The sequence below is a fragment of the Cornus florida genome, unplaced genomic scaffold (genome assembly GCF_030987335.1).
Source record: "Cornus florida cultivar Cherokee Brave unplaced genomic scaffold, ASM3098733v1 CherokeeBrave_3.0.0_Hap2_Chr02, whole genome shotgun sequence".
Lineage (NCBI taxonomy): Eukaryota > Viridiplantae > Streptophyta > Magnoliopsida > Cornales > Cornaceae > Cornus > Cornus florida.
Genome location: NW_026775572.1, coordinates 59,826,764 through 59,898,852, shown reverse-complemented (window position 1 = coordinate 59,898,852; position 72,089 = coordinate 59,826,764). Strand labels below are relative to the sequence as shown.

Sequence of the window (72,089 nt, the reverse complement as noted above, 5' to 3'; positions counted from 1 at the left end):
AACTAATACATGATTAGGATTATATAATCATTGACAAAAAATTGCTAAAATAAATACAAGCAATTTACACATCCATAACTAAAATCAGTATGCATATTTTGTTAAGAAATTTCATATTGTTTAAATTTTTAACAATGTAAAGCTTATTTATGCATTCTGGACTTAAACTTGTCCTTCTAAACCATTCCAATTCAACCCTAGCAGTTCCTAATTGAAATCTGAAACCCCAAAATCCATTCACAGTAAGAAGAAAACTCACTAGAAACTAAAAAATAATAAAATAAAAATTAAAGGAGTAAGCTCTCAAAGTAATAGAGTAAGCTCTCAACTAAAAGAGCATGCTCTCAAACTAATAGAGCAAGCTCTCAACTAAAAGAGCATGCTCTCAGACTAATAGAGCAGGCTCTCAACTAAAAGAGCATGCTCTCGGCCTGAGGGAGCCGGCTCTCAACCAGTTCTACTTCTTCTTCTTCGTCCCCGGCGTTCTTTAATCATTATATCCTCCATTCCCAAGGTTCCTAGATGTCTGAACTAGGTCCCAATGTATTCTAGAATTTATTTGAAATCATTTTACATTGTTTAGAACAATCAAAGCAAGAATTGATGCAAGCAAACTTAAAATCAAACAATTATAAGTTCGTTACTATTCTTACTGTTTTACTCTAGTTTCAACATGTATAACAGATTAATATTAAGTTGATATTCCTGGAATTGAATAGGCATGTAAAGAACACGAGTCAAAGGGAGAGAGTTAGGAATAGAATTTGCCTTTGAGATTTCCATTTAAAATCTCAACGTCGTCTTCCTAAATTCTCCGGCGATCCTTCACTGTTCTAACTCCTCTGTTGTTCTTCCTTGGTTCAACCCATGAACAACACTCCTTTGCCAAACCCTAGGTTTCCTCTCTATTTTCCTTTTAAATCTCTCTCTGTTTCTCTCTGCCTCCCAATACGTGAATAGGGTTTTTGTCTCACCCTAGCAGACATATACAAGAAAATATATATAGGCGTCTAAACCCTAAGTCAATTCTATTACAAAAAGGAAAAATAAAAACTAAACGAATAAATTAGCAAAGTCGGCTATCCCGTGAAAACTACAAAACCCTAATTACACATTAAAATTAATAATACTAATTTAATCAAATTAACTCATTTAAACAAACTAATAAACCATTTAAACAATTAAAACTAATTTAATCCAATTAACTCATTTAAACAAACTAATAAACCATTTAAACAATTAAAACTAATTTAATCCATTTAAAGAAAATAAAAATACAATTAAATAAACAATTAATTAAAACAAAAAATTTAATTAAATAAAAACAATTAAACAAATAGGCAAATAAACAAATAATCAAATAAAATTGGATAAAACAATAATTAAAATGCTGAGACTATCCTTTTAAAATTACGAATATTACAATTTTTTCAGACCGTAATATAACAAATGTCCTTAAAATAAAACAAAACAAATAAGTAAATAACACTTAAAAGGCATGGACTTTATTTTGGGGGTTTTTTAAAAAAAATTGGTCAAAATTGAGGACAAAGGTAATCCCAAAGTTAGTTCTCTTATCCGGCAATCCCATTGGAGAATTCCCAGAGCCTTCCAGATTTTAGCTCCAACAGTGGGAACTACTAAGTTACTTCCTCCCATCAGTAACAATTCTTCTGACAATGTCTCATGGACCCTCTCCCCCACTGGCCCCACTGGGTCTTTTCATCATAAGAACACTTATACTGCTGTCCTTCCCCCTAGTCCTCTGATCAGCTAGTCCCATGTCATTTGGTTTAACTACCACATTCCGAGGCACTCTTTTATAGCTTGGGCTACTATCCATCACAAGCTTAAAACCAGAGATAAATCTCGCTTTTCGAATAGGCAATTTGACAGAGCCTGCTCCCTTTGCAACTTGGAGGATGAGAGCCATAATCACTTTTTCTTCAATTGTCCTTACTCTAATAGAGTATGGTAGTTTTTACCGCACAAGTGTGGGATTTACACCGGTGAGCAGGGTATAGAGGCCATTGCTATTTGGATTGCCAACCTGTGGTGCTCGACGTCTAAGTCTCCTAAGACATTGATGTACAAATTATGCTTCGCATGCTCTGTGTACTTCCTATGGAGGGAGATAAACAATAGAACCTTTACAATTCAGAGACTTACAGTGGAGCAACTTTGGAAACAAATTGAGGATTGTGTCAGGAGCAAGCTCTCCACGGTTCTTTTTTCAGACTGCACTTCGTCGAGGGCTGTCGCCGCTGCTTGGAGGCTTCCGAGCACAGTCATCGCTTCCAATTCCCAGTAGTAGAACTTGGGGGGTAGGGGTGTGTTTTTTGGTTGCCTTTTCTTTTGGTGCTTGTATCTTTTCCCAACTTGTCTGGAGTTTTCCTTGCCTTCGGGCCTCTGTCTGGGCCTAGCCCTTCCGTTTTTCCGTTTTGTTCCTTTCTAATAAAATTTAACTTACCCAAAAAAAAAAGGGTAATTTGCTACAAATTTTCAAATTATAAAGACTTATATACACATACTAAATGGTAAAGGTGTTTCTAGCACATTTTTTATATAACCGAGAATTTTTTACACTTTACCCTTTTATTTAAACACTTTCCTTGAATTTTTTTTTAAAAAAAAAAAAACAAACAAAAAACCCTGAAAATCAGCATATAAAATGCTCATACGTAACACATTGGAAGTCATAACCATAACTATAACATGAATTTCAACACGCACTAGTTTGGTGGACATGCAAAGTGTGATTGTGATACCTACATGCATGAATTCAAACTACTATTTATATGACGCAAACATGCTACCCAACAACCCAAAAACAAACACACACAAGAAATCTAGAGAGAGATGGCAGTGTCCAGCACCCATTTCATGGCTTTGGCAATCCTCGTGGTTTTGGGGATGATGAATCCCGTCGACAGTATAGAACCTTGCCAGTGCAAAGGTAACTACAACGATTTCGTACACCAATGCAGTAATGCAGTTGTGAGGCCAGGGCCAAAGTATGGACCACCAACTGGGGGATGTTGTGATGTTGTGAAGACGATGGATATGGCATGCTTGTGCAAGTACCTCACTCCCGAAGATCAGGAGGTCGTTGATCCCTCACGAATTCCCTATGTTGCAGATAAATGTGGCCAAACGCTTAGTCGTGGAACCTTATGTGGACGTAAGAAGCAGTCTCTTTTAACTTAACATTCTACTGCATTCATATATATATATATATATATATATAATATAGTAAGGTGGCAATTGAATGGGGGGGGGGGGTTTTGAATTGATCATGAATAGGTGAGTCACTAGCAGGTCAATAACTCATTATCAACCCATTTAGGATGGGTGATAAAAAAGTTAGATGTTAAATGGGCTAATTAATAACCCACCCCAATTACCAATATTTTTAGATACATATTGTCAAATTATTTTAATTGTTGAATGCCAAAAAATTGTAAAAAAAGTATTTTTATATTAAATTTATTAATTTTTTAGTCTCACTAGTTATAATTTTTTTCCTTTTATTTTATTGTTATTATTATTAATAATATATATATATATATATATATTTTTTTTTTTTTTTTGAGAAAAAGTTACTATACAACTTACTTTGAGATTTATCACACCCCAAAAAAGAAAGAGAAGAGAAAATGGAGGAGAGAGAAGAGAGACAAATAAGGGAAAGAGAGAATAGGAGGAGAGAGAAAAAAAGGGAAAATAGATAGAATGGGAGGGTTATCACATAAAGATAGAGAGAGGAAAAAAAAAACCGAGAAAAGAGAAAATAGTTGGAGAGAGAAGAACAATAATAGAGAGATAGAAACATAAAATATTAATATTAATAATATTAGAACACTTACAAATCCAGTAATATTACTATTATGATTGTTAAATAACAAAATAATAATAATAATAATAATTTTTACATTAATTTTTTTTATTTCAAGCGTTACAATTTTTTTTTTCTTTTTTATTTATGATAGAAAAAGGAGAGATAAGGAGAGAAGAGAGAAAAAAATAATAATAATTAGTATTTTGTTTGAGCGGGTTAAGATGGGTACTCACCATTCACCCTTGAATTGAATGGATACCCACTTTTTACGTGTTATTAAGCTACTCACTCAAATTTAAATACTCAAATAATTTAATTTTAGTGGACGAATTTAGACCATTAATGTGTTTTGACTTAAATTGTCACCCCTAATATATATCTTATGTATATTAAGATAACTATCATGTGTTCTAAGATGCACGGTAGCCTCAGTGGATGAGATCCAAAAATTGGAAAAAAAAAAAAAAAAAAATCTTTGGCTAATTAATCTTTTTCTATTTTGCTGCTGCAGGTTACAGAATTCCATGAGGCGACTCTATAAACAGATATCAAGCAAAGCAATAACTCACCATGAGCATATTCGAAACGTACACTAACCAGTGAATAAATTTGGGCAGTCTCAGCTTTGTCCTTGTATTAGAACAAACATTGGTAAAATGTAGTTGGAAGCAATACACTACCTTACTATTATAATCGTCCTTTTTGCGAAAATGTTATGACATTACCCAAGCATCTCCAAAGCTAAAAGCTAAATTCAGATGCCAATTTTATATTTTGACAGGTGTAACAGTGCCAAAATGCTACATTTTAGTAATTCTACTCCAATGGTGCATTTCATGTAAAATGTTATTTTTTGACACTACCACCATTCTTTTTCAATTACCATTCCCACCATTCATATTTGTATCAACCGTATTAATATTAGGCACATTCCAAGTCAAGTTGTAAACATTAGAAGGAAACTAAAATTAAACATAATTAAAAAGAAGTAAAAATCTAAAATATCTGGTAAAAAAAGGACCAATATATATATATATATAAATATATAAATATATATATATATATATATATATATTTGATTATATTATTATATAATTTTTTTTTTCTTTTTTGAAATTCATATATATTATATATATATATATGTATATTATATATATTTGATTATATTATTAGTAAAAATATATATATTTTTAGGGCAAATTATTTCAGCTTCTCCAATCGCCTCCATCTCTATTCTCGTTCTCAACTCTGAAAGTGTCCCTCTCTCTCTCTCTCTCTCTCTCTGTGCAACTGCAAACTACAAAATCAACAAGAATCAGAAGTTCAAAACCCATATCTTTCAGTTTCCATCGCCCCTTGTTCCAGTTCGGGTTCGCCGTTCGCAAGCTTCAGCCGCGGTCTCTCAACTCTCAAGCTTGCCCCCCTCTCTCTCTGCAACTGCTAACTTGTACGTATGGGTTTTGTTTTAATTTTTTTTTTCTAAATCAACTAATCAAGGTTTGTAATTCTTGTTTTGCAAACTAAATCCTTTTTAAGTGTGTACAAAAATCTCAAAGATTCATCAAAATAAAGAACATTTAAATACAAAACACATAATGACTAATACGTGTGAGCAAATCCCAGATTGAAGAACAAGTTGGGTAATGAAAATTTTGAGAGAAACTGAGAGACGGATCATAGAAATTTTGAGTTTTTTCAACAAAATTTACAGATCTGAGAAGATATATATATATATATATATATATATATATATATATATATATATACATACATACATATATGAGGATGAGAGGGGAAGAGAAAATATAGATTTGAGAATTTATCCGGTCACCATCGATAATCGCTGTCGTTGCAGATGAGAGGGAGAGAGAGATCGTTGCAGATGAGAGGAAGAGAGAGACAACAGGGCAACGTGGTTCCAGAGATAAAAGGCCGTTCCGAACAGCATTGTACAAAGAGAGAGAAGACTCGCCAAAAAAATTGGCAGCTCCTATATTTGAGAGGAAATTTGACATTTTTAAAATTTGAGAGCCCAAATGAAAGCCCATTGGAGAGCCCACTTTTTACACCTCTCAAATTTTGAGTTTAGTAGCCCAAATGACACATGCATTAGAGAAGTTGGCAACTTGGCAACATGTAATGACCCGGTCATTTTCATTTCTTTCCCTTTCTTCAAATTTTGCGGATAAATTTTTTTCATTGTCTTTTCCTTTTCGGGTTCGATTTCCCGCCTCTTAGTGTCGTCTCGAGTGCTCGGAAATGGTTTCTAAGACTCTTTCCTTTGGATTGACAACTTCCTTTGAGGACCAAGTCATTTCTACATTTTTTGTTTTTTTGACACTATTCATTTTTTCGTCTTTTCCCTTTTTCGTCCTTTAGTCGTTTTTCATTTTTCCTTACTTAACCTCACTTTTTGTGCTCGGATTTGATTCCGGCTTGGCATACATCCATGATATTTAAATTCCATGACATCTACATTTTTACTTTGGTAGAAATGCATATTAAATGCTTACTTTCTTTGTAAAAGTCATGAAAACAAGACTTTTTTGTAATTATCCATAACTTGAGGGGTTTTTGGGTAGTTAAGTAAAGTAATTATTTTTTGTCTTAGGGACCATTTTGTAAATTAAATTGGAAGATATTTTCAAAAAGGACATTTTTGCAATTTCTGAAAAATGTGACAAGTGTCACATTCCTATGGTGTCACTTGTTGATTTTGTGGTGGAACCATTTGGAGGCTTAATCTCATGACACATGGAGGGTGGAGATTCACCCACTTGTTGTCCTAGGATTGGTGCACTTGTTGGCATGGATGGTTGACAAGCATAGGGTTAATATTTAATCTTGGAAGCTTACTTGGATTCATGACAAGTGTAGGACTCACATTTAGTCTTGCATTAGTGTATGTGTGAGAGGTAGTGCAAGAGCACCTAGTGAGTGGAGAAGCCCACCAATTTAGCTTAGGGTTTACACATTTTAATTCATTCATCACTTTCCTCTCAAGAACCCTAAGGAAGCCACCATTGGAGAAAAGCTTGACTAGTAGCTTTGACTTCATTTTTTGTGCTCTTTCACTCACCTTAGAACTTTGAACTTGGAATACTTTAGGCTCCTCCCACTCTCCTCTTCAAAACCCTTGAAGGATCTAGCCTAACTCCTAGTTTTGCTTTGGTATCTAGAGATTCAATTCTCTAGTGAGGTATTGATCTATTATTTTGAAGTATTTTTATGTCATTATTGAGTGTTTTACATGCATGGAAGAGAAGGACTTGTATTTTGCCCTTAAACTGTTTTAACTTGAAATTAATCTTGTCAAATTAAATATAGAATATAAAAATATAATCAATTAGCTTTCATTTAGTTTTGGTTTCATGTAATTTGGATTTAAAATGAATTAGTTATGAATTTTTGAAGTTGCAAGCTAGTTGTTGGACATTTGAAGCTTTTCCTTTTTGGTCTAGAAATAAATTTTTATATGGAGCTGTGGTGCTTCAATTGCCTTGAAATTTTTACTAGAATTTTCTCCATGGGTTTTACACTACTCAGAATTTTTTCATGATTTTAGAGCATTTCTAAATGTTTTTTAAAAATCCGAAACTATCTGCTGTCCATGTTTTTATTGCAGCTGGAAAACATATTTTTAGATAATTTATTTCACTAACCTTTTGATATTGGATCATGGCTTAAATTTCCAGTTTTACACTCTCATATGTTTACTTCCAAAATAAATTAGGTTTGCCCAATTTGGATGTCAAATGAATTTTTCATGAATTTTCAAAATTGGAAGCTACAGGCTGAAAATGTGTTTTCTGGGCAGAATATGTTTCAAAGTTGTGGTTCAAAACTATTTCAATTGGAAAAATATTTTGTTAAACTAAATTGATATTATTAAATTACAGTGTTTAACTTTCATTGGGCTTTGGATTCATTCAATTTGGGACAGAATTGAATTTTTTATGAATTTTACAAGTTGAAGGTAGCAAGCTGAAAAATCTGTTTTGCGGACCGAAAATTTGGGACGATTTCATTTCGGTGGTAATTGGGATTTTCATTCCAATTGAGGTAGGGAATGTTATAGGATTATTTGTGTATTGTATTGCGTGTTTGCCATGATTATACAACATATATGTATGCCTTGTATCAAATCTAGAAAGTTAGTAATTTTTATTTCTTTGTATAAGATTTAAAATTTATGATGATGTATAACTTTGATTTGAATTGTAACATGCTAGGAAATTATGCTTAGATATGTTGGTTAACATATATTAAATTTAGATCATTTGATTAAGAATTACAACTTTTATTTAATATTTATCTTTAGTGAAAGCTTAATTCACATGGTTGTATCAAGCATTAAATCAAGTTGTAATGTGGTATTTAAATAGGACTTGGCATGTTCTCTAACATAGATTAAATTGAGTGCATTTGGAATTGTTTAAAAATTTAGAGGAAATTAATTAATTAGCTTGATTAATTTTGTTTTAAGTGTTTTAATCTCTTAACTTGTCATTTGATGTTATATATATGATGACCATGACATGTCTTTCAATATATATTAAATTGAAGTTATTTGAATTAACTTGGAATTTAGAGAATTTAACTATTTATGTTTAATTAAATTCTGCTTTAGTACTCCATAGATTTAATTGCATTTTGGAAGTTGTTTTTATATTTAAATCATGGATTTGGATTTGGTGTATGTTCACTTGATTACTTTTGAGTATTGGATAACATAGTTGTTACTTTTATATTCATGAGAATATGTTTTTCCTTATTGAATATATTGTTGCTATGTGTAAAGAATTGCACACTTTGTATGACATCTTACATGCCATAGTAGTTGTGAATTTTGAGCATGTATTGTATAAGTTTCCAAAATTTGGATTGTGCTTGGTAAATAGTTGATATCTTATATATACATGTTGATATATATACGTTGTTGCACAATTTGTTGATTTTGGAAACTTGGGGATGTCATTGTTTGGCTACGGCTAGGACTTTATTCTAGTACGGGGGATTGTTCCTCTATATAGTCTAGTGCGCACATAGGGAGGTTACCCATGGGCTAGTAACCCTAAAGTAACTATGTTGTCGGTCTGATCCGGCGTGACGTCCGAGTATCCACTTTGTTTGATTTCGTATTTCATTTCAAGTTCATAACTAGATGATATTGTAACTTGTTGTTCCTTATTTGATTTCCTATTTTGAGCTTAAGATGTAGCTTTGTGAAAGCATGCTTCATGCGTTGTATTGGAAGTTCCATTGTTGGTTAAATTACATCGATATCATAATTTGTGTTTTGATGTTCAAATGTAGTTTAGGAATGACCTTATAGATTCATTTTGAACATAGACGTTAGGTGGCATGACCCACACTTGTTGTTTTCGTATTTTGGATTTCAAGTTAAAGACTTTGAGAATCTATATCTTGTTGCCTTATATAACGTGTTTCCATGTTGTTTGAATTGCATGAACAATGTGATTTTGATATAAATGATCTAGGTAGCTTAGGATACTTCCTGGGTCTCATTTTGACATAGACATTAGGTGGCATGAGCCCCTTTAACATGTTTCACTATAAGGTGATAAAATTGTAAAATGCTAGGTCGATGCATGCTCATCTCCTACGAGTAGCTTTATGTTACTCACCTCTACGATACTGGGGCATATTTCAGGTACAGGACTCAGGATTTGAAGATTCCATTGCTCCTTGGATGGCTTACAGTTTCTATGTTTTTATTTTATGTAAGTGTTAGCATAAGATTCCTCTTTGTAGCCCTATTTGTTTAAACTTGTATTCGTTGATTCGTATATGTAAAGTGTACGTAAGTGCACTGTTTTCAATATATTTAACATATATGAGATGAGGCCAGAGGCCAATGACATGTATCTCGTTTTCTATGCACTTTTGTTTTCAAAGTTTATTATGAAAATATTAGAAAATGTCAAGTCATTGCTTCATAACTTTCGTGTCGGGTATTGGAATTTCATATCTTTTCTGCCCGGACTCAGAATCAGACGATTCTTGAGTTTTATTTTGTTCATTTTTTGTTGTCCTTCCAATGGTTTGCACGGTGGCACCCTTTTCAGTGAGAAATGACCATTTTGGCTTTAGTTCATCTCTTTTCGGGTTAGGCATTCTTGTTTCATTTACTTGGCTCATTTGAGTTCCGTGGCTTCATGGAGAGTCATTTTAGGGCCTTAGGGATGACGTACATCTCTTGAGGTCATTTGGCTTCTTTCGCTTCCGCATTTCGGGTTCGTTATCGGGTCAACTTCCGGTTCATCACTAACGCACTAGGTTAAGAAATCCGGGTCATTACACAACATACTTACCAAAAGGATCTTGTTGTACTATGCATCATGCATCTTGCTCTTTTGTTTTTTTATTCAAATAAAAAAATAATTAAAGATTTCGAGACAGGAGTCTAAAATTTAAAAGTGAGAGTAGTGGTGATGGGCTAAGTGGCATTAGGATTGCAACTTGGGCGGACTAACTTAGCCTAATCCAACCCCAACCCAGAAATTTTGAAATTGGACTTAAATTTAGAAATCGGGTTCATGTTCAGATTAGAGTTTGTCAAAACCCAGGCATATTCAGATTGGGCTCGGGCTCAACCCGAACCCAACGCAAAACCCAATTTTTTTTTTTTTTTCTCCTTTCTCTCTCCGTCTCTCTTCTTTCTCTTTCTCTCTCTGCCACCGTCCCTCGCCCTCAGCCGCTGATCCACTGCTACCGCCGTCCCTTCACTAAACAAAACTCATACATACAAGTTAGCAGTTGCAGAGAGAGAGGGGGGCAAGCTTGAGAGTTGAGAGACAGCGGCTGAAGCTTGCGAACGGCAAACCTGAACTGGAACAGCGGGCGATGGAAACTGAAAGATATGGGTTTTGATTTTTTGAACATTCTGAAATGATATGCCGATATGGGTTTTGATCTTTTGATTCTTACAGACAGAGAGAGTTGAGAATGAAACTAGATGGAGGCGATTGGGGAGGCTGAAATGATTTGCCCTAATATATATATATATAGATATAGATATAGATATAGATTTTTTGAACAATCTGAAATGATATGCCGATATGGGTTTTGATCTTTTGATTCTTGCAGACAGATAGATAAACTGAAATATATGGGTTTTGAACTTCTGATTCTTGTAGATTTTGTAGTTTGCAGTTGTAGAGAGAGAGAGAGAGAGTTGAGAATGAGACCAGATGGAGGCGATTGGGGAGGTTGAAATGATTTGCCCTAATATATATATATATATATATATATATATATATATATATATAATATATAAATTTCCCTAAAAATAATATAAAATAAAATAAAAACTCAACCCGCCAACCCGACCCAACCTGCTCGAAAATATTCGATCCAAGTTATGACCATATATAACCCATATTAGATACAATTCGGGCTCGCCAACCCAATCCGATTCGGGTTGAGGTTGGGCTGGGGCTGGGCTGTGTTGGGCCAGCCCAACTTGCAGCCCTAAGTGGCATAGCCAAGAATATCTTTTTGTGTTGGCAATCTTTAATAGCAATAATATATTTAAAAATTAAAACATTGATTCATAATATTTTTATTAAGTACATTCACAACAAATTTTCAGATTATTCATTCAATTAAATATACTAAAAAACTAACGGCCCAGTTACCCAGTGGTAACAAACTCCTACTTCTCATGGGGAGGTAAGTGGTTCAAGCCTCAGTAGAGGCATAGGTATATACCAAACTAAGAAAATATATATATATATATATATATATATATATATATATATATATATTAAAAAAATCATATTTAGTTAATTATGAATAAGATATGAAAAATAAAATAACATAGTTATAATATATCACATATGTAAAAATAAAAAAATAAAAGCCATGACAACCAAATCTAACATTATAAGTTATAACCAGATAATTTAATCAATCACAAAATTTGATAGAGTAAGTGAATCTGTGATTTCATTGATTTGGTCTGCAACTAAAAAAAAATATTCTAAGTTTTATTTAGAGAATAATAATTAGTAACACAATTACACAAACTAAATTTTGAAAGAACAATAAGCCCTAAAATAAAAAATATATCAGATTACCTTTTTACTGGTAAATGGTTGTTTCGCTTGCTTTATTTGGATTGTGCAAAATGTTGAAGACTGATATTGTGATGGAAACAATTCATTTATTTGTGATAACGTTAAAAGTGTGATTGAATATCTTAATGAAATGTTTTTTGTTTTTGGAAAGTGGGAAATAATATAATATTTTGGAAAAGTGGAAAAAAATATCATATTTTCTGAGAAAGTGATAAATTGATAGATATATTATATATATTTACAATTATGTCATGATTATATATATATAATTTTAAAAAATTAAAAATTGAGTGGGGACAGTTCCCTCGACTTGTCCCTTCTCTCCTCTCGAATTTCGAGACTCAGCCTTGTTGATGCAAAAATCTACCCCTGAACAATTCTCGAATCAAAGATGTATAAAATGCCAATAATAAAAAAAGAGAGGAAGATCTAAAATAATAATATATAATAATAATAAAGAAAGAGAGAAAAAAAATGTAAATTGTAAATTTTTATTTAAGGAAATTGCACACACAAATTAAAATAAAAAATGAAAACCCAAAAAAATCGTCCTGATTTTTTAGATTGAGTAAATAAGGAGATTGAAATACCTAAAATACCCTTAAAGCAAAATAAATAAATAACACTCGTATGCACAAATTTTATTTGAGTGTATTTTGGCGTTTTTAAAAATTTGGTCAAAATTGACGACAATGGGCAATTTTTTATAAATAGTCAAATTATAGAGATTTATATAGGCATACTAAATAGCAGGGGTGGAAAAATAGATCACAACCCATCAACCCGTCCATATCCATCCATTTTTGTAATGATTTTGGGTGAACCATATTTAAAATGGGTCAAAAATGGGTTGGGTAATTTTTAACCACTTAATTTGAAAGTCAAAATAAGTTGAGTATGGATACCCATATTCAACCCATATTTCACCCATCAAATAATAAACACACAACACACATCTATTCTATATTGCACTCAACTCATTTTTCTCTCTAAAATTCTCTCACTTACAATCCTCTCTCTCTAAATTTGACTTATCAATCCCCTATCTCTAAGTTTCTCTCTCTAGAAATTTCTTCTCTTTTCTTCACTTTTCACTCTCTAAAATGAGTGCATAAATATTGCTCGGTTTGAGATTGTTTTTCTTATTTTTATTAAATAAAATTTTAAAACATTCCCCCAAAAAAAATTAAAAATAAAAAAATAATTAAAAAATAATTTAAATTTTAAAAATAAAAAAATTTAAAATTTAAAAAATTTAAAAAATAATAATTAATGGGTCCATGAGTTATAACAGGTTGATCCTATATATTTTTGACCCGTCCATTTTTAATCCGTTCTGAATGGATTGAATATGGGTCTTGACTCATATTTGACCCGTCCATTTTTAACCCAGTCCAAATCCGACCCAACCCACCCATTTGCCACTCCTACTAAATAGTATAGGTGTTTCTTTCACATTTTTTTATTATATAATTGGGCAGTTTTTGCAATTTACCCTTTTATTTATACACTTTGCTTGAATTTTTGGAAAAAAAAAAAAAAAAAAAACCCTGAAATCAGCAGATAAAATGCTAATACATAACAAATTGGCTCATTACATAACTGCAACGTGAATCTATCCACGCACTTGTCCGGATGGACATGCAAAGTGCATGTGAGTGTGATACGTACCTATTTGTATGACACATTAATTATTATCAATCTACATAAACACAACAAGCCAAGAGCGCGCACACACAAGAATTCTAGAGAGAGATGGCAGTGTCTAGCACCCATTTCATGGCTTTAGCAATCCTTATGGCTTTTGGGATGATAAATTTTGGTGATAGTATATATAGCAAATGGCCAGTCCAAAGATTTACCTAAAAAAAAAAAAATTGGCCAGTGCAAAGGTAACTCCGAAGATCTCTTACACCAATGCTCTGCATCATTTGTGTAGCCACAGGACAAGTATCTGTCATCAATCAAGGCTTGTTGTGATGTTATGAAGACGGTGGATATGGTATGCTTGTGCAAGTACCTCACTTTGGAAGATGATCGAGGAGGTCATTGATGCCGGAGAAATGACCTATGCTGCGGATGCGTGTGGCCAAGAGCTTAGCCATGGAACCAAATGTGGAAGTAAGAAGCATTCTCTTTAATTTCGCTTAACTACCTAACTAATGTGTAGGTATATTATGTTGACTAACATTTATTCTAAAAGTTTATGCTATTGTAGGGATGTAACTTTAATATTTATATCCTTTTTAACACATTAATATTGCACACCATTATCTTGCCACCATATTTAGAGGAGCTTAATCTGTAATCCAAATCCAATCATGTCATCCTCTTATTTAATTTTGTGGTCTAAATTCATTCGCGTCATCCTCTTATTTAAATATACCACTTGCAATTTTAATTTTAATTTTTTTTTCACTTAAGACGATGATGTGATCGAATCTAAATTACATGATTTAAAATTCACTTTAGATGATGATATGGCTGAATTTAAGCCGCGTGATTGATTGAGTTATGCATAATCCAACTGAGAGATTCTGAAAGAGGAACCTTTCCCATATCACCCATTGGGTTATTTGTTCCCTTAGGCAGCTAATATGCATGGTAGCCTCTTAGGCTTACTAACCGGAGGTTTCAAGTCTGTATTTTGTCGAAAAGGCCTGGTTTGAACGGTTGCTTTATATGAAAAATAAAAAATAAAAAAATAATAATAATAATAATAATAATTTCATCTTTGGCTAATCAATCTTTTTCAAAATTTGGGCAGTGTCAGCTTTGTCCTTGTAGTAGATAAAGCTGATCTAGTGATGGGTAGATGATAGTTCTTTTGGACTTCGTCAAGTTGGGTTTTAAAAATTATGTGGACCAGAAGAAAAGGGTTATAATTCATTTAATGATGTGGCTGATGTTTATTGGTGGAGGGATTTTTCCCTCCAGAGTCATATTTACCAAGCTTTCAATTTATAGATACAATTTTCGTATATAATATATATATGCGTTACTTTATGAGTTTCAAAAAGAAAGAACAAAACTCTTCCTCAACAAGTCAACTTTTAATCCAAATGAAATGAAAACTCTTCCATGAAAATTAAGTATGAAATAAGCAAAATCAAACCAAACATAATTAAATCCAGAAAACATTGCATAAGTACTACTTTGTGACTAACAAGTTGTTGATTTTATTTTGTTTTATTTTATTATTATTATTTTGGTAAAGAAGCACCTTTTACAATACTACGAATGTATTTTAACATACTTTTTTTTGTTTTTTGTTTTTTTTTTTTTTTGATCGGGTATGAACTGTATGATATATACTTTCTCTACCCTTTATTAGTTGTTCATTTTTGATATTATAATTTTATTTAGGGACATAAAATTAATTCATTATCCTTTTTAAAATTACCATGTTGTTCTTTTAAGTTTAAAGGTTTATATTATCATGTTGGGAGATATTTAAAAATTTAAAGGGTAATTATGAAAAAATAGTACTTTTTTTTTTTTGACTTGTCAAATGAGATACTAAATTTGGGACATCCTAAAATAGAATAATGAACTACATTCTTAATCCCAATTTAATTGTTCAGTTTTTTTGATTTGGTTGTATTAAAATACTTGCTCACTTATCAATTTTAAATAATATATTTTACATATTTTTATAAAATATTTTTAAAATTTTAAAAAATTTCAAACTTAATTATATATATATATGTATATATTCAAATTTAAAAATATATCTTAATAAATTTTAAAAGAGACAATATAATAATTATATGTCCTATTATAAAATTCTTATAAAAAAAAATATTTAATATGGAATTGAGGGTCACCTGAATAGTTTAAATGTTTTGTTACCTTGTACGTGTTAAACATGCACGTAACCGCGCAATGCACGATGACACGTAAACGCCCACTCGTTTTCTCCGAAGCTCAATGTCACATTTCACGAGAGTTTAATGAGAGGCACCTAAGAAACGTTGCAAACAGGGCAGTTCAGGCAGCTCCGGAAACGGCCGTCGTTTTGTGTGAGCTTAGTCTGCTTAGAAACAGTAAAACCCACCATTTTGCTTCTCAAAACAGTCTCCTGTGAGAGCTTTATTCTTTCTTTTCTCTTTACAGATCTTTGCTGCTACCTGTTGCGATCAAACCTCTGCCGTTCCCGGAGAGCGATTCCTCTGCTCTGCTCTGTCTTTTGGTCATATGGTATTCTCAATTCTTTTTCGATTGATCAGATTTAAGTTAATGATTTTATTAAAAAAAAGAAGCAATAGGATGAGTTTTCCACGCTTTATTTTACCCCTATTTAGCCGAATTTGTGTTGTAATTTTAGCACAAACCTGAGTCACAATTCATGGAGATGAATACCAAAATTACCATGCGTGATGTTCACTCCTAATTAAACACTTACGATTTGTTTGGTAGCAATGATTTCAAATTCTAGTCTTTTCTATAAAAAAAAAAATCTGCTATATTTCTTATGGTTTGAGTTGCCATAAAGGACATTAATAGGATTCTGAGCATAACTTTTTTTTTTTTTTTTGCAGCCTGATAGGGCAGATGAACATGAGGGGGTTGAAGGTAACAGTTCTCCATAATAATTGATTTCACATCAAGTTATTATATTTTTCTCTGATTGTTGTTGATATATATATATATATATATATATATATATATATATATATATATATATATATATATATATTGTGTTTTGTTGTAGGACAATTTTCACACATTTTCTCCTATAGTATTTGATTACATAAAATTATCACGGCTAGCTAACACTATGTATAAATGAATACTCAAACTAATAATTTAGTTTTTGATATATATTTTTTTAGTAAAATTTTTTTTTCTTTATTTGTATTGAATTTTTCTTATTCATTTCCCAAAATATGAAATTTTTCCTGCCATGGTTAAAAGTATTTATGTACCAACAAGTGTACTATAATTATCAAATCCCTTTTACATTGCGTTTCAAATCCAGTCTAAAACGGATTTCACTGGATAAATATTTATTAATTATATAGTTCCTTAATTAACCCTCCAACCCTTCTTCTTATTAAACCTATCGTTGTTTTAATGTGTGTGTATATATATATATATATTCCTCTGAGCGTTCAGCATATATATATATATATATATATTTTGTGTACTTCAGTATCTTATATTGCGTTTTTAACATATTGATCCTCAAAGTTATGGAACTTTGGGTAAGACATTGATTTTTCAAAATTATCAAAAGTCTGTGTTTAACCGATTGATCCACCACCACTTTTGTATTCTTATACTTTTGTATTCTCACTTTTTGATATCAGAGCCTCAAACCTACGCCTCTCCTCTCTCCCTCTTTCACCACCTTTTTCCTCTTTCTTTCTCTATCTCGTCATAACCCCTTCCTTCTTTCTTTTCATCGTAAACTCTCTCTCTTCTTTAAGCCGCTGTTGTAACAGTCTTAAGGGGAGCCAATCTCCTCTAGGTTCGACTCTGTAGGGGTATTTTTTTAGTGTTTTTTCATGCACTAAGGGTCAGAAGATGTGTTTGGATTTTTTTGGGGCTGTTGGGATATTTGGCAACGTTTTTGGATAAGACTGATGTGTCTTCGGCTTCTTGGTTTGATCAAAAACAGGTTTATTCCTCCTTTATTTGAAATTATTGGTGATTGGTTGAATTATTCTATTTAATATTATGGCTGATTCAAGTAATAATAAAGAAACTCTCTCCTCGGCGCAACACACACCGACTCAACGAGTTATTAGTGTGTTATTGAATGGCTGTAATTTTGCATCATTATCTCGTTCCTTTAGCCTTTATGTTGGTGGAAAAGGCAAATCAGGGTGACTTTTGGGTATTGAAAGATGTCAAATATTAAAGATCCTAAATATGCTTAGTGGGATAGAAACAATATATTGTACAATTTTAGGATGGATGTTTAATTCTATAGAGGAATGAATTTATAATATATTCATGTTTTATGACTTTATTCATAACTTGTGGACTACTTTGAATCAAATGTATGCTCATTCTAGGAATGACGTTCGTATTTTTTAGTTATACCAGGATATTGCTAAAGCCTCGCAGGAAGGCCTGAATTTGTCCATAATTAATTACTTTGGGTATTTGAAATCTCGTTGGGAGGAACTGGCTCAATATGAGCCTCTGAGTGAATTTCTTCTCGAGGCAGTCTCTCTTTTTGTCAAACGTCTTGAACGTCAACAAACTTTTAATTTTTTATGAGATTACGCCCAGAATTTGAACTACTTAAGTCTCAGATCTTGAATACATATCCAATGCCATCCCTGTTGGAAGCCTTAGCTACTGTTGATGGTAAAGAACGCAGGCACCGTTTAATTCAGCCTTTACTTGTTCCTCCACCAGTGTTTGAGCCTGTTGGGGATAATATGGCTTTTGTAGCTAACTTTGGATCACGTACGACTGGAAGTCAGATTATTTGTCACCATTGTGGAGGGGTTGGACATGTTAAGGCTCGCTGCTTTAAACTTTATCCTGAACTGCAGCAGAAATTTTCCAGAAACCGTTCATCAACTGTTGCTGTTATAGAGACTCCTGCTACTACTGGTGGACCTATTTTATATCTTGGACTGAGCCAACTTCAGTCCCAAATTGGGCAAATCCAAGACCAGCTTGGCTCCATTGCTTCCAGAGTTGGTGCTCCTCCAGCTGCTTCCACTGCCACTATTATTGCAGGTACTCCTACTGCATTTCATATTAAGGCCAAATAGCCTACTTGGGTTCTGGATTCTGGCCAATAATTACATAACTAGTGAGTTATCAGTTTTTTCATCCAATGTCATACATGTTACCCAAACTGTGTGTCTTGTAGATGGCTCTACATCTTATATTTACTGTAAGGGTGATGATGTTTGTTTGTCTCCTAATATTACTCTTTTATCTGTCCTTCATGCACCTAAATTATCCTAACCTTTTATCTATTAGTAGGCTTGCAAAAAACCTCTTACCAGATCATTGTCTTTTGCAGGACCTTCGTTCGAAGAGGATTTTTGACAGGGGTTATAAGCGTGATGGGATTTACTAATTTAGGGAACCATCAGGAACGGGTCTTCAAGCGTCTATCCTACCTGCCTCTAGTGCTTATGATATTTCTTTTTGCACATTTAGTCTATAACACTGTTGTCCGTAATATTCGTTCTAATAATGGGAGTGAATATGTTTCGAATGAGTTTCGGACTGAACTTAATAACAATGAAATTTTACATCAACTCACTTGCCTCTACACTCCTGAACAAAATGGCGTGGCTGAACACAAAAATCGTCTTCTTATATCTATGGTCCGATGTCTTTTGAGTGGTATGCATGTGCCTAAATTCTATTGGCATATGGTTGTTCTTATAGCTGCTTTTCTAATTAATTGTACTCTCAATTAAGTTTTGGGTGGTAAGGCCCCACTTCAGATTCTCTAGCCTAATTATATCTTATTTCACCTTCTGCCTCGTGTTTTCGGCTGTACTTGTTTTGTTCATAACCGTAGTCCTTCTCATCATAGATTTGATGATAAACCTATTAGGTGTATTTTTTTGGGGTATTCTGCTATGTCAAAGGGCTATCGTTGTTATGATCATGTGGCCAAACATATGTACCATTATGCTGATGTGACATTTCATGAAACTGTTCCTTTTAATTGTACTAATTCTGTGGTACAAGATTCTCTCTCTCTTATGGTCTGGAGAAGGAGATCTATCTTTTTACCTGTTATATTCCTATATTTGAAGATCACACTATTCTGGAATCTCCTTATCCACCCATGTGGGGTTCCCCTCTGCCTTTGTAAGTCTACTCTCATCACCATCGCACTCAACCTCCCTTTCTAGAATCATCTTTCGCACCGGGTCCAGGTAACTCTCCCTCTCCTGTGGCTCCTACTATTCACGAGTATACATCCCATTATCCAACTGTGTTTGTCACCTTCCTAATTGGTATGGTTTCTCTAGCAGCACTAACCACCCTATTTCCTAGTATGTCTCCTATGAGGGTCTTTCAGGTGCATATATATCCTTCTTGGGCAAGATTAGGTCCGTTTCTATTCCTCGATCAGTGTCAGAGGCCTTCTATGATCCCAATTAGATGTCTGTTATGACAGCAGAAATGGATACTTTAGAGCGTAATAATACATGGGAACTTGTTGCTTTACCTGCTGGGGAGAAAATGGTTGGCTGCAAATGGGTCTTTAGTGTGAAGTACTTAGCTAATGGTTTTATTAATCGGTATAAGGCTCGGTTGGTGGCGAAAGGCTTCACTTAGATTTCGAGTAAAGACTTTGGTATTACCTTTGCTCCTTTGGCAAAGTTGATATACAGGCGACTGCTTGTCTCCTTGGCTACAGCTCATTCTTGGCCTTTGTTTCAGTTAGATGTCAAGAATGCATTTATTAATGGAGACTTACTTGAGACTATATATATATGGATCCACCCCTTAGATTTCGGGCTGAGGGGGAGTATGATAGGAAAGTATGTCAGTTGCGGAAATCTCTTTATGGTCTAAAGCAATCTCCTAGAGCATGGTTTAGTCATTTTAGTGATGTTGTTCTATCCATGGGCTTTGTGTGCTGCCACTCAACCATACTTGCTTTATTCGACGTCGCTATGATGGTCGCTACATCATGTTATTAGTATATGTGGATGATACTACTACCATTAACACATGCGATGATGCTTCAAGGATTGCTCAGGCGAAACTTCATCTTCAAAAGTCTTTTGTTGTGAAGGACTTAGGTCCCCCTCAATATTTTCTTGAAATTAATGTTGCTAGATCTTATAGGACCCTGATACAAAATTAATTTTGTTAGCATAATTTAATTTTAATTAAAAATGATTTATATGTGAATATTTTATATGACACCTAGATTTGTTTGCATATATTTGTGATATTATTCATGGGGGTGGTATTAATTAGAGCTTAGTAAATTTGTGGCCGTGTGCGATTACAATAAAGTTTATACATATGGTGGTGCCATATATACATGTATGTGTGTGTGTGTATATATATATATATATATTAAAGTCGGTGGGTTGGTGGTGAACTACTTGGACATATATATATATATATATATATAAAAGGAGGTTTCCAGCACAACTCACCCATACATCACACCTATTCTTATAGAGAAGAATGTAGATTACAAAGTTATAGAATGATTATATGATACAAATGTGCATGTGTGGCTGGGTGAGGTGTGTGGATAAGTGTATGTGTTGGATATGTGCTATTGAATAACTAAGTATATTAGTTAAATTGAAAAGCTTATTTTAGAACTTCATTGACCACTTTTGAATGATTGCTGCCAGCAGAAGAAACATGCACACAACACATATACATACAAATAGATATGACATATAAATATACAAAGAGTTCTATATGAAGCTAGTTTGGGTTGATTGTAACAGGTTTTTTTTTATTAATAGACACTGCTAGAAAAGAAAGAGAAAAAAATAGAAGAAGAAGAAGAGTGAACTAAGTTGTTCGAATAATGAGGAAGTGTAAGAAGAAAGGGAGTATAAAAAGAGAAGAATTTTTCTCTCTAAAGTGTTAGTGAACCCAAGGATAGGTGAGGGGTCGTACATTTGAAATTATATATTGAAAGTTTGTTATTTAATCTTTTAGCACTCAATTCACTTAATTGTTGCAACGTATATACCATCTATTTACAATTTCTGACTTGAATCAAAGATTGCTTTATGTGAATTGATACCATGATTATTTTATTGTAATTATGAAGTTGGTGATTAAAGGTTTATAGTTGGCAGTTTAGTTACAATTATATGTAAAGTGTGGGATTTAATATAGTGGTGATAATTATTATTTGATTATACTTAGAAATGAATATAACATGTTTGTAATGTTCAGGCAAGGAGAACGAGACGGAATGTACGACAATACGAAAGGATAAATAAATAATTTCAAAAGTAGCCAAAATGAGTGTAGTTACTGGAAGTTTTACACTTGAATGTGTTAATTGAAGTATTGAAGATGTTTATGTGAAATGAAGATGCTTATATAGCTTGGCTATATTACTCTAGCCTGAAAGGAGAGTACTATATTATATAAGGTCCATACTCTGGCCTAGAAAGAGAGTACTATATTATATAAGGTCTATACTCTGGCCTAGAAGGAGAGTACTATATTACAATGTTTATAAAGCATGAAGTTATATCTTAATGAAGTTTAATTGAAATTATCAGATAATATTTGTTTATATTATTTTGATGTAGTAGTGTTGCATTCACTGGGCTTAAAGCCCACTCCTTCCATATCTATGTTTTTCAGGTATAAGGTTTGGTTGCCACTGCCATGTCTAGGGTTTTGGGTGTGAATGGGGAAAGGAATAACAGAAAGTCTTTTATATAAGATGTAATTATTGTAGTAGAATTTGGTAGTATAACTTGTAATTAATGGTTTAGTTTTGTCGAACTCGTATAATGGGCTTATAGTTTGTTTTTAATTGTAAACTGTTAAGTAGGCACTTTGATGTGTGATGACGTCACGTATGTATGATGGTTAGATGCATTCTAATTGTTCAATTTATTAAATAGTGTAAATTGGGTTGGGGTGTGTCGCTATTGGTATCAGAGCCTAGGTTTTCTAGATTCTAGAGGTAGTAGGAGTTTAGACTGGCAGTGGTAGTAGGAAGTGTGATACCCCTCAATTCTAGAGCCACAGGTGATCAAATACGAGCACAGATTCGAGAGATATCAAACAATTAAAGTATTTAATCGAACACAGAATACAAAATGAATTAAGAATAAATAAATAAGTGGAAAGAAAACTAAATAATTAATTTTTAAATTAATAAATAATTAATCTTCCAAATGAAATATCCAAAACCTTTAATATCATTACAACTTGGTAATCCATCTAGTGGACCCCTAATAATAATCCCTACTGAAATAACTCAATAGAAATATAATCTGAAACTAAACATAAAGAGAATCCTACATAGAATTGGAAGAGTGATGTGGACTATCTTTGCTAAGCTTGAACAAGCTCTATGTCTAAATTAACGAACACCTGGAAATTAATAGTGGGTCAGGCCTACGAACAAGTTCTTTCTATGACAACCCAAACAAAAACCGGAGAAACTATATATCTATAGCTAATCCATGCAATAACTACATAGTCCATAAATACATATACACACTAAAGGAACCTCTCTAGACTATAGGTTTGCCTCAACCTGAATAATAGGCGACATGCAAAGCGCCCCTATAGTAGGCATGAATACCTAGATCTACTAGGGTACACAACTACACTATATCTAGTTACACATCCCTGGCAATATACGCACCTTATCCACTGATCCTGAGCCTCAAACTCATATCATGGCATATATATATATATAATATCCTTATCCAATATAAAGCAATCCATTATGTATCATCTAACTTGTTCAGTTGACCTGACACGAATATAAGTAGGACTTAACACTTTAGTTAATCCATCTCCTTATACAAAATAGGTAAGACTTAACTGATAAGTTAATCCGTCCCTAAAGTGCCACCATCCCATACTGGTGCACTACATCCACACAATCCAATAATTGATGTAACAAATAAAATAATACATCAAATAATCCAAAAATTAACATAATAATAGAATATCATGCTATCACAAAATAAGAATAACTTATAAATTTCTTTAAGCTTCCTACATCATGTAACGTACATAAACTGAAACTTAAACATGCAGATATTCATTTTACAGCAAAGTAAGCATTCTCCAATTTCAATTCATGCTGAATATTTAATCTTAATTGGTAGAATAATTTAAAATATTAAATCCATTCATCTATTTAAAACATTCAAATAGCATGCATTGTTATGATCAAGTCTATTTAAAATTTATTTAAACTCATACCTAGTCCCTATTCAATGTTTAGGACCCTTCAAAATCAATTAAGATCAATTTAACGCTATTTATGAAAATTTCCCAAGTAAAGCTTGAGCTTTACATCTAAGGCTCAAACTTTTCACCTATGGCTCAAGCTTTGCTTCTAAGGCTCGAGCACTGTAATAACGGATCGAACACTGTTTACACGATACAACCTATAACTTTTACTGTGAATTCATTCTTTATTGTTTAAGGATTCTAAGGCATGTTTCTAGGTTCCATCAATACACATATGAAAATACATCATTTAAAACATGTAAAAATTCATAAGGAAACCAGATTAAATCCATGAATTTATCAATTCATACAACAAGAACAACTATGAACAAAATTCATAAAACCTATGTTCTAGATGATAAATTCCAATTTTAATTGTCCTTTAAACAATCCTAAAATTATACTTTAGGTACATAGTTAACAGATCAAAGGAGAAGTGTAGATTAAGAACTTGTCTTTAGGGATTTGATAAAAACCCTGACCTCCTTCTTCCTCTTTCTATTCCTTCTTTCTCTTTCTCTCTCTCTCTAAAATATATTACGTGGTATATTTCTAGTCCCCCTTTTCAACCTTATAGTTATATATTTATAGGCTAAATAATAACTCTACTCATTTTCCCAATCCAAGTCAAAATCATAAAGAAAATAATAAAAATTAAAATACTAAAAAGTAACTAAAATATATAATACGTATAATCTAAGTATATTCTTTTTATATAAATAAATAAAAATAATCAGATTATTATTTATGTATATATACATATACAATTATTCATGGGTAATTATCTGTACCCATTAAACCCTTATCAAAGTAGTTCATGGAACCCAATTGGTTGACCCATTACTACTAACCATAAAATAAAAACAAAATAAATAGAAGAAACATTTAATCTACAATTTATTATAAATAAATAACATCTTAATTAACCCAACTAAATCAAATAACATTGAAACACATAATAAGATTAGTCAAATAACACATTGAACCAAATAAAATATGCAAGTAAACAATTCAATTAAACATGTAAGCAAATAACCACATAATCAAATAAATAAATAAATCAATCAAATGCAACTAAAATATTTAAAATAATACCGAGACTATCCTTTTAATATTAGGGGTATTACATTTTTACCCCCTAAAAAAAGGAATTCCGTCCTCGGAATTCGCTCTTACCTTCTTCCATTATTTCTAGAAATGTTGAGCGAATGACATCCTCCAATTCCCAAGTAGATTCAGCCTCATTGTGATGGCTTTACTGGATACGTACCAAAGGGATGACCTTATTGCGAAGAATCTGATACCTATGGTCTACAATACGACATGGTGGTTCCACATAGGTTGTATCTGGATGCAACTCAATCTCGCCACCATCAATATGCTGATAACGATCTTCATCCCGAAGAAATTTTCATAACATGGAAACATGAAACACGTTATGGACACGATCTAGATTGTTTGGAGGTGCTAAGCGATAAGCCTCATTGTGGAGGATTTAATTGCTTAAATATTATTTTAGTAACTGAAATGAATATGATCCGATTTTAATCTTCTATTGGATGCATAATATGATCATGTGTATAACTGATTTCTTATTATATTGGTTTTTGGAATTAATTGATGTTTTATGTTAATTATTTCATCAATTATTGGACTATAAGGTTTAGTACATCGGTATGGGACGGTGGCATTTTAGGGACGGATTAACCAAAGAAGTTAAGTCCTACCTATTTTGTATAAGGGAATGGATTAACTAAACATGTTAAGTGCTACTTATATTTAAGTCAGATCAATTGAACAAGTTGAATGACCTATCTGGATTACTTATGGATGGATAGGATAGATTATATATATATAATTATGATGCCATGATATGAGCTTGAGTCTCAGGATCAATGGTTAGGGAGCGTATATGCAGTGAGATGCATAACTAGCTATGATGGTTAGTGGTGTACCCTGTTAGGTTTAGGTACTCATGCCCACTTCAGGTGCGTTTTACGTGTTGCCTACTAGTCAGGTTGAGACCACCTTATAGTCCAGTGAGAGTCCCTTAATGTTTATATATGGACTATTTAGTTATTGCTGGATTGACTAGGATGTATACGTGTATCAGATCTCTACTAGGACTGTAGTAGAGTAGAACTTGTTTGTGGGCCTCACTCATTATTATTTTTCAGGTGTTCGTCAGGAGTAGAGGTTGTTTGTGCTGAGTAGGGATCATTTACTTCACTATTCCGGATTATCTACATAGGAGTTACTTTATGATTTAGTTTTCTGACGTAGACAGTTTTGCTGTCATTTGTTCAATTGGGATTTTCTAGGGGTCCACATAGTATAGATTCCCGAGTTGTATTACTTTGGATGATTAATTATATCAGAATAACTTAGTATTTAATGAAATTTTATTATGAAGTTTCAATTAATGGATGATCATTTTAGTTTTCTTTCTGAAATTTATTTATTATTACTTATTTATTTTGTACTCTGTGTTTGATTATTACCATTTGTTTTGATATCTTCGGGTATTCAGGCGTGGGCCTGGCCAACTTGCATTTGGAAATCTGGGGGTATCATAGGTGGCAACCCTGGAATTTATTGAAAAACATCCGAAAATTCTTGTACAACTGGTATGCTATCCAGTGACACAGTAACCTCCTTCTGGGTCTTTTTCTCCACATAGAACAAATAAGTACTAGAAACCCCGTTAGAACGTGGCATAGAGATGACGTACATATCCTGACCAGGTATAATAAAAATAATAGACCTATCATAACAATTAACTTGGGCATGGTAGTGAGACAACCAATCCATCCCGAGTATTACATCATAAGAATGCATGTCCAGGACTAATAAATTGGCTAGAAATCTAAGTCTACCAATATCTAGTGTCACAAGCCCATCACTTTCATGTAAAATGGCAGTACCACCTAAAGGTGTAGAAATACCATGAGGTCTATCGCACACTCACGTCGTCATCACAAATAATGCAACAAAAGTACTAGACACGAATGAATGTCTAGCACTCGTATCAAATAAAACATGAACAGATTTACCATGAATGGGAAGCATAACCCAACAGCTTGAGATGCCTGAATATCCTGTGGCATGGGGTTATACACCCTGCCATAATGCAACTGCATGCTGCGGTCCTTGTCCCTTAAGCTGTGGCAGTGCTGGTAAAGTTAGATACGTCTGTCCCTGAATTCGGGGAATCTATAGAGCGGGTAAAGGTAATGGTGCCCTTGTCCCTACTGCACATGTTGTCCCTGTACCTGTCCTACTTTAGGATACTGCCTGGAAGTGTGACCAAACTCTCCACAAGTATAACAACTCCCCTAAAAAGTGCCAAATTTCCTCCTTTGTTGGTTAGCCTATGGTTGACCCTGTCTTGCCTGTGGTCCCCTAATCTGTTACTTCTGAATAGGTACCTTATCTCTACGAGCATATGACCACCCTTGTGCTTCTTCCAAGACTGCTGTTCCTGGAATTTGCCTTTATTATTATATCGATGTCCATTGCTGTTTTCTTTCTCAGCTGGCTGATTAGCAAAGTCTTTGTCACCGCGCTTCTCACCTTTAGCCTGTCTAAAGTCCACAGTCAACTGATACTGCTGTATAACGGTGTGATACCCCCAGATTTCCGGATGCGGGTTAGCCAGGCCCACGCCCGATTACCCGAGGATATCAAACCAATTAGCAATAAACGAACACAAAATACATTTAAGATAAATAGGAATAAATAAAATTGCTGAAAAAAAACTAAAATGATAATCCAGAAACTGAAACCTCAGAATAAATTTTATAAATAAGAAACTATTCTGATACATTCAACTTCTCCATTTCTAATACAACTCGGGAATCCATCTGGTGGACCCCTAATAAAACTCCAACACTGAAAATAACAACTGAAAAACTCCACTGCTAACTCATGAAGAAAACCCCTACATCGTCGGAAGAATGAATAACCGTCTCTGCTCAGCACGAACACGCTCTAAGACCTGGAACCGTCCGTTACCTGAAAAATAATAGTGGGTCAGGCCCACGAACAAGTCCTATCCTAACTACAATCCAAACAGAGACCCGATACGCAGATACTCTTAGATGTCTCAACCATATCTATATAGTCCGTAAATATATATATGTCCACACTACAGGACTCTCATTGGACTATGATGAGAGTCTCAACCTGAATAGAAGGCAACATGCAAAAATGCACTTGAGTGGGCATGACTACCTAAGCCTAATAGGGTATACCTCAACCAACATACCCAGCTACGCATCCTACTGCATATACGCTCCCTAACTGTCGACTATGAGACTCAAGCTTATATTGCGGTACCATAATTATATATATAAATTCCATCCAAATACAATGTTGTGCCGGTCAACTGTGCATCACTCAAAACACAACATATAATTAGGATTTAAATGTTTTAATTAAATCCCTATCCTTCCTAATACAGAAATATAAACAACCATTCAATATGTCATTCAACTATTTTAGTTGATAAATGTAAACAACCATCCAATATGTCGTTCAACTGTTTTAGTTGACAGGATATGCAAACATGTATGATTTAACTGTTTTAGTTAATCCATTCCGTGTGTATGAAGTGGTAGGACTTAGCTTTTTGATCTAATCCATCTCCAATATGCCACCGTCCCATACCGGTGCATATAATGCATATGATCCATAAATGATGTACACTCAAATGAATATCAAGTACATCCAGTATAATTGATAAAAACATAATTGAATATAAATATCAACCAATCCATAAATCCAACAATTGATACTAAGAATATTAAATATAAATAGCAATTGTTCCAGAATAAGTATAACAAATGATATAAGTTAACATGCTTATTTGATACTACTCCAACAATGTCCGTATAATTGACTATACCAATAAAGTATGTAAGCATCAATTTAGTTCCTAATAAGCATAATGGAAATTTCATGAGTCAACATGCTTATTTTGTCCACAAATCTAACCAGTAATTGATGAATCAAATAGAGTAGTTCAACAATTTAAAATACAGAACAACCTCCATTTAATTAACGAAACATAATTTAATAGTTCCCTAATTAAATCCAACCTAAGCACTAATAAAGTCTGACAGATAAATGACCCTATTATGCATCCTATATAGATTTACAAATCATAATTCAGTCTAAATTGCTACATTAAATTAAGCAATTAAATTCTCCCTGTCCGTTAACAGCATACAACTTATGTTAAACTTCTATACTGTTCAAGATCTCTAACATATAGATCAAATTACACATCCTAGTGGTTTTTATACATCATAAACTAATGTTTAGAACCCTTTTAATATCCCAAGAACAATTCTGAAATCTCAACTTGTCCAAACAGTACCCAGAAATCCCAGAATGCACTGAAACAAGAGAGCATGCTCTCAAAACTGGAGGGCAGTCTCACAAAACACTTGGAGCCAGCTCCATGCACCATGGAGCCGGCTCTATCTAAGGGGGAGCCAACTCCTCATCACCTGGAGCTGGCTCTACACAGAGGGGAGCCGACTCCCACTTCTATGGAACCAGCTCTCTCCCTCCCTGAGAGACCTGTCGCCTGTTCCTCTTGTTCTACCACTTCGTCCCCGTCACCGGCGTGTAAAAGCACCTCTGTAAGTTGTCAGTATTGTTCCTAGGAGTTCAATCTATGCCCGATACTATTCTAGAACAATTAAACACAGCACGCAATAACAACCACAGTTCAGAGTAACAAAGAAAATAACAGTTTGCGTGATAACCAGTTTTGATTCAAAAATAGAAAATCCATTTAAAACACTGAATTAAAATCATACAAGTTCCGTTTAAAGTTTGAATTAGTCCTGGAGATCATCTAGCATGCACAAAACACAGATCAAAGAGAAGGAGCAAGAAATAGAACTTACCTTTCAGTTTCGGTTTGAAACCTTTCAATATCGTCTCTGAATTCTCCAACAACTGTCGACTACAGTCCACCCTCCTACTACTCTGGATCAATCCCACCAGAAATCCATTCCTTCCTCTTTGGTACGACCTTTAATCCACTGCCAGAGATTCTAACTATTTCTCTCAGTTTTTCCCCCAAGCTGCTCTCTGTTTACACCTAGGGTTTTTGTTGATTTTTAACCCTAAGTCGACATCTAATGTAATACTTATATAGGCTTAAAAAAACCTAATTTTAATTCTTAGAGAAGATGGAAAAGAAAATTAAATAAAGCTACATTAAGTTAGCTAACTAACCCGTAAGCATATACAAAATCCTATAATTATACTACACCCTATATAATGAATAAAAATATAATTCAGTGGTTAATAATTATTATTAATCCACATATACATATATACCCATATAAACATGTATACACATCCATGGGTACTAACCGTACCCATTTCCTCCATACCATCCAATCCCATCCTTAATAAATTAAACATCTTAATTGAAATAATTTATTTAACCATTCAATTCAAGGCACGTATTTCATAATTTCAATTAAACAATTAACAAATAAATTCACACAACACTTAATTCATTTAAACATAAAACCCGAAACCATCTAAACACATAGCCACGTGCACCTAAAAACAATACAATGAATAATAAAATTCCCATTATATCTTTTTTAAAACTAAGGGTATTACAAGCGGCGTCTACCACCTGAGCATAAGTAGTGTAGGCTAGACTACCTATAACAGATCGCTTAATAGACTACATAAGCCCCTTAGCGAAGCTATTACGTTTCTTCTTCTCAATCTCCACCTCCTCTGGAACAAATAGAGATAAGCGCATGAATTGCTGCTCATACTCTGTCATGTTTCCCTGTTTTAGATTAAGGAACTCTATCTTCATAGCTGTCCTGACTGTATATGGAAAGTACTTCTTATCGAAGCGAGCACTGAATTGATCATAGGTCAATGAAGTCCTCTCTTTTGCAGTGGTAACTGACTCCCACCACTGGAGTGCATCTTCAACAAGCTTGAAGGTAGCAAGCATCTGCTTCTCAACCTCTGTGCACTTAACCATGCGAAGATGTCGCTCGATGTCCTTCTTCTACTGGTGAGCTACTTTCGCATCGATGGAGCCTGAGAACTCAGGTGGGCTCCCATTTATGAAAGAACTCATATCCTTCTCCTAAGGATCAGTCTAAACCACTAGTACCGGTATAGGTACCTGTTGAACCTGTGGCTGATTGCGAAGCACAACTGCTATACCTGCTTCTACAGCCCAAGTAATGAGGTCATTTATATGGGGAAGATACTTTGGATCCCTATCCTGATTGTAGCCCCAATCCTGGGACTCCTGAGTCTGCTGGACTTCCTTATGCTCAATGTGCAATTGACCATCTTCCTCCTGCTCCTCCTCCTGAAACCTAGGCAGTATTTGTTCCTACTCTATTTGCTGACGTCGTAAGAAATCCTGCTGCCAACGTGCCGCTCTCTTTTGCTGCCTATTTCTCTGATTGTCCCGTCTTCTTCTAGCGTTAACCATTTTGTTAACACAGAAAGACAAACATCAGTACGATTTAAGCGGACCATAAAGGAATACAATGAATCATTAACTTAGGCTCTAAATAAAAGAATACGCTACACAAAAATCTTAAAACGATAGATCCCTAGAGATACTTAAACCTATAGTACTCTGATACCAACTGTGATACCCCTCAATTCTAGAGCCACGGGTGATCAAGTCCGAGCGCAGTTCCGAGGGATATTAAACAATTAAAGTATTTAATCGAACACAGAATACAAAATGAATTAAGAATAAATAAATAAATGGAAAGAAAATTATATAATTAATCCTTAAATTAATAAATAATTAATCTTCCAAATGAAATATCCAAAACCTTTAATATCATTATAACTCGGGAATCTATCAAGTGGACCCCTAATAATAATCCCAATTAAAATAATTGAAAAGAAATAAATTCGAAACTAAAACATGAAGAAAATCCTAAATAGAATCGGAAGAGGGATATGGATCGTCTCTGCTTAGCACGAACAAGCTCTATGTCTAAAATTGACGAACACCTGAAAAATAATAATGGGTCAGGCCCACGAACAAGTTTGTTCTATGACAACCCAAACAGAGACCGAATAAACTATATATCTATAACTAATCCGTGCAATAACTACATAGTCCATAAATACAAATACACACTAAAGGAACTTCACTAGACTATAGGGTTGCCTCAACTTGAATAGTAGGCAACATACAAAACGCACATATAGTGGGCATGAGTACTTAGACCTACCAGGGCACACAACTATACTATATCTAGTTACACATCCCTGGTGATATACGCATCCTATCCACTGATCCTAAGACTCAAGCTCATATCATAGCATATATATATATATATATATATATATATATATATATATATATATATATATATATATCCTATCCAATATAAAGTAATCCATTATGTATTATCCAACTTGTTCAGTTGACCTGACACGAATATAAGTAAGACTTAACACTTTAGTTAATCCACTCCTTATACAAAATATGTAGGACTTCACTGATAAGTTAATCAGTCCCTAAAGTGCCACCATCATGTACTGGTGCATTACATCCACACAATCCAATAATTGATGTAACAAATAAAATAATACATCAAATAATCAAAAAATTAACATAATAATAAAATATCATGCTATCACAAAAATGGGAATAACTTATAAATTTCTTTAAGCTTCCTACATCATGTATCCTACACAAACTGAAACTTAAACATGCTGATATTTATTTTACAGCCAAGTAAGCATTCTCCAATTTCAATTCATGCTGAATATTTAATCTCAATTACTAGAATAATTTTAAAGATTAAATCCATTCATTAATTTAAAACATTCAAATAGTATGCATCGTTATGATCAAGTCTATTTAAAATTAATTTAAACTAATACCTAGTCCCTATTTAATGTTCGGGACCATTCAAAATCAATTAAGATCAATTTAACGCTGTTTACAAAAATTTCCTAGGTAAGACTCGCGTTTTCATCCTAATAGCTTGAACTTTCCTTCCATGGCTCGAGCTTCCTGTCCATGGCTCGAACTTTACATCAATAGCTCGAGTTTTACATCCAAGGCTCGAGCTTTTCACCTATGGTTCGAGCTTTGCTTTCATGGCTCGAGCTTTGCTATCAAGGATAGAGTACTGTAACAACGGATCGAACACTATTTACTCGATTCAACCCAGAACTTCTACTGTGAATTCATTCTTTATTGTTTAAGGATTCTAAGGCATGTTTCTAAGTTCTATCAATACATCAATATGAAAATACATCATTTAAAACATATAAAAATTCATAAAGAAACCAGATCATCCAAGAATTTATCAATTCATACAACAAGAACAACTATGAACAAAATTTATAAAACCTATGTTCTAGATCTATTAAATTATAAATTTCAGTTTTAATTATTCTTTAAACAATCCTAAAATTATACTTTAGATACATAGTTCACAGATCAAAGGAGAAGTGTAGAGCAAGAACTTGTCTTTACAGATTTGATAAAAACCCTAGCCTCCTTCTTCCTCTTTCTCATCCTTCTTTTTATCTCTCTCTCTCTCTCTAAAATATATTATGTGATATATTTCTAGTTCCTCTTGTCAACCCTATAGTTATATATTTATAGGCTAAATAATAACCCTACTCCTTTTCCCAATCCAAGTTAAAATAGTATAGAAAATAATAAAAATTAAAATACTAAAAAGGTAACTAAAATATATGTTACGTATAATCTATGTATATTCTTTTTATATAAATAAATAAATATAATCAGATTATTATATATATATACAACTATCCATGGGTAATTATTCGTACTTATTAAATCCCTTATCCAAGTAGTCCATGGAACCCAATTGGTTGGCCCATTGCCAAAAACCATAAAATAAAACAGAAGAAACATTTAATCTATAATTTATTACAAATAAACAACACCTTAATTAACCCAACTAATTCAAATAACATTCAAGTACATAATAAGATAAGTTAAACAACACATTTCAACAAATAAAATATGTAAGTAAACAATTCAATTAAACACGTAAACTAATAACCACATAATCAAATAAATAAATAAAATGCAACTAAAATATTTAAAATAATACTGAAACTAGCCTTTTAAAATTAGGGGTATTACAGGAAGTGTGTAGTAGAGTCATATATTTGACTTGATTTAATACTAACAAATATGTTGAAGTGAATATGTATCATTTATAAGTTGTTATATTTGACATTTATTTCAGATAATAAGTGATAGAAGGAAGAAATAGGTGTCATGGAATCGAGGAAGAAGTCTCTTATATTCCTGTTTAGGCTGATAATCAGTTCAAAGTGGTATGGGAAGAGAACAACAACAGTTAACTGACATATAGAAAATGGAGAAAGCTATAACATGATTGGTAGAACAAAATGAAAAGTGTGTTGCAAGTAAAATCATGGTACAAGCAAGTCAGGAGAGGAAGCAGAAAGGAAATAAAGGCTCGGATCATGAAAGGTTTATAAAGCTAACACCCCCAGAATTTTCAGGTACTATGAAACAAGAAAAATCAGAGGGGTGGGTAAGAAAGATGGAATCAATATTTGTAGTAATGGGTGCAACTGAAGATCAGAAAGTAAACTTAGCTACATTTATGTTAAAAAATGAAGCTAGTTATTGCTAGGAAACAACAAAACATTTGTTGCTTACTCCAGGAGAAAGAGATGTGATATTCTGGAATCCATTTGTTAAATCGTTTTATGAAAAGTATTTCCCTTCAGTTTACATAAAGCAGAAGGAGTTGTAGTTTATTCTCCTAACACAAGATATAATGTTTGTAGCTAATTATGAAGCTAAGTTTACAGCTTTATTGAGGTTTGCACCTAAGTTTGTACACGATGAATAAGATAAATGTACAAGATTCTAAGATGGTTTAAAAGCGGTTATAAAATCTAGAGTTTTAGTTTTTGAGGAAACAAATTACAATAGACTGGTGGACAAAGCCATGATTGCTGAAAAATATGTGAAAGAATTGCAAGAAAGAAGGGAATGATACAAAAGAAATAAATATGAGCCAACATAATCAAGAGGTGGTTAAGGATTTTCAAGTCAGGGGGGTCAAAATTCATGGTATGGAAGGGGAAGGGGTAGTGAATTCCAAAGGCAGACATCAGGCATTGGAAGAGGTTAGGCATTACAGTGAACACCTTCATTGTCAACTCCATTTGGTCCTTTCTTGTAAGCTTATCATCATCAATCCCAAAATTACTATTAATGCATCCACCATTCCACCATGCCTCTCAAGAAGTGACAAAATACATGGCTTGCCCCCTCTTCTAGACCATATAATTTAAAGCACACAACCTTATTTCTTACAGGTCTAGTCTATCTTCAGCAGTTCATCAGAGTAACTTGGTATGGATGTCACTAACAATACCTCGAATGAAATTCAACCTGTGGCTAACAGTGCAATCCAGACTTCTAACTCTAAATTGCAAATCAATTGCACACCATTAAAACATTTGTGCTCTATGCCATAACAGTATGAGCATCTATTTTTCAATTGTTATTTTGTTTCCCTAATTTGGAGATTCATCAAAGACAAGTGCAACCTATTTACCCAAAATGCAAATTGGGAAAACCTAATTCACTAGCTTGGAGAGGAATTCGGCATCCAACCTTCTACGCAAAGTGTGCTGCTCGTCAATGGTATACCATACATGGGAAGAGAGGAATGAAAGGATCTTGTAATAACCTAAGTTTTATTCAACCCGATGCGTTAGTGATGACCCGAAAGTTGACCCGATAACGGATCTGAAATGCAGAAGCGAAACCAAAAACAAGGTTTGTAGAGATATAAATCATCCCTAAGACACCCGAGTGACTTTCCATGAAGTCATGAAACTCAAAGAGAACGAGGACGGAGGCAAAGGTCAAAATGGGCAAAATTCATTAACCAAGGGGCAAAATGGTCAATTTACAAATAAAAAGGGAAATTTGTCTCCAAGCAATTCAAATGAGGTCTAAACAACCTAAACTAATCATTTCACAACATTCCAAGAGGTTCTAAGGACTTTGGCAAAGAATCCCACAAGACTCCCATTCCCGATTCAAGCAAAATCTGACACTGTCTCACTAAAATATGAATAACTCCCACTGTGATTTGAATATGAGAATAGCATTGGTACCATTGGAAATCTAACCCAAAATCTTTGAATTTAGGCTCAAGAATCACCCCATTTGGATTAGAAATGAAGGAGTTATGACCATTTGAAGTCAGGGAAACAAAGCTGATACAAAACTAGAAGGCAGCTAAAAGAAAGCTATTTAGGTCAACCGAAATGAGCCATCGGTCGACTAAAATAAACCCAGAATGGCCCAAAATTCTGAAAATGAAGGAAAATCATTTAGGTCGACCGAAATGAAGAATCGGTCGACCGAAATGGACCTAAACAGTGCGAAAGCTACTGGAAAATGACTTTTTACTGTTCAAATGCATCCCAAAAGCCATCGGTCGACCGAATTGACATTTCGGTTGGCCGAAATGACTCGAAATGGTGCTGAAAGACTTGATATGCACCAAAATGATAAGAAGTCTTATTTGGATTCCCCATAGCATGATCAAATTTAAAATCGTGTACTTAAGAAGTCCTATTGGGAACATGCACGCAAACATAAAATAACATTTTAGACGCGCTACAATGGCCTACGGCTTCATTACATTCCATTTACTCCAAATTACATCCCAAACCTCTAAAGTTGGCAAAAAAATTACATTTCAAAGGCAAACTTGAAGTTTAAAGGTATACACTTGAACTTTAAAGTTTGTGGCCCTTGGCCTCATGTCATACATATCAAAGGGGTTCCAAATAGTGCATCTAAGTACACTTTACATATCATTAGGTAAAAAGGGCATATTGAACTTAACTAAGTATTACAACTTTATAAACAAAACTTAAACATGCTAACACTTGCATGTGAACAAGAATACATTAAAAGTACTTTAAATCTACAAATCATCCAAGGCAAGTGCAAATCCCCGAATCTTGAATCCTGTACCTGAAAAATACCCCTGGTAACTTTAGGGTGAGTAATATAAAGCTACTTGTAGGAGATGAGCATGCAAAGACCCAATGTTTTACAAGTTTTCATAATTTTATCATTGTAGTTCATTCCACCTAACGTCTATATCAAGAGTGAGACCCAAGGAACATCCTAAGTTACTTTAAAACGTTCCTAGCATAAACCACATTTACTATGTAATTAAACAGCAAAGGAGCTTATGGTACAACGCAACAATATATAGATTATCAAAGTTATCAATTTGAAATCTAAAATGCGGAAAACAACTAAAGTGGGTCATGCCACCTAACGTCTATGTTCCAAATGAATCTATAAGATCATTCCTAAGTGACATTTGAACATTACAACATAAATCACAGTATCGATGCAATTTAACTAACATTGGAACTTCCAATACAACGCATAAAACATGATTTCTTAAGTTAACATCTTAAAACTTAAAATGGGAAATCAAATAAGGAACAACAAGTTATAACATCATCTAGTTATCAACCTGAAATAAAATTCGAAATCAAATAGGGTGGATACTTAGACATCACGCCAGATCAGACCGACAACGTGGTTACTTTAGGGTTACTACCCCATGGGTAACCTCCCTATGTGCGCACCAGACTGTAGGAGGACAATCCTCCGTACTAGAACCATGTCCTAGCCATAGTCAAACAACGACATTCCCAAGTTTTCAAAATCAACAAGTTGTGCAACAATGTATATATCAACATGTATATACAAGATATTCAACTATCTATCAACCACAACCAAATTTGGAAACATATACGATACATGCACTAAGTCTACAACTACTATGGCATGACAAATGTCGAATATTCAGTGTGCGATTCGTTACACGCTATAATAATATTATTCAATATTGAAAACATAAACTCATGAATCTAAATATAACAACAATGTTATCCAATGCTCAAAACGTAACCAAGTGAAAGTACAACAAGTCCAAGTCCATGATTTAAACATAGAGATACTTTTAAAACACACTCAAATCCATGGAGCAATTAGATAGAATTTAATTAAATAAAACTAATTAAATTATCTAGATTCCAAATCAATGCCAAATAACCTCAATTTAATATATGTTAATGGACAAAGCATAGTCATTACATATATCTAGTTAAAACTTAATTAAGCCCAATGGAACCATTAAATAGATTTTAATTAATTCTTTTAATTAAAATCTCTAGATTTTTAAATTCATCTAAATGCTCTCAAATTAACATAGGTTAATATCATATTACAAGTTGACACTACAACAAAAGTGATATTTTGTGACAAAAATTTAGGGACAAAATTTATTTCATCCCTAAAAGTAATTTTTTAAAGACAAAATATTGATTTGTCATTATTTGTATATGTTTTCAGGGACGAATTGAATTATTTGTGACCAATTGCGTAGCGGGAAAAGTTCCCTCGTGTTTTCTCTTTTTGGCGTGCAGATTTGGATGATAATTAATTTATTTTTCATTTATTTTTTTAGCGCCCTTCAGATTTTACATAGAAGCTTATCTCTATCCCAAAACTTTGAGTACATACGGTGCCGTTTTAATCATAAAATACCCTAAAATAAAAAAACAATTTCATTATTGGTATATCATCATCTCCTTTACTATATCATCTCCCATCACATTATCCACCGCCCCCTCTTCTCTCCCGGATGTCGATCAAATTAACCTGCTACTTCCCCACTATTATGCCCGCCATTTTCTCTCACTACTTTGCCCTCCATTTTCTGTCACTGGTTGCACATTATTTTCTCAAACCTAGCGTTGCCATCTCCTTCAACAGCCGGCTACCTTTGACATCTCCATCAACAATTGGCTGCCCCTGCCATCGGAAGACTTCGTGGCTTGCTCCTTCAAAAATTGACTTCCCCTTAGAGAGATATAGAAAAAGAAGAGAAGCCCTAAAATCTCTGTAAGTTCAAATCTCAAACTGACATCTCTTAATCAATTGACAAATTTTTCCTTTTTCTTCTTGGTATTTTAAAATCTAATATTGCATTTTACTATTTAGGGCTTTGAAGTGATTAATTATGATTTAATTTACAGCAAACCCTATCTTTTTGTATGTGTTCTTGTTAATTTTCATAGTTATTGTTAATTGATTAAACATGTTCCAACAATTCATTGTGTTAAAAGAGGATCATGAGAGCAAAACGAAAATTAAACAATCAACAAGAACATGTTGAATACAAGTTCTTTTATTTATTTATTTATTTTTTCATCCATATATTTATTAACAAATGTTACATGAATATATATAGGTTTTTTTTTTGTTTTTTTTATTTTTTATTTTTCTGAATTTTTAACTCAGCTTTCAGAAATTTGTTAATAGTATAGTTGGATCCATTTTCTGGTTTCTTTTCTGGTGTGGATTGCAGTCCTGATGATACACCATGGGATGGAGGTGAGATGATTCTTGCACTCAAACTTTCGTTTGAAATAACGTTGTTTCACGTGTCGGATTGTTTAACTGTGATACATGATTTTGCTCAAAAGGTAGCTCAGTTTGTATGAAAATGGAAGTTGCTTATATATATAAACAGATGAGAACTAGTGTGTGATCTAGAATGTGCACACACAAACTATGCATCAATACAATTTATTCTTTAATTAGTGCATCACATAAAATTTATTCTTGATTTTATGCAAATATGGATCCATACGACCCATGAGTTTGTGTCTGGCTTATACGCTTTGGATTATGTGGAAAATTAGTGTAACAGGAGAATTAAAAGTTTCCTGCTACCACCTTTGACCAAAGGAGATGATGATAAGAAGTGAAAAATTAGGCTTTTTGTTTCTGGATTTTGATTTTTTCTCTTTCTTTAATTCCCCTTCATTATTTTTTTTGCTTTTTTTTTTTTCCCTTCCTTTTTTAATTATATATTTATATTACTTATTATTTTATTTTATTTTATTGGGGGTTTACTTATTATTTTATTTTATTTTATTGGGGGTTTTGGTGTGGTGAGGCAGGAAACACATACTATATCAAGATATTCCACTTCTAATCAGTAATAAACACTGCTGCACCTTAATTAGGTTGCTTAAAGCCTTAAACTTTAAACCTTTTACCTTATGGTATTTGGGATGCTTCTAGATACCACCCAAGCTATGGTCTTTTCCTTGATAAGGTTTGACTTGTACTACTTAGCGTCCATTTCATAACATACTTCAAAATTTTCTTTTTCTTTTTTCAGTAAGGTAAATGAATTTTAAAGATATGTTATGCATAACATACTTAAAGATTAAAGATTAACATATATTATTTGAGTAAATCAGGATTAGATATGAATTAGAATGAACTTAAAATTGTACTTTGGTTTAAACTTATATGTCAGTTGTTATTTAACCAATATGGCACAAACACTACAAGGCTTGATGTGTCCAAATATTGAAATAAGGTTCTCAATTTCAAAAACATGGCCAGCAATTGGCAGATGTAGTTGGACTTGCCATTGACACTCTGGTTCTCATTCTAATGTAGGGAATTAATAGTTGGCAGTTGATATAAATATTAACATTTAGAAGGGTTAGCTTCTGAATTCTATTAGGAAGGTTTATTTTTTTTTCAATCTACAGTATATATCATTTAGGTCATGTCTATCAGTTTTAACACTCTTGGTTGATTGTACATGTCAATTGGTTATTCATGTTTTTCTTGTTCCTATGTGCTTGAATTAATTTAGTAGGATTCAATCACTATGGTACTTGGGGTGTTTTATAATATGGCATTTTGGTTTGCATGTCAGTTCAAACTACTTTAATGATCGCTCTATATTGAACTGTTGTTTTTAGTTCAGGAATTGTTGCTCTTTACATTGATTTATTATTAATCTTTTGGAAGTTTTATGCATATTGTCAAGAATTGTGGTCCTGACTTCACTTAGGACACCATTTCAACTCTTTTTATCATTAACTGATGAGGTGGGGGTATCGTTGTATGACATGTACAGTAGGGGCTTATATTTCATTTGCCATTGCACATTTCTGAAGTTATTTATGTACTCCATCCCATATGACCTTATTATATGAGTAAAAGTAACCTTACTTGTATTTTCATTCTTTTATCTTCTTCCTGTTACTTATCCATTGAAAATGTATTACTTGTTAATACAGGTAGAGTCCAAGAGACACGCCGTGGAGTGCAACGCAAATAATATTGGTAATACTTGTGTTGAATTTTAAACATGTTATTTCTTTTCTCTTAGTAAGAGAAAATTCTAGATATTCTTAATGCAATTAAGCATTTGGCAATTGCATGCATGTGTTATATGCTCTAAGTCTTTATATTTGTTATGACACATTGATTAGTGAATACAGTATGTGAGTTATGCAACCAATAAGATGCTTGAATGCTTATTTGTATTGAAACTTAGTCAAGGAATGGAGTGCTGCTTGATCAGATGGTTTGGTTATGACTACAACTGCATTTTCCTATGGTTTTTTTTTTTTTTTTTCCACATCACATCCTCTAAATTATATCATTGTCAAATGTGATAGTGAGATTGACATGTCTAATGTAGAATATGCATGAGACTACAGGACAGAGCAATTGTGGAGTTGACTAACTTTCTTCAACTGCTACAAGTTTTTTAGAGCTGAATTAAAATACTCTCAGTAAGCAATATTATAGTACTTGGGAAATCTTCTCAAGGAAAATAAAAAAGAGAGAATAAAGAACTCTAAATGATACTAAGAAAATAGAGGCGGTGAGCTCTGATCTCAAGATCCTCTTCTCTTTCTTTAACCATTTTTAATTCATAATTTATTAAACGGGGCTAAATAAGTGAATAACGCATTTATTACTTATTTTATATTAAGAACGAGGTATTTTACTGTACTTATTTTTTTATTCTTTATTCATGTGTGTTATGGCATTCGTAAATGTAGATGGATAAAAGTTGGATGCAAATTCCGTCTAGGATTGATCCGAGATACGCGAAAGGGATTAGAGATTTCCTCGAGGTAGCTAAATCCCATGTAGACGGTGAGAATCAGACTAGGTGTCCTTGTTCCAAATGTCGTAACTCTGTATATAGGCCACTCCCAGAGGTTAAAGGACACTTGAATCAGAATGCGATACATAGGGAGTATACTCATTGGGAATGGCATGGAGAGGAATATGATATAGGAAGTAATGAGAATTTAGAGGAAGATGTTGATGAAAAGGAAGGTAATGATGAGGTACCGCAGTTGCTAGAAGACGTGTGCATGGGACAATTATGCAGTCAGAAATGCCAGATGTTCAACGTGGGATGGGCAATGACTTGCCAGATCCTAACATAGGAGATGGTGGGTTCCCAGATTTATTACGACATGCAGAACATGAGTTATATTCAGGAGAGAAATGTTCAAAACTAACATTCCTTATGAAGTTATTACACGCAAAGGTATATAATAGATGGAGTAATACATCATTCACCATGTTGCTAGGGATTATTAAAGATTCATTGACTAAAATTGACATTCCAAAGTCACATTATGAGGCTAAAAACATACTACGTGAACTAGGACTTGGATATAAAGTGATACATGCTTGTATAAATGATTGTGTCCTATTCTGGAAAGAGCACGAGAGTATTGAGGCGTGCCCTCGGTGTGGTGAATTTAGATACAAAAATCATGAAGTTGAAGGTAAAAAAATTCCCCAAAAGATCCTTCTGCACTTTCCCCTGAAATCCAGGCTTCAAAGGTTGTTTATGTCGAGGAAAACGTCGTCAGATATGAGGTGGCACAAAGAGGAGTGTCTTAAGGAGACTAATGTGTTGAGACATTCAGCTGATTCTTTAACATGGGAGGAATTTGACAAAAGGTATCCTTGGTTTGCAGAGGATCCTCGTAATGTTCGACTAGGTCTAGCAAGTGACGGATTTAATCCATTTAGTAACATGAGTAATTCATATAGCATGTGGCCAGTAATGGTTGTTCCGTACAACTTGCCACCTTAGAAATGCATGAAAGAACCATATTTGTTTATGTCATTGCCTATTCCTGGACCGAAATCACCTGGTAAGGAAATAGATGTGTACTTGAGACCATTGATTAATGAGCTAAAAGAGTTGTGGGCGGATGGTGTAATCACTTATGATGCTACTACCAAGCGTACTTTCAGATTACACGCGTCGGTATTATGGACTATGAATGACTTTCCTGCCTATGGAGATTTGTCTGGTTGGGTCACAAAGGGGTACATGGCATGTCCTATTTGCAACGTGGATAAATGTTCAATGCGTTTGGAGAATGGAAAAAAGATTTGTTACATGTGCCATCGTCGTTGGCTACCACCGGAACATAGATGGAGAAATTGGTACAAACAGTTTGATGGTAACAAGGAGATTAGGTAACCACCTAAAGAATTGACTGGTGATGAGGTGTTTCAACAATTACTCCAAATTAGGGATGTTGACTTCGGAAAGGGACCTACCAACAAGAAGAGGAAGCGTACCAAAGCTGAGTTAAATTGGGCTAAGAAGAGCATATTCTTTGAATTGCCTTATTGGTAGGGCCTTAAGCTAAGACATAATCTTGATGTTATGCACATAGAGAAGAATTTATGTGATAACGTATTGGGGACATTAATGAACATTGAAGGTAAAACAAAAGACAATGTGAAGACTCGATTGGATTTGCAATCAATGGGCATAAGAAAGGAATTACATCTTATTTCTAGAAGTAACAAGTTTTTTATGCCACCTGCATGCTACACATTGTCTAAAGAAAAGAAAATAAGCATTTGTGAATGGTTGAAGGCTGTGAAGTTGCCAGATGGATATGGTTCCAACATATCTCGCTGTGTGAATACTAAAAATTGTACTATATCTGGTTTGAAAAGTCATGATTGTCATATACTTCTGCAACGTCTTCTTCCAGTTGTTATTCGTGGAAACATATCAGATAAGGTGTCCAATGCATTGGTAGAGCTTGGATTATTTTTTAAAGAGTTGTGTTGTAAGACATTGAAGCTAGAAGGAAGCACTTGAAAGGGACATTACATCCTTACTTTGCAAGCTAAAGATGATCTTTCCACCATTCATTTGCCTCGTGAGGCTAAAGATGATTTTTTGATGTGATGGTTCATCTAGCCGTTCATTTGCCTCGTGAGGCTATCCTTGGCGGGCCAACGCAATATCGTTGGATGTATCCTATTGAAAGGTGTGTTTTATTTATTATTTCTAATGTTTAAATATATTTCTAATTGTGTTAAATGTATTTTATAATTATGTCAATTTGAAAATAATACAGATTTTTACATACTTTGAAATCATATGTTCGCAACAAAGCACGGCCTGAAGGTTCAATTGCTGAAGCTTATATTGATAATGAGTGTGTCACGTTTTGTTCGATGTATCTTCAAGGCATGGAGACATGTTTCAATCAAGAGGAGAGAAACTTTGACGGGGGCAAATCCATAAGTCAAATGGTTTCTCTATATTCATGTAGAATGTTCACCCATTAGGGGCTAGACATTATGAAATGATAGGATCTGCAGATCTTAAAAAGGCTCATTTTTATGTGCTTAACAATTGTACAGAAGTGGAGCCATTCCTACGGTAAGTAAAATTGCGATATTATTATATTATAATGTCTAATGTATTCAACTAAACTATTGACAATTTCAAAAATAATTATGTAGTGAACACAAGGAAGATCAGAGTCAAGATCCTAACCATGTAATGGAATTTACTGAATGGTTTAAAGAATGTGTAAGTTGCTAAATTGAACACTCCTGATTTATCTCTAACTATTCTCATTTATGTGATATAAGCTACTTTCATTTGCGTATAGGTTAAAGGATTGCGTCGTAGTATGTACTGATGATCTTTTTTCCTTAGCTTGTGGCCCTGACTCAAGAGTAAATCGATATATAGGCTGCATTGTGAATGGAATTAGGTTCCATACGAAGGATAGAGAGAAAAATAGAAAAACACAAAATAATGGTGTGATAGTTAAAGGAGAAGACATTGATTTTTATGGTTGTTTAACAGACATCATTGAATTGTCTTATGATAAGAAAAGACAATTATTTTTATTCAATTGTGATTGGTTTGATGTTAGGGCTGGAATTCATAAAGATCAATATTTCACTAGTGTCAATCTCTCCCGTAAAGCTTATAATGATGACCCATTTGTGCTAGCTGACCAAGCAAATCAAGTTTTGAACCTCAAGGACAATAAATTAAAGGGTCAATGGGAAGTTGTGCAACAGATTAATCCTAGAAACACCTACGATGTTCTAGAGAAGGATAAAGATGGGTTAAATGAAAGAGAAAGTAGTGAGGAGGTTGCATATCAAGACTTTGAGTCTTTAGAGGTTAATGGGGTTGTTTGAGACACATAAATTGACTCGTTGATCTTAACTAACAATGACATGGCATTAGATGAAATTGATACAGATATGGTTCAAAAAAGCCTGAATAATGCAAATGTTCATGGTGGTGGTCCAAATGAAGACGACTCATGTCTTGATGATGATAGTTCAGATGAAGAAGATGCATTCAGCAATGACTACTCAGATGAAGAAGATATTCTGCTTATTGACGATGATACCGATATAGAATAGTATTTAGTGTAGATATGGAAATTTAAATTCGTGAATTTAGTATAAATTTTTCTGCTAAGATGTACTCATTTCAGTTATATTTTTTTCGTAATGCTGAATTCCATAATAAATTGCATCTATTCATTTTAAGTCTTGATTTTTTGTTTTTTTTTCCCTATATTGCATGATTGATGGTAGTCTTTAAGTAATATATCTCCTTCGAAACAATATGCTTTTGTTTTCTATGTTATAGTACTTTGCTTCTAGCATACATGGCTTCTAATTGTCATAGTAGGGTGATGCCCAGCACTAGTCAGAATGATGATCAGGTTCAGTCCACACCAGTTAAGACTCAGGGTAAGTTAATAATATGACTTATTATTACGTCTTTATTGTCTTATTGTTTATGGTATTACTAATATTGAAGGGAACTTTTATTGCAGGTTCTACCACATCTGTGAAAAGGCGTGGTCCCACAACGAACAAGGCATTGGAGAACATACGGATGCGCAATAAAAAGCAACCCATACAAGTTACATTTAAGGATGGACAATTGCAGCCGACATGTGTGAATGGAAAGCTCTGGATAGCAGAAGTTGGAATGCAGGCAAAACGTATTCCTCCCATATATCCGAGATATGATAAGATACCCCTTGAAGAGAAGGAGATCGTTATTGGAAGAATTAAGGTGATACTCATATATATATATATATGTATATATATACAGGATTCTTTTTAAGTTAATAGATTAATTTTTCCCTTCGCTTCAATTAACTAGATAATTATTTCATTTCTTTAGGAAAAATTTATATGTAATGATGAAGAATATCATACAAAAGCAATTGCCAATCAATTGACCGTGCGTTTAAGGGCTCGTCGGCACGAAATGAAAAAACACTATGTTAACTTCAATAATGACGCGATTGCTCGGCGTAACCCATTCGAAGAAGTCTCAATCGAGAATTTGAATGTTTTGTGCGACAGATTTAGCTCCCAAAAGTTTGTGGTAATGAAACGAACTTTTAAAGATACTATATGTATGAAATTGAATTTAAATTGTGTATATATATATATATACACAATTTAAATTCAATTTCATACATATAGTATCTTTATATATATATATACAATTTAAATTCAATTTCATACATATAGTATCTTTAAAAGTTCGTTTCATTACCACAAACATATATATTGATATGCATTAATTACTTATTATTAAATATCATGGAGAATCGCAGTAAGACGAACAAGGAAAATAGGAAAAAGTTGAGGACTAAAAATTATGGTGGGTCGAAAGCATATGTTGAGTACTTGGCTGAGATGGTAATGAGAAAAGTCATTTTATATTTTGTTAATTTTTATATAATGTTATATTGATTAGTGTTTTAATGTTATGTATTGATTATATTATATTTGTTTAAAAATGGCTAGTTAGCATTATTGATAAGACATTCTATAATTTCCTCCGCAATTTGTTTTATGTTAGATTCCTTGTCTATTTGGATCTTTTTTCACAGGAAAATAATGAAATTGGAGAAAATGAAAGTTTCATTGAATTTTATGCAACTTCACATATCAAGAACAATGAGACTGATGAGGAGGCTTTGAAAAAATACGTAAGAATGTATCTGTAGTAAAGTTTCTAATTATTTAATTTAATCATGGAAGTGTACATTTTAATTAATATTTTTTTCCTTTTTGAGCATGCATGTAGGCTGAAATGGTGAAAATGAAAGATTCTGCTATTGCAAATGGAGAAATTATAAGCCGTGAGATAGAGGAAGAAATAGTGTTTAAAGTATTAGGGCAGTCATCAAATTTTTTTCTTGGGCCTGGCGATAAATATAGGCCTACTTCATCAACTAATCATGCAACTCAAAAAGATTTGGATGAAACTCGTGCTAGGGCGAAAGAAGCGGAGAAGACTATGCAAGAGATGAGGCAAGAGATAAATGAGTTGAAAGGAAACATCCAACAAGATATTCAAGATCAAGTTAGGGATAAAGTCAAGGATCAAGTTAGCGAGTTCATGCTTGCATTTTTTGCACAAACTGGGCGTGTTCTCCCTCCACCTCAGACTTGATTTAATTGGACTTACAAGTAAAATGTTTGTAAATAAATAAAATATTTTAGGACATGCAGCTTATTTTATTGCAATCGATCTTTTGTTTTCTAATAATTTGTGAACCTTTTGATTTTTGGGAACTTTTGATTTTTGGGATGTAAATAAGTAAAATATCTTAGGACCGATGCTCTTAATGTTCTCTATGAGAAGGTAAACTCACATTGCCTACACTTAAAATTTAGTTTAATATAATTATGTTTAATGCGCGCATTTGCTTATTTTCTTTCTTTATTATTATTTTTTTTCTATTTACTGGGTGGAGCAAGGAAAGGCTTTTAAGCAATGCCGAATTAGTTTTGTTTGTGTTGAGTAGTGGGATCATTGGAATTGATGGTGCTAAAATTTCAAAAGAGCCAAGATAGAAATCTGATGATTCAATCTCTTAACCTATTGGGCTGTGTGTGAGTTTTTTAAATGTATCCTTTTGTATTATTTATATTTTACTTTATAATCTATAAACGTTTATTTTAAAATTTTAAATTGAAATATTCCTTCTCTCTCTCTCTATTTAACTTTGTGAGGGTATGTTTTAAGAAATGAGAAGTGGCTGAAATTATTTTTTGTGTTTGTTGTTTTTGTTTTCCTAGTGAATTACTATTTATTCTTCTTACAGGTAGACGAAAGTGAATTTCTACTTCTACATTTGTTATTCTCTGATAAAAAGGTACTACATACCTTGGTTTTCTTATGATGTGAAGTCATAAAATTTGTGAAGAAGCATAGAAGGATTACCAAGTGTGTGTTACATTGGGAAATCATTCTGAAGGAGTTGCTTGCAGTTGATATCGATAACAATGGCTTTATCATGTAAGAATTAATAGGTTTTTCATTACTCTTTTACTATTTAATATATGATTCACAAATTTCATTCATTCTTTAGAAACTATAAAATAACACTATACTGTAATTAGAAAATAAATGGCCATCCAATTGATTTAAGTAGTATTATTAATTGATTTATTTAGATTGTATCCTCAAATTAATCTTGTTGTGTTCATAAACTATAGTAATGAGCTTGTATTTGATGAATATTCTATTCTAATGAACATTAACACATTAAAATAAAAGGGTGGGATTGAGAGTACACTCTATCCCAACTTATTATTATTATTATTTTTGCATGCACTCTTGGCCTTACATATGGTTTGTGGAATGCCTTATTTGGTTTGTAATGTGATGACTAATACTCACTTTGAGAAGAGACATTGGCATTGTTTACATATTTTTAATAGGTTTAGTTTTGTTTACTTATTTTTATTACATATGCTTATTTTCTTTTTTCTTTTTTTTTCTAGGGTGGAAAAAGGGAATGCTTTGATGCCTAATGTCTCAAGAAAGGTTTTGCTTTGTAAAGGTGCTAGCACAGTCCTAATGGGGTTGGTTTCACAACTTGTTCATAATGGTGGTCATTATGTTACTGGCAAGATCGAAGACTAGTATTAAGGCATGGGAGTTTGATTTATTTTTGTTGTTTTGAATTGTATTGCACAATTGGGGAGTTACTTTCATTTTGTAATGAACTCGAATATCATAATGTAATTTTGTGATGAAATTTGATATTTTATTCAAATGTGTCAATTTTTGGTGTTGAAATGAGTGAAATTTAGTTTACAACTTTAATTGAATGGTAACAGATAGATTTGATTATTAGAGGATCACAAAAAGGCTTTGCGATGAAAGTCGGTTGTCGCCATTAGTATCAATGACCAAAACAAATTGTTGAAAATAGTATTTAGCTATCAAAATTGATCGTTACTAACTCGCATATTGCGACGAATAGCTTCATCACTAAAGCTTTTGCATTAGCGACAAATACAAATTGTTGCAACTACTATTACCAACAAAAAAAAAATGTTGAAGCTAGTATTTAATGACAAAAAATTGATCGTCACTAATTAGATATTTCGACGAATAGATTTGTTGCTAAAGATTCGGTATTAGTGACGAAATAAATTCATCACTAAAGCTTATGCATTAGTGACGAAAAAATTTCGACTCTAAAAGTGCATGATTCGGTGACAAAGATACTATTTGTCACTATAGGTTAATAGTGACGGCTGCATAGGGACGACCTAGGACGAAATAAGTTTCGTCCCTAAAAGATTTTTAGGGGTGATATCTAGATCTTTAGCAACAAATTGTTTCATCACTAAAGGCATTCTTTGTTGTAGTGTGATTTCATGCAAGTTACGACTATGTGAATTAAACTTTCATAAAAGAAAAATATTAAATAAAAGTTGCAATTCTTATTCAAATCCTCCCAATTTAATTTATGTCAACAAGCATACCAAGGCCTAAATTACTAACATGCCACAATTTAATTCCAAGTTGCATACTATCATGAGAATTAAATCTTACACAAAGAAAACAATTAAATTAAATTATAAATTATGAACAAAAGCATGCATACAAGTTGTATAAGCATCAATAGCATGCAAGAGAATAAAAATATGAACCTATAACATCTCCTACCTCTATTTGAGATGAAATCTCAAATCCCCACCGAAAGAAAAGTGCTTCAAATCCGACAATATTCCTAGGTTATGTCGGGGACAACAAGGTGATCATTAAACATTAAGGAGGTACCATGAAAATCCAAACTTGGCTTCAAACCCGAACTCGAACGATGGCCAAAAACGGATTCTAATAAGGGGGAAAGGTGCACCTCGCCAAGGCCTTCGATAAACACTAAGGCACTACAACTTTTTACTAAAGGAAAGTGGCCGGAAAAGAAGAGAGAAGGGTGGAAGCCCCTTAGCTGCCATTGTTGCCGGCCAAGAGAGGGAGGAGGATGATGAAAAAGTGATTTTTCACTTTAAGACATTCTATTTATAGGAAAACCCTAAAAGTGCCCCGAAAGGGCCCCTTCGGGTCCGGAAAAGTGGAATTTGAGCAAATGCGCTCAAACAGTGAAACACCGTGAACGAAAAAGAACCAAAATAGGATAAAATGAACAATGGAAGAAACGACATTTAAACTAAGTCCCGAGCAGAAAGATATGCCCCGAACAAGTTCGGTGGCAACTGGGTCAGAAACCCCAAAACTGAGGTAAACAACCAGAAGACAATTTTAAGAGTACACGACTCGACGAAAAGTGAAAATGAATCCTGTACAATGATCCAGGCTCAAACTAAGACATTTTGCAATAACTTTTATTAATTGCACAATGGCCCCTACAAAAAGTGATAATTGCAAAACTGACCCAGAATGAAAATATCTTCCAAAAGATATTTTCTTAAAAACTACTAAAATAAAATATCTTCAAAAGATATTTACGAAAAACACCCCAAGAGAAAAATATTTCTGAAGATTTTTGTATTTATGCCCCTATGGACACCGGAAGCAACTAGAGTACTTTTCTACAAAAGTAAAGATACATATTTCGTGGAAACCACTTAGAATGAAGGTACGTGAAGTCGGAAATCAACTCTGAGCACGAAAAGTGAGGTTATGTAGAGTAAAATGATTATTTTACCCTTTTTTCTCTCACTGCTAGGGTGACACTATGCGATTAGGGTTTGTAGTCAAGGGACCGAGCTATCATAGAGGAGGGCCAGTCCTCCTCCCCCACACCGCCGGTAAGTTCTCTAGGCTAGAATCCGTCCCCTACTAAACCTACTTACAGTAGTTTTTTTTTATGAAACTCATGCAACGTTTAAGAATTTAACCTATCACAAATAATGCAGAGGGCTTAAAGTCTCTATTACTAAAGCGGATGTTGTTGAAGAAGTCGCTTTTTGGAAATCTTCTGTTGTTGGCTACGTGATGGGTAAGAAACCGTATTACCCATACTTCAAATCCTTTGTGGCCAAATATTGGACGAAAGACTTCACGTTGGTGTATTTAAAAGATGGATTTTTCCTGGTTCGATTCAAGAATGATTCTGATGTCCCTAAGGTACTGTCGAGGATCCATAAGTTTGAGGGACGACTTATTATCATGAAAAGGTGGAACAAAAATGTAAACTTACAAAAAGAAATTCTAGAAACAGTCCCAGTGTGGTTACGCATCTATGACATGCCGATGCACTGCTGGAACGAAGATTCAGTCTCAAAGGTTTGCTTATTCTTTACAAAACCAATTTACATGGATGATCCTAAAATACAGAGAGATAAAGGTCAGTTTGTAAGGGTAATGGTGGAAGTAGAAGTCAAAAATGATCTTCCAGACTCCATGGTTATAGATATTCATGGCATTGATTGTCACGTTGAACTTAAGTATGAATGGAAACCTATAGAGTGTAAATTGTGTCAACGAGTTGATCACAATGAAGAGAGATGTCCCCTTAAGGTTACATATCACAAGGCCAAACCAAAGAAAATAGTGGATCGATAGGTTATTAAGCAAAAAAAGAAGATGATTGAAGACAAAGATGCTGACCAAGTAATTGATGATATGCGTGTGGAAAGGGTTCAAAAAGAAGTCATAGTGCCTACTTTAAATACTTTTGCTCTTTTGGAGGATAATGAGGATGCTAATGTTGTGGTGACTCCAATGGAGGTGGTGGACAAGGAATAGATGATAGCAGCTGAGGTTGTTGCTCTTTTGGAGGAGGTTGAGAATTCTAATGATGTGGTGTCTCCAATGGAGGAGGTGGAAAAAGGAAAGACTCTAGTTTTCAAAGAGGCTACATATTTGGAGGATAATGAAGACACTAATGGTGTGGAGACCTTAGTAGAAGTGGTGGATGTGGAAAATCCTAAGGCTGTTCTACATATTATAGGGCAAGTTAATACTACAGCTGATATTGGGGTTGATGATGTGATAGAGACAGTTGTGATAGAAGATTTATCTTTGGATAAGGATAAGCAAGTTCAGGAGACTTCAAAATCTCAAATGGGTAAAAACTCTGGTCCAAACCAAGAGACTCCAAGAGTGGGAAAACAATCCAAACAAAGAAATTAACCTTATGTGCCTCCATCAGATACAATAATAAGGGGAATGCAAGCAAGCAGTGGTTCACTGCCATTGTCTCAATAATGTTAAGAGTATGGAATGTGAGAGGTCTTAATAGACCTCCCATACAAAAGGAAGTAAAACAGTGGATACTTGAGAATAAGTTTGCTTTTACTGTCCTTGTAAAAACTAGAGTGAAAGAAGGTAAGGCCCTTAATGGAGCTGGTTGGCTAACTATAAGTCTCATTATTTGGATAAAATCTGGATTGGTTGGAATAGAGCTTTATTTGATGTGGAATTAATTCATGAAGATGCTTAAGCTATGTTAGTTCAAGTGAAGCATATTGTGTCTGGTAGAATTATTTATATCACTGGTGTTTATGTTGCCAATAAAGTTAAAGAAAAAAGAATTTTGGAAATCTCTTAGAACTCAATCAGAAATTATTTTAAGTCCTTGGATTGCTATGGGAGATTAGAACATTATTAGATACAGTCATGAAAAGAAAGGGGGTCTTTGTGTTCCTCAATGTCGACTGGATGAATTTAATTGGCTGATTCAAGATATAAGTATGGATGATCTTCCCATAAATAATGGGGAGTGGTCCTGGAGTAATAAACAGAACTTACAGTCAAGAAGTAATGCAAAGTTGTATAGAGTGTTTGTGAATTCTTCCTGGCTGCAGCAATTTAATGACTCCAAGGTTTCCCTCACACTAGTTTCATTGTCTGATCACTATGGGATGGCAATTCAGTGGTATTTTGATTGTTCAACTGGTCCAAAACCTTTCAAATTCCTAAAGATTTGGTGTTCAAATGATGATGTGGTACCAGTTATTTCTAAGGCATGGGAGATGAATGTCACAGGCAGCCCCTTCCATGTGCTTTAGAAAAAAAAATTACGGGCTATGAAGGCTGCTGTGAAGGAGTGGAACAAGACTAAGGGTACAATATCTGAACAAATTCAAGAAGCTAGAGTTAATTTGCATTAATCTCAAATGGATTTATTAACACAGTCAGTTGATCAAGCTTGTATAGATAGAGAAAGAGCTTTATCTGGTAAATTGCAGCATGCTCTTGATCTTGAAGAAATTTATTGGGCTCAAAAAGTTAGGATAAAATGGTTCCAAGAGGGTGACAAATGTACTGCCTTCTTTCATAATGTGGTAAGGCAAAGGAGATGCTTCAATTCTATTACTCAATTACAAAATTCCAAAGGTGAGATCTCTACAGACCCTAATACTATCAAAGAATGGTTGGTTAAATTCTATGAAGCCCTGTGTAAGAAACAAGATGAAGCTGAAGCTGAACTGCAGGCACCTAGAAAAGTTTTAAAGGATGAAGATGCTTAGAGTTTGGATTGTGGTATAGCAACAGAGGAAATAAAGGGTGTTGTCATGCAATTTCATCCTGATAAAGCACCAAGTCCAGATGGATTTCCTGCCCGATTCTATCAACATTTTTGGAGGTTTATAGGACAAGATGTGATCAATGCTGTGAATCATTTTTTCATTGAATGCACCTTCCCTCAAAGTATTAATTCCTTCTTTCCTATCCGCATTCCAAAGGCAAACCATGGCGACAAAATTGCCAACTACAGGCCCATTGCCTTATGTAATCTTTCTTATAAAATTATCTCAAAAATTCTAGCAAATAGACTGAGCAAAGTGCTCCCCAATATCATTGGATTTGAGCAAGTGGCTTTCATTAAAGATATAAGGCTACATGATAATACTCTTCTTGTTTCTGACTTAATCAAGGGGTTTGGAAAGAAATATGGTGATCCAACTATTGCTATGAAAGTTGACTTGAAGAAAGCATATGATTCTGTTGATTGGAAGTTTATTCAGAGAGTGTTACAAGGGTATGGATTCAGTGATAAATGGATCAAATGGGTTACTGTATGCATTACCTCTCCAAAATTCTCAGTTTTGTGTAATGGAGTTCCTGCTGGCTTTTTCTCTACTTCTAAAGGCATAAGACAAGGCTGCCTTCTCTCTCCACTGTTATTTGTATTTGTCATAGAATATTTCAGTAATATGATGGAGACAACTATTGTTGAGGGTAAGATTAAAGTGTCCAGGGTAGTGTCACAGACAAACATGAAAATATCACACACTTTTTATGCTGAAGATCTCTTAATGGTGGTCAAAGTAGATATTCTAACTGTTAAGGCAATTGATGTTATCTTTCAACAGTTCAAACAAGCTACTGGGCTTCAGGTTAACAAGGAGAAAAGTACAATTATTTTTTCTAAATCAGTGAGAGGTAAAAGAAGGATATCTAACATTTTACAGTTTTAAACTGAAGATTTTCGTTTTAAATATCTTGGATTGCCTTTGTTTAATAATAATTTGAGAGCTGGAGATTTCATAATGCTCTTGGACAAGATTAATGGGAGATTAACTCATTGGAATACCATCAATCTTTCTATGGCAAGACGAATTGAATTGTTGAGGTCAGTTTTATACTTTTATCTCTACCACTGGGTGTTTGGATTTAAAATCCCTTGGGAGGTCAAGATTGATTTGGAAAGGAGATTCAAGCATTTTTTGTGGAGTGGAAAACTCGATGTTAAAAAAATCTCTCAGTTAAAATAGAGCCAAGTGACTATGCCAATTTCAAAAGGAGGCTTCAATCTTAGAAAAATCCAAGAAATAGATGTGGTTGCTAAACTGACTTTATGTTAGGATTTTGTTCAGCAAAAGGATAAACTGTGGATTCAATGGTTATATTCAAGGTATCTTCAAAGAGTTTCTTTTTGGAATGCTATTCCAAAAACTACTGATTCCCCCATTTGGAAACAAATTCTAGGGGTTAGACATTTGTTGTTACAAAACCTTGAGTTTAGGATAGGGGATGGGCTGAAGTTCAAGATGCTTACAAACCCTTGGTGTGAAAATCAAACCTTAATTTAGAGATTTGGGGCTACATTACTTAGACACGTGGATAGACAATCTTTATTAGCAGAAGTTATTATCAATGGCAGGTGGGATAGACCTGATTTTCTGCCTGAGACAGTGTTTATTATTATTCGGAGGATAAAGATTGTAGCAGGTTCAGACAGTATAGGTTGAAGACTGGTGGATTTTCTCTGAAAGTTGCTTGGAACTCATGTAGATATGCAACTTCAAAAGTGACCTGGTGTGATCTTTGTTGGAAACATTGTAGGCCTTGAATTGCTATATGGGTTTGCATCATTTTACATAACAAAAATTTATCTTTGGTTAACTTGCAAAAACGAGGTTTTACTCTTGCTGCTATATGTCATAATTGTATGAGAAGTGAGGACTCCAATGATCATCTTTTTTGCATCTGTAGTTATACTAAGAAGATTTGGCAAGTGCTTTTTTCTCTTCTACACATAGATAATCCAAAATGTAATTCTCTCATGCAACTGGTGGAGTGGTTTGGGCTGTAAACCAATTCAAAGTCAACAAAATCTAAAGTGCTAAGCTCAGTTTTGTCAACTGCTATTTGGAAAGTTGGGCTATCAGAAATGAAGTTCTGCACAATGGAGATCAAATTCAAGCTACTATTGCTGCACAATCTATTGTTTGGGAGGTCTTGGCACATCTCAAAATTCGACTTGAAGATTTCCTTATCTTTTTTTAATGAGGAAGGTTTTGTTTTTCATGGTTGTATTGCTGGGGCTTGTTCAATGTGTTTGTCTAAGGGATATGTTACTGATCTGCTACCGAGTTATTGATCAAATGGTTTTTAGAGGCTTTCTCATCACGCTGGAGTATATGCTCAGTGTGATAATGATGGGGTTTTTGGTTTCTTAGCTGGATTTAGTGCTGATCTGCTTGGTTTTGTTCAGCATCAGAGTTTTGTTTTTTCATCTTCATTTTCAGCTTCAGAGTTTTTATGTTTTTATTTCATGTCATAGCAGGCTATGTTCCTGTTTTAGCTTTTATTTTGTAATTTTAGTTTTTTCTTTGATAATGGAGTTTTTTACTCCATTTGTATTGAGAATTTTTAATCCTTTTGTAATTGTTCCATTTTGCTTCATATATAAAATCAAAAAACAACCCATTCAGGAAAAAAAAAAAAGAAAAAAGAAAAAAAAAGTGAGGTTATGCCAACAAAGTGACAAACGGGAAAAAGACGAAAAGTGAATAGTGTCCAAAAAGTGAAAACGTGGAAATGACTAGGTCCTCAAAGGAAGTTGTCAATCCAATGGAAAGAGTCTCGGAAACCATTCCCGAGCACTCAAGACGACCCTAAGAGACGAGAAACTGTACACGGAAAAGAAAAGACAACGGGAAAAAAATTTATCCGCAAAATTTGAGGAAAGAGGAAAGGAAGGAAAATGACCGGTTCATTACAAATCTTTAAAGGGAGGAAATCATCATAAAGAGTTGTCCTCTCTAAAGTTTGCTCCACTATCAAATCAATTCTGAAGCTGGGTTTCCTTCGTGATTGCTCAAGTTCAAGAAAGATACTTAGTGATTGAGATACTTACTGATTGGAACTTATTGCCGCCTTGCTGCCGTCTGCTGCCGTAACTGTTGGATTGATTTGTTTGGGTTTGCAAGAAACTCCATGCTTCTTAGATCTAACCGGAAATGGTGCACTGATAAGTTAATCCGTTAATTGCGGTTATTAGTTTTGTTCACTAGGCGGGCTTTGCTTGTATGCCCTCTTTGGGCCTTTGTTTCCCATTAACTTGGCTTGGTTTTTGGCCTAAGGCCCTCCATGTAATTATTCTATAATTTATTAAGTGGCTTAAAATTCCAAAATAGAATAAAATAAAATAAAAACTTTACCATGCCAAAGTTTCAATAATTTAGCCCTAGACTTACATTTGAAATTGAGAAACATAGGATTTGTATAGACACAATGATAAAGCCACATGAGGCTCAAATTTATTTTTTAATATTTTGATTTTGTCCATCGCAAATATATTTGATGATAAAAAGTGGTATATTACAGTAAATATTTTGATATATTTCTCTTTCCTATGTGAATTTTTTTATATTTTGATATATTTATGGTGTTCTTCATTATTTTGTATAGATGAACAATTTACCCAATCCTTATTCAGAGTTGTTGGAAGAAGATTTACAACCAAGTTTGTGAAGAATGATAGTTTGTGAAGAATGATATAAGTAGAGTGACGACCATCTGCAAAGATGAAGGTTGTGATTGGTTTTGCTTTATATTTTCCAATGATGGAATCAGACCGGGGGTTTAGCCTAAGGTTCCCAAAATTTTGAGAAGCCCTAGCGAATTTTCAACTGCGAGGTCCTTTAAACATAAGGTTTCACACGCGCAAAAGATTTACAAGAGTGCAAAATTTTAATTAAAATGAGACGATAAACACATAAAATATATTAATGTTAAAAACACAAAAAAAAAAACCACGGTCTTAATATTTTATAAAGTGCACGATCCAGTTTATACTAAAAAATTATAAGGAAATATTCAATACAACTTAGTAAAAAAAATTAAAATTTAACCTGATATCAAAAAAAAATGCGATCGTCTTGCATTCTGAGTTGCAAAATTATTAATTAAAGTGCTCCAATTAAGTTTTTCTAACATATCTTTATCAATACATATTATAGTCAATTCATTCAATTTCTCTCGTGACATCGTTGACCGTACTTCTCTGTCAATATATGCAATCTAAGCATTTGGAAAACAATTCAATAACTTTTTTTATTCCTCTTGGTAAAATTTCTATATATTAAGACTTGTAACTACTCTGAAAATAATTCCGTTCCATCAAATATATAAACATATCATGTTTTAAGAAGTTTTTAAGGTTATGATATGAACACTTCAAACTATCATTATCTGCAGATTTTAACATCTCCAAATTAAACAAAAATCTAAAAGATCATATTGTTGAAATTGTTCAAATCTACTCTTACTTTTCAATGCAATTTTTTTTACAATAATGTAATTTAACGAAAATTTTATTTTTAACATTTGCCAAATAGTTTTTGGTGATTCTAATCTTTTAACTACCGTAACTTGTTTCGTTAGAACTACTTCTGGAATTGAATATATTTGTTGATCTAATGGTCTTTTTGAATGCATTCGTTGTTCTAATGGTCTTTTGAATGCCTCAATGTGGGCTTAACTAGCTTCTTTGAGCAAAAGTTGTTACTCGTTATAGTTAGCCCTTATTATAGTTTGGGCTTAACTGGCTTCTTTGAGCAAAAGTTGTTACTCGTTGTAGTTAGGCTTTATTATAGTTTTGGGTCGTTCATGTGAACTCCATATTTGTCTTTTGGGCCAAGTGTCCAGTACAATTTTTTGTGCAGTTCCTTATTTATATGCATTTTGCTTAAATTTTCAGGGAAAAAAAAATACTTAAAGCCCGTTTGGGATTGCTTTTCTACTACTTAAAATCGTTTTTATTTTGAAAAATTGTGTTTATAAGGGCTTTTAATAGTTTCCAAATTTAGTTCAACAGAGCTTTTGAATGAAGCTAACATTTGGAGCCTTTAAAACGACGTTCTGAGTAGAGGTTGAATATTTTAGGTAATTCTTTTCATTAGTCATTTATGTACTTTCTATGTTTTATAAAGACAATTACACACATTCTTTAATAAAGTTGCTATTATCAAATATGGTAACATCTTATTAAAGGATATTGTTGTAAAATTAGTAATAGAAATGTTTAAAAGAATATTGTTATAAAATAAATTAAAAATAATTTAATATGAAAATTACTTATTATAATGTGTCACCAAACATGTATTGATAAAAGTGTTTTTTTTTTTTATTCCAATAGCAACCCCAAGCGGGCTCTTAGTATGATAAATTTTTTTTTTATTTTTATTTTTTTAGTTAGAGACTTTGTAGGTATATAAAATTTCAGCCCGAATATGATCATTCGACCCGAAACATCAACACTTCAAACACTTAATCAAGAGAGTATGCAAACTGTTAAACAGAGTAATAAGAGATCAAGAGAGAGCAAAGGCTAATTGTAGCAGGAATCAGATAATCTTCTTTGGGTCTTACCCTTTGTATTTATACTTAATATAGTCAGGATTCTTTGGGGCCGTTATGGACCGTTACATATATGGCCTTAAATTTTAATAATTGTACATTATTTACTTTGTTGCCAGCTGCATGTGGTTGTTACCTAAGCTGGGCTTGTTGGAGTGGATCTAAGGCCATGTTTGGTGTGCAGGAATGGAATGAGGCAGGAATGGAATGCAAGTGGGAATGGAATGAGAATGATATAGGAATGGAATGATGATTCTCATTCCACTGTTTGGCTGTAAACAGAGAATGATGCAGTAATGGAATGACCATTCCCATTCCCCTGTTTGGTCAGACCAATTAATAAGCTGGAATGGAATAACTTTTAAATTAGTTTCTCCAAATTACCCTTACTTATAATATATCAATTATATTAATAAAATGACATATTTTATTATTTTAAAATGGAATAAAATATAACTATCTTATACCAACTAATGCATTTTTGTAAAATCTATGAAAATTATAATTATCTTTCAAAATGTAAGAAAAATGTATGAAATTCTTGAGTTCAAGAAAATTTATTAAAATTTAAGAAAAGACTAACAATTTGTTGTGAACCCGAGACCTCACAAATTGTTGCTTTTATTTATTGTGAACCCATCGTATTTGAGCCCTAAAAAATAATTACTTTTTTTTGAGTAATGAAGTTTGTAGCAATTTTGAAAGGCTTTGAAAGAGCAGTTACCTTTCAAAGAAATATACTGGATAATAATAAAACACAATACTAAACTTCTTCTTGTCTAAACTTAACTAGTATTTTATAAACATTATATTAAAGTAAAAAGACATATCAACAGTAGAATATTGTTGTGTTGAGGGGTTACCTCCTTATCATTAAAGAAAAGCTCTAGTATAGAGGATCTACATCAACTCTTTAATTAAGGCAGCTTGCTAACAGTTGATCATTCTTGGCTCATTCAAGATTAACACCATCAGGTTATTGTTGTGTTGAGGTTGTATTCATTGGGGTGTAACGTTCGTGATTATAGGTTGGGAAAGGTTCATGGTTGTATTGTGTGTGTGTTATTTGTTCTAGTTGTTCCTTTTTGGGAGAGGTTGTTATTGCTTCTGTCTCATGCTAGTCTGTTGTAAATTATTCTTTTTATTTATACAAGCTTACCATTCAACTAAAAAAAACAATAGAATATTGTACAATTGCACTTTAAAATGTGGGTGTTGATAAAAAAATGTTTAGCAGCAGTATTAATTAGAAAATATAAATTATATATGGCTGCATTTAATAATAAAAATTTTAGTAGAAGATCCTTAAACAATAAATATATCATTGATAACTAGAATGCATAAGCTGGGAGTCAACAATACTTTTAAAAAGCTGCTAAACAAAATCTAAGTAGCATTTGTAGAACTACAAATAAGTACATGGAACACAAACACATACTAACATTTCAAGTAACATTACATTTCTTAAAATGCAACTCAAAATCTAAAATGAGATAAGAAAACACAAGTTTAAAAATAAATAAATTTTCATCTCCCTTGTCTCCTCGCCCTCCATTCATCAAACATATGAGTAGTTAAGTTATCTCTCCAAGTGCTTCATTCATTTGATGTTTCGATCGTCGTAATAGTTTCTCCATGTGCTTTAGTTACCACTTGTTCCTGAGCTTCTAAACTTTCTTCCAATGGGTTTATTGGCATTTCTTGTCTTATAAGATTATGTAAAAGACAACAAGTTAGAATAACCCGAACTTGGATCTTAATTGGATAAAATGAGGGACTCCTTAGAATTGCCCAACGTAACTTGAGAAGTCCAAAACATCTCTCTATCACATTTCTAGCTGTCGAATGCTTCATGTTGAAAAATTCACGAGTAGTAGGTTGGTGTCCCTCCCTCCAATCATTCAAGTAATACCGTTGTCGATCTATATGGTGTAAGAAATCATTGACAATTTGTATATCCAGCATCAACAAGATAGTAGTAACCTTTATAATAACATAAGTTTTAGTGATAATTTTTAATATTTAAGCATAAACTAAAGTGTGAACATTGTTGTATAAACAAGTTCCTTACCTTGAGGGACATTGAATCCATTTCTCTTATCTATTGCCTCTCGAAGCACTCTAGAATCCGCAGCTGACCCTTCCCAACCAGGTAGCACTTATATAAATTGCATGTCTTTTGAACACACTCCCAACATATTTGTTGCAATTTCACCCTTTCATGTTCTATACCTAGACTTGTCTTGAGTATGCACTTTCACCTTTATATGTGTCCCATCTAAAGCTCCAAGACAATTCTATAATATTGCAAAAAAACAAAAATACGTCAATCAAGTTCATAGTAATTAAGAGATGTCTTCATCAAGAATCTAAAAGACCATTTACCTTAAACCATTTCCACCTTTCATCTGTTGACTTTGAAGGAATTGGCTCCGATTTTTTCAGCAAAACTCCATGTGGATGGATGATAGCATTTAATACACTATTGAAATGCCTACTAATAGTTTCCATTGATCGCCCAAAACGAAACTTTATGACTCGATACTTGACATGATGTGCAAGAATATGTAGAAACATTGCAACTTGTTTATCTATCATAATATTTTGTGTTTCCTTTAACCCACCTAAATTTTTAAGCAAGGAGCACAATTTGGTAAAGGTATGCCTATCCATCACTCTCGTAAACTAGCTGAAAAATATATTTTCTTTTTGAGTAAAAATTCATTATGCATCTCCTATGTAGAGAATGCTATTGGATATAAAACACCATTAAGCAATAAATCAATTGAAGCCATCAACTCACTGCATACTCTATGTTTGACCATACTGTTCCTAGTTCCATAACTTTCTTTTTTCTTGTCAACTTCTTTGTTGCCAAATTGAGTCGTGCCATTAATTGCTGCATTAAAAATAAATTTTTATAACTTGTAAACTTTACATATAACAGTCAAATTATAATTATTTGAAGATAATATCTAACAAAATTTGAATGCATAAAAGGATTAAAATATCATAGTAGTATTCACTATAATTCTGCAATTATACTGCTTTGAAGTTAATGGCTCTACATGTGTATGATATGTAGCATATGAATGCAAGTGCATGGTACCAACTCAAAAAAGAAAAAAAAGAATATATTACAAAATCTATGTTTTTGTCTATAAATTAAAAAGATATGGATGTGATTTATTCTCTCTCTCTCTCAATCAAAGACTGATACGCAATTAGAGAAGCAATGTGGTAGTGTAAAAATCATGAAGGAAATGAAAAAAAGCATAACTTATCAGAGTAAAGAAAAAAGGAGATAATATAATATAGAAAAAAAAAATCAGCCGAATGGACTATAACAATTATATTTCTATTGACATAAACTGAGACACCATGGAATGAAATTGTATATATTACCAAGCAACTAAATACCAATCTCTGTTTTTGTCTGTAAATTAAAAAAAATATGGATGTAATTTTATTATAATCATTTTATGAGACCAATCTCAGATTGCATTTTACTATATTCTTATTATAATCATTTAGTTATCCAAAATGTTAATAGATTTATCAGGTATCAAATTTGGGGTTATATACACCAAATTTGTGGTTTTATCAGACCAATCGCAGATTTCAAATTTGGGGTTTTATCAGACTAATCTCATATTGCATTTTACTATATTCTTATTATAATCATTTTATTATCCAAAATGTTAATAAATCATGATGTTGCTGTTTGTCCACACATACACGTGTGTGTGTGTGCATATATATATATATATATATATATATATATATATATATATAAAGGCATCTCTGAAACTCCTTACTCCGTATGTAGGGTTGTCAATTGGTAAACACACCCACCACCCCATTGAAGTTTAAATCTTGATTCCATTATTTATTAGCAGACTTTTCAGTAGAAAATGCCCCTTTTGCTTTTTTGCTATCTAAATCTAAGGCCACAAGCAAATTGTTCAAGCCAAGCAGGAAATCAATCTTTTTAAAATAATTTTGTCGTGAATCAATTCATTTTTAAGTCAGTGTCAATAGCATAGGAGGATAGACTTCGCAATCAAATCACAGGCAGGGTGGTCAGCACAAACCAGATAAACATAGCATATAAAAGATATGGAGAGAGAAAATTGTCTTTGTATATACATATTATATATATTTATATATTATTCGCTACATGTATGAAGAGAAAGAGATCTAGGTTAGCAGTGAAAAGAAAGAGAAAGAGATCTAGGTTAGCAGTGAAAAGAAAGAGAAAGAGAGAATGTACCATCACAAGGAGAGAGCAAAGGTGTCGTTGAGAGAGAGCAACCTTGTTGGTTGATTTGTTTGAAACGAATCCAAAAGGATTTTTGGTATTGCAGAGAGAAAGATAGACCTTGGTGATAGATCTGCTTGAAACAAAGCCAAAAAGGGTATTTTTTGTCTTTGATTTTTATTTTTTATTTTTTTATTAGTGGAAATGGAATGGTCATTCCACGTCTTAAAAAGATGAATGGACATTCCACATTTTTTATGGAATGGGCATTCCTTGGGAATGCCTTAGAATGACCATTCACTTTTAACGTGGCACACCAAACAAGGGAAAGGGAATCAAAAAGTGGAATGGTCATTCCATTCCAGCCCATTCTATCACACCAAACTAGGCCTAAATCCTTAATTGGGCGGCGTCGATGTTGGGTCTTCCCTGCTGGACCTTCATGCTATGAGCTTCTTCCTCTTATTCATGTTGGTTGGGCTTCTTTATTTACTCAATTGATATGTGGCGTTTCATGAGTGGTGAAAAAATTTCCCTCCACATATTTTAAATAAACTTATTATCTTCCATAACCGAAAAATACTTATTTGCTCGAACACCAATATGTCATGTGAAGTATCACAAGTTCATAATCAATTCCTTCTTATGACATATCTATCAGTGTCGCAGTGAATGCGTGATCTTTAATTAATTAATTAGTGGTCCATAGATTTGGATTCGAAGGAAATTTTAAGGATGATACTGAAATAAATACACAAACACGATTGGATTGGAAAATGTATTAATGGTAATTGTTTATATAGTATGATCTATGAATAAAAAATAATACATATGTAAATTTGAGACCCTTTCAAATTGGTGGTACTAGGCGACCGCTTGATTGCCTATACCTGTACCCGCCCTAGAATTAGATTCAAAATTAGAAAAATTGAAGGACATCACAGTGTATGAGTGGTATAAATGGTGGGAAAAATGCAATAGTTGATGCCGTTTGGGAGGATACCATGAAAGGACACAAGGAGTCTTACCAATCAGTTGATTGAACACTTAGATCATGTGTAATTTAATCATTTACGAAAATTCAGTAAGTTGACCTATTCACCTTAGAGATTATTCGAGTATTGTTTTCAACTGAATCAACGTAACAGCTTCAAAATTCTACGCCGTGCTACTCACATGATTTCAAGCAAATGGTTTCCGCTGTCTTTTACCTCTCATCCAAGCATTTGTTAACTCATCAATGGGTCAATTGTAATTATTGCTTTTTATTTATACACTTCGTTTGAATTTCTTAATTAAAAATAAAAAAAAATAAAAAAGGGTTAAGTACAAAAAAAAAAAAAAATCCTGATATATAGACTTTGTACAAAACTGGTTCCTACTTTTTGAAAATGTGCATACAAGTCCACAAAATTCAAAAAATGTACATATCTAGTCTCTATGACAACTTTTTACAAAAAGTTTACCCTTTTGTTCTTCATTTTGCCCCTCACCATTTGTGCATAAAAGACCCTTAGCATTTGTGCATAAAAGCCCCCACCCCTAAACCCAATTCCTCTCTCTCTCTCTCTCTGCTTCAATTCTTTGGGCTGTAAGAATAGTTCCTCGATGTGAGATAGATATACATGCATATATATATATATATATATATAAGTATAAAATGGTGCATCCCCATTGTGTGTGTATTTAACTAAAGTCAGCCGCAAAAAGAAGAGGATGGCCATCGCAGAGAAATGGTCGTCAAAGAGAATGGCCGTCATAGAGGCCCTCATCGCCGTCGATCCAAGGATGGCCATCGGTACGTTTGGAGCTCACCTGAATTGGGTCACCCAAGGCTTGCCGGAACTGTGCTCTGTACTCATCACCGGACTGATACAAAGGGAAGCTCGCCGGACTGTACACTGAAATTCTTCACTCGTTTTGGGTTTTCAATGGTGTTCACCGGAGATAGAACTAAAACACACCGGAAAGGACCTATTCACAATGATCACTTGAATTGATTGCTAAGCCATGGTCGCCAAAGCTCTGTAATCTCGCCGGAGTTGATCTCTAAAATTTTCTATGTTCCTACCGGCAACCTAACCAAGAAGATGTGTTAAAATTTTGAGGAACAGTTGGCGCAGATGTGTTAATACAAATTTTTTTTTTTTTTTTTTTTTTTTTTTTTTGAATGGGTCTTTTGCAAAACTTCAAAGAACAAGTTTTGATTCAATAAACAAGGTTATCATTTTCTTTATTTTTTATTTTTTACAATAATTTGTTTGATTTCTGAAACTTCGCCTATTGTGTACACATACATAAAAGAATGTCCATTTGCTTCACTTACCTCAATTTTAAACTATAATAAATTATCTCAACAGAATAATTAATCCTTGCCCATTTCAACAAAGTCTGTTTCATTGTCGAAAAGTACTCAAATGGAATTCAAAAGAAAGGCTTTACAAGCTCAACTTTCAGTCTACAAGAATCTAGCAGAGCTTTAGCCATTGGACCGGGCAGCAGACAGTCGAGACCTCTTCAGTGAATCTCATTTTGAGTTAATGGATAAACCCTTTAAAGCGGTATTGAGGCTTGTGTTAGCTTATACTTCACTTTAAAAACTACCCTTTTGCAGCTGCGGGACATTCCACTGAAGATTGTTTCTCACTGAAGCATCAAATTCAAGACCTTATCAATGCTGGGTTAATTACATTACCAAAGCCTGAAGCTGAAGAGCAAAGTGCCCACGACCTCTTACCTAATCATGACACACACATGATCTCGACGGAGAAGACAAAATTCAGCCCCACCTTGCCTGCTGAAGAGAGCCACCAAGGAATTCGTGTTTGAGATGGGATTGTTAGGATTTATATGCCCTGGCATAGCAAATTCCTATCTGGATTGTATTGACATATGTTCCTGACATATCTGAAATATTTATGATTTATATAATTGGTGAATTCAATGTATTATGTTTCAATTCACTATGAAATTGATAGTGTCCAGTTAATTACAAGAAATATTTATATATATGTATGTGATGACAATCAATGCATGATATATAAATAGTAATTATAAATTGTTCATAGTCGGTAATTATGGATGGACTCATAATTAATTAAGACTTGAACTGGATCCGCGTTAGGTTGAGATATATTGCGAGAGCCGTCGTATGCAATTACTCCCTATCACCGTCATGGCATTTGACTCTTAAGCATGAGAAAAGTATAGACTCTTTTATTAATTAATAATTACTTTGATTTGTTCGGCGGATTCTTCGGGATCCTTAGACCGACACTTTAGGTAGTTATGTAATTAATAGTTAGAGGGTTATATTTTCAATATTTGCATCATTGCTACTTGTATTTATTTTGTATTGATTATGGTTGATCACAAAGTAAATTCGAAGGCCTTCGTGTGTTTTTAGACAAAATGATTTATTATATATTTATTTATTTAAATTATTATTTTTGTCAAACAAATGTTTTATTGTGATCGAGCCAGAAATAATCAAAGGTACCAAAATAAATATATTAATTAAGTAGTCGGATTGATGGCTATATTTATCCGATAACTAATTATGCATAGAGGGGTCAAAGTGCAATATTGACTTAGAGGTTATTTATTATTTAATTGGAGTTCAATTAATTTCTTTTAGTGGAGTAGAAATTAATTTATGAATTAATTGAATTGGGTCCATGGACCGGGCCAATTATTAATTCATTGTAGCCAATAAAATAATAGGCCCAATGGATTCTCACTCATAGCCCAACTTGATATTGGAATCATATTAGATTTGAGACATATGAATTAGAGATGGAGAAGGATTTGTTGTTTCCTTTTCTTTATTTTTATGTTGCCTATAAATATACATGGTATATGTATATTTTAGTGTGTGATTTTTATGAGAAGGAAAAAGGAATAAATTTTCTCTCTCTAGAAAATTAGGGTTTATGTTCTCATCTAATGGAGGCTCCCACAAGCCTAGTTTTCCAAGGTCATTCATGAAGGCATATGAGTGATTCCTAAAGGCAAAAGAATTACCAAGAAGATGGAGATCCATGGAAAAGGTGTCTAGCAAAAGGGATCTACAATAAGTGAGAACATTCACTTTAGAGGAGAGATCTAAGGTTTACTCAAACCTTGATGTAAGTATTCAATCTTTTAATTGAATGATACATCATGTTTTATTTTTGCATAAAACTTGTCTCTAAGTGATGAATCAAGATCTATGAATTTAAATCCCTCGAAAAGTTTTTAAAACTAGCACGTTTCCCAACAGTGGTATCAGAGCATGGTTTGATTCATTATTAGAGATCATGATTTTATGAAAATCATCATTCATGGATCCAAAATTATATTCATATATATTTTTATTGATGTATGTTGATGTATGATTTAATATGTTGATATATATTGATACATAATGATGTATGAATGATTGTGAATGAATGATGATGTATGGTTGGGCCATGGATGAAGCTTATAGGTTAAATTAATGTAATTTTATCTTTGGATGAATGTAATTAAGGCTTTGATTTAGCCGTTTGAAAGTTCAATGATGTAATTTAATTTTTTCCATTGTATTTCAAATTGTAAATATTTTTAAAGCCATGTACTCTTCGTCAAAGGATGCTATGAAGCTTCAAGAAGGTCCAAGAGGGTTAAATTAGGCTTCAGAAATTTTCTGGGATTTTTTAGCAATTTTCCGGAATTTTTCTGGAATTTTTTAAGGCCTAATTTAATTTCTGGAAATTTTTATTAATTTTTCTGGATTTTTCGGCGTTTTTCCGGTGGCCGGAGCATCACCGGCGGCGAGAAGAGACGTCGGAGGAGGCTAGAATCAAGTGTAGTGCATCTGGGGTGAGCCTGGCGCGTGAGGAACACGCGCCAGGAGGTGACATCTGCTGGCGCGTGCATTGCACGCGCCAGCCAAATGTGTATGGCCTCCACGCGCGTGCAGGCGCGTGGAGGCGCGTCCCACGCGCCCCATGCGCGTGCCAGCGCGTGGGGGCGGGTCCCACGCGCCCCAGGCGCGTGCCAGCGCGTGGGGGCGCGTGGCTTCACCTGCAGCATGCCCCAGGCGCGTGTGAGCGCGTGTGGGGCCCTCCAGTCGCATTCCAAGCCGTGTTTTGCTTCTCCTGGTGCGTACCAACCTTATGTGGGTGTTTGCAAGCTGATGGAAGATCTTCGCGCAGTGATTAGAGCAATTAAATGTTAAAAGCTGATTCCATTGGCCATTTTATTTGCTTTATCTGTCATTTATTATTGTATGAGATGCATGAAATAATTAATTGCTAATTATTATTGTTCATGCATTGGATCCATGATATTTATTTAAATGGCTTGATTTATATTAGTTAAATTATGAAAATTAATTGGATTTGATTACTAATTAATTAGAGGGCACTTATTGGGAAACGAAAAATTATTTTTATAAATTATTTTTGAAGTGTGCCTCAAGTTAAATATTAGTGAGTCGTTTAAAGTCCAAATATTTTCTAAATTTAATTGGATTAAAATCAAGACGTTTTGCATGCATTATATCATGTAAATGAATAAAATGAAAACCCTGATTATGAATGATTAAAAATTGAGTGGGAGCGGGGATTTTTATACATTGCCCCATGGCCTTCGTTATTAAAACCATTGTAATTAGATCTTCAAAAATAAGGCCCCACGCATGATTTGAAGAGTCTTAATATTACAAGAATGGTTGTCTCATGAAAATAAAAATATTAAATGTTCATTGTAATTAGATCTTTAAAAATAAGGCCCTACGCATGATTTAAAGAGTCTAGATTATAATGACAACATATTTAATGTTTTATTTTTCATTAGAGCATTAATAATGTTATACACTCAATCTAAAATCAATCGTGTTAGCTCCCCAACGGAGTGGTCTACACTAGGTGATTTTAGAAAGGCTAAACATAATCGGGAGTCATTTCATATAGATAGACAAGGCATTGTCTTAAGAGATATGGAGATGATGGGATTTGCCCGCCAATAGCAATAATGAACTTCGCCAACCGAATAAGTTATTGGTGTATTGGTTATCCGATTTTTCATGCTGTGGTTAAGGGACCCACATACTATTTTAATGGAAGTGCTCACCTTATAGTAAATGAATCTCAACAATAGTAATAATGAACTCCTCCAACAGGATAAGTTGTTGACATATTGATTGGTTGATTTATTATGCTACAGAGTTGAGGGACCCGCATTAATTAAAAGGGATTGTTCACCAATAATGATAATGATCTCTTGTTCGATTGAGATTTATTATATTATGTGGTTAACAAACTCATTTTAATTTTAAATATGCATGACAGAATTAATAATTCACCTTGCATATTGTATGAATGCATTTATATTCAGATTAATTATGTCTAATACAGTTTATCTACTTGCTTACATATTCTATGATATTGGACCTTATTTATAATGACTGGAAAATGAACTTAGATATTTTATTCACAACGTAAGGGTACAAAATGTGTTTATTACTCCTATACCTATCTCTTTTACTTTGAGATACCAAATTTGACATTAATGCTTTTAATAAATTAGATAAGGCAAATGATATGACTTGGTGCAATATTCTAGAGTTTAGCTCGAATATACTCCAAAGCTAACATTTGTATTATTTTATTTTCTTCAAGCATCATATTAAATGTCAATGAAAAATTTTGGTGAGATTAGATAGAGCATATGCCTAAGTACTGTGTCAAATTTAAATACCATCAAGATAGCCTGATGAACTCCAGTTTGAAATCAAATTTTGGAAAATGATTGTTTATTATTTAAAAATTAGCTGGAGATCAATAAGGCTGACTTGGGTGGTAAGTTTCAAGTTGACATGATTATTGCCTTGTTACCAAACTCATTCGACTCTGTTAGAGTGAACTAAATAAGGAATCAGTTTGAGTTCACACTCGCTGATATTCTTATAGAATTGGTAACAGAAGAAGGGATAATCAAGAGTATGGGCGTTCCTATCAATCTAACCTAGTCTATACCATCTTCTTCTAGGCCCAAGTGGATGGGCAAAGCAAAGAAGAAGGATGATAATAGGACTAGGCTAGCACAAAACATAGGTATCTAAAAGGTTAAAGGGAATAAGGCAGTGTATGTGGAGGGCGAATGAAACTGTTTCTTTTGCCGTTAACTAAGACACTAAAGGACAAACTGTCAAAGCAATGACGTGGCATAGGAAAATATATATTTAATCATTGAGCCATGTTATGTGGTTGTATCTATTGATTCCTGATGGATAGATTCTGGAGCCACTAAACATGTTTGCAATTTATTGTAAGGATTTCAGGAATCTAGAAGCCTTGATGATATGGGTATATATTTATCTTTTGACCTGATGCCAAGGTTGTAACTAAGTCAGTGGGAGTATTACATCTGAAATTAGAGAGTATGAGGATATTAGTATTAGAGAACTATCTTTATGCACAGAAGTGAAACGCAATCTCATTCTTATTTCACTTTTGGCTTATAAAAACTAGATCGTTATTTTGTAAAACTGGTTTTATAAAATTGAATAGATATGTGATTGCTTCTGGTGTATTGAAAGATGGTTAATATACTATAATCACAAGCTCTTAAGATTTGCAGGATGTAGAAACTAATGTTGCATCTTCTAGATTGAATGTTAAGAGAAAATTTGTTATTCCTGACTCATTGTATTTTTGGTGTCTATTTTTGGGTTGTAATCAATCAAAATGAGATTTAAAGATTGGTTAAAGAAGGTTTATTACCTAGTGAGGCAGAGGAGCCTAAACCAAACTTGTGAATCTTGTTTTGAAGGATAGATAACTCTAAGGGCTTAATCAGCCAAATGAAATAGACATAAAGAACAATTGGAGTCAGTACACACGTACACGTGTAGTCTTATGAACATCCAATCAAGATTACTCACGTTTTGGATAAATTTACCTGTTGCGACACAAGTCTTATACTTTTGGTATATTCTGAGAGGGTCAAGACTGATGTGGAGCTCAGATTAGGTAAACTTATCAAGACACTTTCGATCTGATCGAGTATTTGAGTATTTCTTGGGATAGTGCAAAGACTATATGGTCAATGAGGGTGTTGTGTACCAGTTTTTCGCAATTGACGCTAAAATTAATTTAGGTGTCAAATAGGAATAACAGAATTCCACTTAACATGGTTAGATCTATGATCAGTAATGCCACATTATCTCTTTCATTTAAGAGTTTAGCGTTAATGACATCGATGCGCATTATGAACTGCATTCCATCTTAGTCTGTCTCAAGGATACCGTTGAGCTGTGTTTTTGACTAAATATTAGTTTGAATCATATGCACATATGGGGTAGTCTTGCACAT

General features: G+C 33.5%; 2 protein-coding genes and 1 long non-coding RNA gene across 10 annotated transcripts; all 3 read left to right on the top strand.

Annotated features, from left to right (window-relative positions):
- Positions 1-6,794: 6,794 nt before the first annotated feature.
- LOC132287161 (uncharacterized) lies at positions 6,795-9,732 on the top strand. Its single transcript, XR_009472941.1, has 3 exons — positions 6,795-7,037; positions 7,809-7,900; positions 9,513-9,732. It is a non-coding gene; the product is annotated as an uncharacterized LOC132287161 (long non-coding RNA).
- Positions 9,733-38,543: 28,811 nt separating this feature from the next.
- LOC132295103 (uncharacterized) lies at positions 38,544-47,842 on the top strand. 8 transcript variants are annotated; one of them, XM_059793186.1, is made up of 8 exons: positions 38,544-38,866; positions 41,074-41,119; positions 41,848-44,109; positions 44,200-45,853; positions 45,940-46,184; positions 46,296-46,502; positions 47,017-47,115; positions 47,214-47,842. In XM_059793186.1, exons 4-8 carry the CDS (start codon positions 45,769-45,771, stop codon positions 47,580-47,582), a joined length of 1,005 nt encoding a protein of 334 aa, XP_059649169.1. In that variant the 5' UTR covers positions 38,544-38,866; positions 41,074-41,119; positions 41,848-44,109; positions 44,200-45,768; the 3' UTR covers positions 47,583-47,842. The 8 variants fall into 8 exon arrangements, with proteins under 8 accessions (XP_059649169.1, XP_059649171.1, XP_059649175.1 ...); XM_059793188.1 differs by having other exon boundaries at positions 41,848-44,507; positions 44,591-45,853; XM_059793192.1 differs by lacking the exon at positions 41,848-44,109 and having other exon boundaries at positions 45,792-45,853.
- Positions 42,933-45,286, top strand: LOC132296291 (uncharacterized). Its single transcript, XM_059794501.1, has 7 exons — positions 42,933-43,281; positions 43,549-43,905; positions 44,040-44,109; positions 44,200-44,312; positions 44,414-44,507; positions 44,591-44,647; positions 44,743-45,286. Exons 1-7 carry the CDS (start codon positions 42,933-42,935, stop codon positions 45,284-45,286), a joined length of 1,584 nt encoding a protein of 527 aa, XP_059650484.1.
- Positions 47,843-72,089: the final 24,247 nt, after the last annotated feature.

Bases quoted from the DNA above. Each gene is read 5' to 3' on its own strand.
- LOC132296291 (XM_059794501.1), top strand. From the start codon at position 42,933: ATGTCATTGCCTATTCCTGGACCGAAATCACCTGGTAAGGAAATAGAT. The intron at 43,282-43,548 runs GTAACAAGGAGA...TGAACATTGAAG, and splicing joins TTGGTACAAACAGTTTGATG to GTAAAACAAAAGACAATGTG. The intron at 44,110-44,199 runs GTGTGTTTTATT...AAAATAATACAG, and splicing joins TGGATGTATCCTATTGAAAG to ATTTTTACATACTTTGAAAT.
- LOC132295103 (XM_059793190.1), top strand. From the start codon at position 45,769: ATGGCTTCTAATTGTCATAGTAGGGTGATGCCCAGCACTAGTCAGAAT. The intron at 46,503-47,016 runs GTAATGAAACGA...CTTTTTTCACAG, and splicing joins TTAGCTCCCAAAAGTTTGTG to GAAAATAATGAAATTGGAGA. The intron at 47,116-47,213 runs GTAAGAATGTAT...GCATGCATGTAG, and splicing joins AGGAGGCTTTGAAAAAATAC to GCTGAAATGGTGAAAATGAA.